Here is a 72,089-nt window from a genome sequence, read left to right as displayed (position 1 = left end):
GTGCCCTTGGAGGACATTCAGGTTGATGGCAACCTTAATTACATCGAGGTACCTGTGGTGATCCTCGACCGGAAGTCGAAGGATCTGAGGAACAAGAGGGTGGAGCTCGTGAAGGTGCAATGGCAGCACCGGAAGGGCTCGGAATAGACTTAGGAGCCGGTGGACGAGATGATGGAACATTATCTAGAGCTATTTCAGGAAAAAGCAGCAAACTTCGAGGACGAAGTCTAAAATAAGTGGGGGAGATTTGTAGCACCTAGTTCTTGGTACGTAATTCTTTTTATTTTTTATCTGAGTGTTTTGCATTTTTGGCCTTGGACTCGGCGAGTTTAAGGACCAACTCTCTGAGTAGAAGCGGGACGGGATGTGGGATTTTAGTGATGGAATCGGCGAGTCGGGTCCCGGACTCGACGAGTAGGCCCTGGCTGGACAAAAACCCTAATCCAAGGTTTTGCACCCTATTTAAACATCTCTTTCAGTCACCCATCGTCCCATTTGCTCCCAGAAGACCCCCATAGCGAACCCCAATCGTGTGAGTGAAGATCTAAGGCCTTTTGAGTGATTTTGGTGCTCTTGTGATCTAAGAAAGGAAGGAAAAGCTTGAAGAAACAAGAAGAGGCTAGAGGGATCCGAGTTTGAGCATCTTCCACAGTGCATTTGAGGTATAAAGCTTACACCTTGCTCATTATTATCATAGATCTATTCTTGAAGGAAGTTAGGGCTTCTAAGAGCGATTTTGGCTACCAACCATGATTGCAAGCATGGTTGAGGGCTAGGGTTTCGGATCTAGGGTTCTTGAGGGACCCTAAGGCAGAAAGCAATTGTTTTAGAACCCATGGAAAGCCTCATGCATGTTGGGAGTTACTTTTTGAGATATTTGGGCTCATTCTTCCATGCATGCACGTAAAGTTTGTAACTTTACGTGCTAGATCGAGCTTAGGGGCTTGGATCTACCATTTGGTCAAGTTTTGTACATTAAATCGAGGATTTTGAGTGTGGACGTTATCGACTCGGCGAGTCTGTTCTTGGGACTCAACGAGTCCAAGGATTTGTGTCCCATATATGTTAAGGGTCAAAAGAACTCTGTTGGGTGTCGGAAGGGTGGTAGCAGGACAGAAGGAATGACCCAGCGCATTGGACTTAGTTTTAGACCTGGAGTTCATGGGACTCGTCGAGTGCTAGAACAAAATCGGCGAGTCCAAGGCAATCTCCTTAAGATTGAAGATGAACTCGACGAGTTGTTCATACAACTCGGCGAGTCGAGGTCAGGACTTGTTCATCAGATGAAGGTGAACTCGAAGAGTTGTTCATACAACTCGGTGAGTCGGATGAAGGATCATTCGATGTTCTTATAGAAGAGGAACTCGTCGAGTCATCGCCAAACTCGACGAGTCGAGTCATGGATGAGGTCGTATAAAGGGATAGGGACTCGACGAGTTGGCGGCCCAACTCGACGTGTCGGGTCAACTTGAAGTTGACTTTGACTTGGACTTGATTGGGGGTAAAATAGTCATTTTACCCTATGAGTAGATGTTAGTTTCTGACTAAGTGTTTTGTGGGGATTGTAGCCGGGGGATTTCCGGAGTGGCGGCAGGCAGAGACTTGCCTCACGAATTATCAGCGGCTACTTGTTCGAGGTGAGTTACCTTCCAGTAGCGGTGGGTCTACGACCACAATGCCGACCCACTAGTAGGAGTTGGATGTTAGATGATTGTCTTTGTGATATTCATCTAGGTTTGCTGTTACCTGTTGTGTTATGTGCTTATATGATATGTGTTTAAGCGGTAGTAGTAGTAGGGGTGAAATAGTCCCCGGTTGTCGGGTGAAATAGGCCGACGGGTACGTCAAGCACCCCAGAATGGCTTGACCTGGGTAAGTCAGACACCTCAGAATTGTCTGAAAGTATATTATGTTATGCTATGTGATTATGTGTTAGTAGTAGGGGATGAAATAGTCCCCGATAGTCGGGTGAAATAGACCGACGGGGTACGTCAAGCACCCCAGAATGGCTTGACCTGGGTTCGTAAAACACCCCAGAATGGTTTGACCTGGGTAAGTCAGGCGCCCCATAATTGCCTGACAATATGTTGTATGGTGTGTGGTATTGTGAGGGAACTCACTAAGCTGCATGCTTACAGTTTTCAGTTTTGTTTCAGGTACCTCTTTAGCGAAGGGGAAGGAGCCGGCGCGGTAGCTGCACATCATACACTCACCTCAGATTCCGCATTATGAGTTTTCCTTTGGATTGTACTATGATATTATCACTATTTTATGATTGGGATTTTCAGACATTATATACAGTTTTATGAGATGTTCTAATTTGACAATGTTCTCCTACGAATGTTTTAATTAAAGTTTATAAAAATGAAATTTTTGGACGTGAAAAAAATTGGCCGTTACGTATTCTAAAGGAATTCCCGACTGAAAAATGATAGACCTAGCTACATTTAAAAGATGTCTATGTTTTCTCTTCACAACGCCATTCTGTTGTGGAGTGTAAACACAAGATGTTTGATGAACAACTCCATTGTTTTCATTAAAAGATTTTACATGGGAATTTAAAAATTCAGTTCCATTATCAGATCTTATAGTTTTAATATTAACAATAAATTGATTTTTTAACATCTTGAAAAAAAATTGCATAACATTAATAAACTTCATCTTTAGACTTAAGAAGAAAAACCCATGTAGCTCTTGTGAAGTCATCCACAATAATCAAGAAAAACCTGAAACCACCAACATACTCTATTTGATATGGTCCCCACACGTCTAGGTGAATAAGCTCTCCTAAACACTTAGTGACATGTTGACTATTGTGAAATAAACCCTAGTCTATTTTGCTTTATGACACACATCACAAGGAGGTAACGATATATTACTGAATTTAAGCTTATTTTTAACCACATTTAAAGCCAGATCAGCAGGATGACCAAGCCTGATGTGCCAGGTAAACTTGGAAACACAACAAGAAGTTTTAGGAATGGAGGACTTATTACCTGATATAGTGGGATCAAGATAATAAAGCCCCCCCAGATTGATTACCAGTGTCCACCGTCCCCTTGGACTGTGAATCTTGAACATAACAGTTGTGCTCATTAAAAACAACTTCACACTTATTATCTTTACACAACTTATGAATAGACAATAAGTTTATATTGAAATCAGGGACCGCAAAGACATCAAACAAAATCAATGAATTAGACAAATGTAAATTCCTAATTTTGTTAATTTGGGCAGAAGACCCATTTAGGTGACTAACTTTCAAATTTAATTTTGAAACATCAATTGAATCATGAAGTAATGACTCAGAAGTAATCATGTGCTGACTAGCTCCTGATTCAACAACCCATTTCGAAAGATTGGAATTTAAAAAAGAATTGCATGAAATACCTGCCATATTGGCATTAACAGATGACCCATCCAATCGTTGCTTATTGTCACCAATGAGACTAAGAAACTTAACATATTGTTCACTTGTTAGATAATGACAATCAGAAGCACTAGAACCAGAAGATTCAGGTTTAAAAACATATTTAAGATCAGAACTACTATTAACAGAAAAACCTTTTGACTGATTATTATACTCAGACCTTGGTTTATAATCTTTGGGATATCCAATTATTTTGAAACATTTTTCTATAGAATGACCCTTTAAACCACAATTCTTACATTGAGGAACTGGGCCCTTAGATTTAGTTTTCTTTTGATCAACAAATTTAGACAGAAAAGCTGAAGAAGTGTTCTTATTGTTAGAACTTAATAGATTTGACCCATGTTTTTATTAGACTCTTCATGAGACACCAAAGAGAAAACATTTTTAACAGATGGAAGAGGATCCATTAATAAAATGTGACTTTTAACTTGATTGTAGGACTCGTCTAAGCCACTTAAATACTGCATTAGCTTCATTAATTTTGAATGACTATTATAACTAGCAGAAGCTTCACATGTGCAATCAGTTATATTAGTTAAGCCATCAAATTCTTTCCAATAAGAATCCAGTTTATTAAAATAATCTGACAAAGACAAACTGCCCTGAACAAAGGAGTTAATTTTCTAATGTACATTAAAAATGACAGACCCATCAGCTTTATGATAAGTTTCAAATAACTCTGCCCAGACTTCTTGAGCACTCTCAGAACAAGCATGATTAGCATATATATTTTCAGAAATGGACCCAAGAATCCAAGAACATGTAAAAACATTAGCTCGTTCCCATTTGGATGCTTTAACAGGATCATTAATAGGTTTGGTCACAGTTCTATCAGTAAAACCGAGTTTGTTTCGAGCTTTTAAAGCTCTAATCATGGAACTACGCCAAACTATGTAATTCTCAGTTCCTAATAGTTTGAAGTTAATGACACTAGTAACTTCATTATCAGAAGGATGCACATAAAGAGGATCATCTATATTAACAACAAAATCATTTTTACTACTACTAGAAGACTCATCAGTTGGATTGGCCATAATCAACAATTAATCAACAGATCAAGAAAAAAATACAGTAAACTGCAATGACCAAGTCCAGATGATATCCATAGTATGTTGGGATCCAGGACCGTCAAAACAGAAAGAACAAATCAACAATCAAAAAAATAACTGGTGTACTCAAGACACCAGGATCTCCAACAACTATACTAAGAATAAGATGTAGAAGGGAACAAGATACTCTTACAAAGGTCCGATTAGACACCTTGAAGAACAATACATTTTTACAGATCGACTCTCGTTATTCCGTTCCCTCTAGAGTTAAACGGTGACAAAATTCGTTCTCTAGAGAGTTATTTCAGAACACAACCGAGATTAATCGACCAAGAAGAGATCCACCATGGTTCACCAAAGGAAACACCAAATTAGTCTAACACCAACAATAAATCTCCATAGAATCTGAAAAAAGAACACAAAACTCACAGTAACCGAGATCTTAACTGAACAAGAAACAAGAAGAAGGATTCGACTTAGGGTTTTGAAACCCTAGATCGGAATCAACATCAAACCTTCACAGATTCAGACAAATACTTAGAGATTTTTTGAAAGACTCTAAACAACTCAGATAAGAAAGAACAGGGACGATTAAAAAAATGAAAAAGAAAGGAAAATGAATTGTACCTCTTCAAAGCAACGCTAATGACCGATTGAAAACGCAATTGAAACACTATGCTTTGATACCATGAAAAAACTTTGAACACAATTCTTTCCCAACATCATCAACCCTTATATCATTAGAAGATTAAGAGTCAGAAGGTTAACATCAACATATAGAGAAAACCTCACTACAATAAGCCTACACTACTCTCACAATAATTCACACTACAATGATCTATAAAAAACATCATCAAGATCGATCAATACATAAAAAACCCTAACTATTATGAACTGTGTATACGAGAGAAAATAAGCTTTGTGAAACTAAGTGAATGAAGTTGCAACAGCTGATAACACCACTATATAGCCGGGTCAAGGATGACCCGAAGACCCGCGTAGAAACCCATCTGAGAAACAACAAATAACAACTTGCACCCTTCAAAACAAGTAACTAAACAATATACACCCTCAACTTCAAAATGTTAGTTTGACAAAATAAAAATCTTATTAATTTTAACACCCTTCATCATACTCATCACTAGCAGAAGTACCAAACCTTAACCACTAAAATGGCCATAGAGAACAACTTTGTAATTGCCACATGCTTCTAATTCTTCAATAGCACACTTAGACAATGACTTTCACCAATGTTTGTGTAGACTTTGATTCCGTATGTTTATCCACAAACTTAGACAACAAAATGCTAGTAAATAGGGATACTTTCATCATAATTTAGTTCTTTCATCATGTTTTGAAGGTCATATATGAAAAATTCCTCACTCTCAATAATATCAAAATAGTTTATTAGTTTACATGATCGTTGATATAACTTTTTCCTGAGAACACAGTGAAAATCCTACAATGATGCATATTTATATCGAAGATGTTATGATATCCTCCTATAAAAAACAATAAATAAATATACATGGACCTACTTGTGAGAAGAAAAATGACATCTACGTCAGGTTGTTCTAAGAGACCAAACATGTTCCAAGAGAGAATTCTAGGAAAGGAAAAGGCAATAATCTCTCATGTGCGCCGCTCATGGGGAGAGTTAACGGGTTACAGGAAACAATGGTCAGACTAAGGGACCAAGGGTGAAAATGAACAAAGAAGTAGGGACCAAAAGTTTACCTCAATCTTAAAGACTAAACCTACAAGATTTTCGAAAGCTCAAGGACAATTTCTATAATTTATTCCTAAACTTATGAATTAAAATAGGATAAATATATATCTATTTTATACCGACATCCTAAAAAAATCTACATTCTTTTAGATATTCCTTTTGGAACACTTGTTAAACTTTGTGCAAATGTTATATAACGAAGTCTGTTTATATCTGATGGCTGATATTTTTGTTGACTACTTGCACGATTATCTAGTAAGATCTCATGCAGGATTCTATTCATGTGACCAATTCTTCACGGGGCCCCTATTAATACAGCTGTAACCTGTCTCTTTTAAGTTTGTCCCCATCGTACAGGGGCGTTGATAGTTGATACGGTGGCACCACCACCTTTTACAGTCACAGAAAGCGACGGATCACGGTGGTTCCATAACATCCATTGTCATCCATCCAAAAAAAAAAAAAGATAACCAAATCTATCTTAATTATCTTCCTAATTAAGATATAAACAATTACCATATACTATATGATATAACAACATCATCCTCTTCTCTATTTCTTTAAGCTACTTCCGAACACGAACTAATTAGTCCCAAAGTGTAGAGAAACTTTTCCGATCTAGTTCTAAACAAATGACTCAAAGAAAACCTCCCTGTTGGGGGTGAATTAGGGTTCGAGTTCTTCACCATTGACACGCTGTCTTCCTTCACTTTAAGTATGCACTCACCAATTTCACTTCGAACTGCTTCAATTGTCTCACTTTTAACCTCATCTCCAGATGAATCCATCACATAGAATGTGTTTATAGCCTTTGATCCTCTCGTTGTCACCTCTGCACTCGTGACTGAAAGCCCGTTTTCTCTAAAGATCCGAGTCACATCCGATAAAAGCCCCACCCTGTCTTCCCCACTTAGCTCTAGCCTCACCCCCTGTATATATATCACAAACATTTGTTACATACTGCATTTGACATGCGACAAAAATTAAAGCTTTTTGTATCACCCAAAAAGGTGGAAGACTTTATTTTCATAATAAAAAAAAAAATAGCTCTAGAAAGTTTGTATTTACCTCTGAAATCCGCCTCTTGATAGCTGCCTCAAGGCAATGAATCACACGTTGCCTCTCGGCTTCCGAACTAATCGGGCATCCATCTGTATGCCGTATGTAAAATTCCTTAAACAACGCAAAAAACACAACATATTAGAAAACAAAATCCCATGATCAAATTAATGTTTTTCTAGAAGCTTTAAAAGGATACCTGAGAAGCTTCAGCTCCTTCGGCGATGATGGTGGCATGAAAGACGACATATTGCATGTCAGTCAGTGTACAAACCACATCAAACAGTAACTTAGGTCTATCGCGACACCTTGCATTAACGACAGTATACCCTTTTTCACTAAAGTTTTCAACTGTCACTAAAGGTTTCTCATTGTTGGAGATTGTAGATAGATCAGAATCAGACCCATCTGTATCGTAATCCCTATCTGCATACATCAGTTGATGGAGCCTTCTTTGGGTATGGGTCGACCCGAGGGAAACCGCGGTTTGGGCGCCCCGTTTATCTTTATCGCCTTTTAAAATGGAAACAAGAAGGTGTTTGATTTTAGTGAGTCGATCGGGATCTTCAACCGGGAGTCGGGTCGAGTTATCGGTTATGTAAACAATTGAAGCCATTCTTGAATTATGAGTCCAGATTTCTGCAGCTACAACATTGCATTTTAGGTCTGAAAGAACTGCAAAGATTTCAGAAAGTAAACCGGGTCGATCACGCCCGGTTAACTCGATGGTGGTGTGTTGCATGGCTGATTGGACCCCGACTGAACCCCTTAACGATCTGAAACTGCACCCTCTTGGTCCAAGTGACTGCAACACATAACATTCTAGATTCAATGTTTGACTTTTTTTGACTTCCAATCCTAAAGTTTGTTGGGTTAAAAATGTGTAAACATAGAAGTACTAAGTCGACATGACAGCTCTTTTACATTAAAGAACATAACATGGGTTTTTGTACTGATGTTTGGTGTTTCAGAAAAATTGTCTTCATTCCAACACGAGATGTAAAGAAAAAAAAAAAAGTTTGTTTCTTGATTTTTATACCAAAAAGAAACAAGATAAAGCAGTCATGAACGCTAGCCACACGAATGGATAGAACGTGTGTGTGGCTTTTAGTAGCAACATATTCGATAAAGAACATGATAAGAATCTTGAATCAGAAAGTGAAATTCAGAGGATTTGGTGAAAGATTTAATCTTTTTACCTGTTGGATTCGATCAGCAACATTATCTTCTGTCAGCTTATTTCCATACTGATCAGTAACGTGAAACACTGCAAAGAAAATGAAAAACATCATCTTTTTAATTATAAATTGTTAAAATCAGTGAAATTTAATTTGGATTTAAGGCATTAAACTTGTGAATTACCATCCATAAACCATTCGCCATCTGAAGAAATGTAAGCTCTTTTGATTAGTATATTCAAATCGGTCAAAACCTGAACCACTTCTAACAAGCTCCCTCGCTTGTTGGCACTGTCAACCTACCAGATAAACAGAAAGTATTCACATAAACTTTGAATTCCTTTGTATTTGAAGAACATTGAGTTGATTAATTCAGTTATACCTTAATCAAGGTGGCTTTTCTGTCTGTGATGTTATCGACAGTAACCCTACAAACGCATATACAGAACTCGTCAAGAAAGATACAAAGAGTCGCCAATTCTTGAAATTACCCCAATTTAGCCAAGAATCGTTCATCAAAATCAAGCAATTGCCTCGTAAATTGAATGAATAAAAACGATTCATATACATCAAACGTAACTACAACGATTCAGGCCACACATTGTACGGAAAAACCAATGGCTAAATCGTTCAAATGCACGATTTGAAGCCGGAAAAGCGTAATTACAAGTTAAAGACGATTCAATTAAGTTAATTTTGATAAGGCGACAAACCCTAAATCAAATTGAAGAGGATAATAAGTGAGATTTTCTTACCTGGGTGGATGCATACGATTGAGAAGCTTGGCAAATTCCTGATCGACATTCAACGAAGGAGACCAACAATCCATTTTCTTGAATTGTAAAGCAACAACGATAGTTCTAGAGAGACAATGAAGAAAATCAAAGTTTAATTTGGCGAATCTTGAAACACTTGTTTGTGGGTCTCAAGTATGCGTTACGTATGAAATTCTAGATAAAGAAACGAGGAGGGGTGAAGGGGAATGATTGTGGATGTGTGATTAGATTGTATGGAGTTCTACTCGGAGGGACATACACGCAGATAAGAAAAAAGCAGGAGGAGGAGGAGGAGGCGGAGAAGGAGGAGACGGCGGAAGAGCGCAGGGGAAGTAGACGACTACTACTGCTCTCCCTTTGTGTCTGCACAACTTCGCTCACTCGCCAGATAGGTATGATAATAATAAATCTCTTTATATTAGATGCTGTAATCTATACAAAATGTTTAGACTTATATAGTAAATTTATATTAAATGCCATCTAAAAAGATTTTTATAGAGTTTGAGAGAGGATGAGAAGTTAGTATATATATATATATATATATATATATATATAAGGTTAGGTTATTTTGTTTTCACTATCTATTGTGTGCATGTATGACTGATTTTGGACCAATCATTTTAGTTATTTTAAGAAAGTAATTAATGCATATTACATGTCAAAGATATACTCCCTCCGTCCCATATTAATAGTCCATGTTTCTATTTTGGTTTGTCCCAAAATAATTGTCTACTTTTAAAAATAAATACATCTTTTACCATAATACCCCTCATTATTAGTTAAATTACCATATAATTAAATGCAACTATCATAGAATTAAATGCAACAGAAGGGTAAGACTATCATTTCCTTTAATAAAGTTAATGGTAATTAATGTTTTCTTAAACTGTGTGTTTTTTGTCTATGGACTATTATTTTGGGACGGATGGAGTAATAGGTATTAATTACATCTTCAGCATTTAATAAACATTAATTACTTTCTTAAAATAATTAAAATGATTGGTCCAAAATCAATCATACAGACACACAATAGATAGTGAAAACATTTGAACCTAACTCTCTCTCTCTCTCTCTCTCTCCCTATATATATATATATATATATATATATATATATATATATATATATATATATATATATATATATATATATATATATAAGTTGTGATAAATTTGAACAGTAAACTGATTAATTTATCACCAAAAATGATCCCTGTAATGTTTTAGCTCTTTTAGTGGTCCAACCTAATTTATTTGGAGGGGGTTTTTGGAAAGTTGATTTATTTAGGGGGTTTGAATTTTTTTTTCTGAAGGTTACGTGGTCTGCTTTAAGCAGTCGGTGATACTAATTGTTCATTGTGAACACGTATTGTTCCCACCGCTACTTTCAGTTTGTTCCTTCCATGTAACCATCCACCGCCTTGAATCTCTCACCGCCTCGCACCTTCCTATATTTCACATTCCATCTTCAGTCTTCTCTCATATGCATCTTCCAGCGATTTCTCTGATTTCAGTCGATGGAACCCTCCCGAGTTCTACAGGGGAACATCGTCAATAAGGAAGATGAACCTGTTGCTGCTTGGATTTTGCGTAAGTTGTCTCTTTCTTCTATTTGATTTTCAATTTTTGTCTGTTGTTGTTTGGATTTTGAGTACGTTGACTCTTTCTTCTATTTGATTTTCAATATTTGTTCGATCGCATTAGCATGAACACCTAGGTTGGAGCCGAATGTGTCTTCCAAACGAATACGAAGGAATTTCTCAATCTGAGCCCTAAATAAAACCCGAGTATAGTTGCAGTTTGCCAAGTTGCTACCGGGACAGATCGAAGAATAAGAGAAAGGAGGAGGTTGTACAGTGGTTTAGAAACAAATAGGTTTCTAACACAATACTCCACCGCATGAATACTTGGGTAGCTTTTACCCACCGCCTCTCTCATCTAATATATCCATTTGCGTACTGCTCCTTAAGTAAGATGACTTTTCTCCGATTTCTTATTTAACGAGCGTGTGTCCCTTAATCGCCAATGATTTTAGTCCGTTTTCCGTCCATGAATTTTGTTTTCTTTGTTGCAGTCGGAGTGAAGCTCCTTGTCACCGCCATTGAAATCCAGCGAAGTGTGCACAAGGTCTCTAACTGCAGAGTTGCCGTCTATACTACTTTTAATGGAGCATCTATCATCTGTTACGTCTTTTGACGACCTAACGGCGTCGACCCTTTCCTTTTGTTTAGGCATCAACCTGTGCTGAAAGATAACGCGATAAACCCAACGGTTCTCGACCGCTTCCATCTCTACTTCATTTGAATTTCTTCTTCCCATGATGTAAAAGGCTTGTATTCTTAAATCTAATTACATCCTATAACATAATATTTGTTTTAATTTTGATCTTAACTGGCTTAAATTATGTGCTTTGTAAGATGGAAATAGGTAAGTAACAATAGGTTTCGCATGCTTGGTGATTTTCAAAATGCATAGCAAGTGTTCGATGGATTGCCTCAATGAAACCACTCAAGGTGATATTAGTTTAATTGATATTTCATAATAGGGATCCAATACATCAATGTCAATTTGCTTTAGTTGTTATATCTTTCTCCTTACAAGTAAATGAGGAAACTCGAGAAGTGAAACGAAGTAAATTTATCGATTACCTAATTGCAGGTAAGACTACAGTCATCAGTTATCATGCATTGAAACTAGAGACAATTTCAAAGTAGATAGTTGTTGTAGGCAATGGCTACATTGGAGTTGATTCCAGTGATGTCTACATAACAATAATATAGTACAACTTTATGAATAACTTTATAATTTTACATAGGTGGCATTTGTAGAAGCTTTACATCAGTTTATGCCTGGATTTGATCCTGAAATTGGGAAATTGGCTCAAAGGGCACTTATAAATCCTAGATAGAAGACCCAAAAGATACATCGGAGGTGGCTATCATGATCTAGAACTATATAAATAAATTTCAGATTAATCTTTATAATTGTATATTTTTATATATCATGTGTTTGCAAATATATTTTACCTTTGTGAATTTATATTTCTTACAGGTAAATGCTACTCTTAATGCAACTGGAAGAGCTCCATTCACAGAAGGTGTTGGTCTTGAGAGTGTAATCAAAAATCAAAGCCATATTAGCGCAAGCAATAACATACAACAAATTGACAATCTACAAAGCAGTTTAAAAGCGAAGAGTGTGGAAATATTACATGTGGACTTGGTCTTGCTGAGTGTTTATCATGTTTGGAGAGAAATAAGAGATTTTGGTTAAGAATTTATCTCATAATCCTACTTTATGTTACATAATTGATGTTAAAAAAATTAGACTCAATTTGTTAGGTCTTAAGGTCGGAGAGATTGGTTGAATATAAAGTTAACTAAAACAACTACCTTTCAAAAAACAAATCTGAAAAAATAAATACCTTTCGACCCATGCGAAAGCATGGGTTCCTTCACTAGTATATATATTAAAGTTGTGAAGGAAAAGAACAGTAAAATTGGCATACTTTGTCCACCTTTGGTCCCTTAATTTACATATCTGGTCCCTCTACTTCTTTAATTAATTTATATCATATCCTTTTGTTTGTCTTCTATTCCGTTACTTTAATTTATTACTTTCTTTTCTTTGTTTTGATTAATTTAAGGGTTTCCGCTCCACCGCTTTCACCAGATTCTCGATTGTTCTTCACCCTCTCATATTCTCTTCATTCTTCCTTTTGGGATAGTCACGTTTAGTCCACCGCCTTACGATCCAACCAGTCGATCTGCTTCTTCTTGATCCTTCATAACCGCCTTCGCATCAAGTTAGCCTTTCCTTGCATCTGTGTTTCTATTTGTTAGCTATGCACCTCCGCCACCCTTTTCACTTTTGGTCCAGACCACTGAAGAGGACTTTGGAGCAGGTAAGCTTCCTCCCAACGGATACATGACGAGAAAGTCTCATTTTTTCCTCTCTCGCATCTTCTACACTTTCTCTTCTTCCCACAACTTCTTTTTTATTAAATTAACTGAGTTGGGTTTCTTCCACACAACAAGACCGCCATGAACGATCGACCCTTTCGAGGAATTGTCTTCATGTGTGCCACAATCTGGATTTTCAGGCTTCTGCTGAAGCCTTCGCTGGTAAGATTTTCCATATGAAGGGTTGATTCATAGAAGGTTGTCGCTTCTTCCCTATTTTTCTTGAGTTTTCATCTATGATCCTTGATTTTCAGTTGTTGATTCCTTCAATCAGGTGAATCTTCTCTATGACAGCTTAGTTGAGTTCTGTACACCAGAGATTTGGCCGACTGTTTTTTTTTTTAATATTTTCATTATATCTCCACATATGATGCTTTATGATGTCTAAGAATCAGTTTTTTTTCCCAAGGTAATATCACATTTTTCTTGAATTTCTTTGGTTTCTTGCACACAAGTTGTTTTGATGCATTGTCTGTATGTGTATTCTAATGCAACCGTCGTATGAGCGCCATGAATGAAACTCCCAAGTAGAAATTGCACAGACTCACTCTTCCTAACGGTCTCTGTGTTGCCACCGAGTCTAATCTAGCCTCCCAGACGGCTGCCGTTGGGGTATGGATTGATGCAGGGTCATAATTTCAGATGGAAGGGAACAATGGGGTTGCTCAGATATATTGCATTGCAGAACTCGAGTTTTGATGAGACATTGATCAATCGTGAGCGTGGTATTATTCTACATAAGACGGAAGAGGTTTGTGTGTTTGCATTCTTATTTGCCTTGATTCATTTTGGTTTGTAGGCTAAGATTAGAATTAACACCTAGTTCCAGCTACAACTATAGGATAATCATGTATCAGCTGTTTTACTGATTGTATATGTTATTTCAGATGAGAGCACAAACAGAAGAAGTAATCTTTGATCATTTGCATTCTACTGCTTTCCAATACACCCCCCCCCCCTTGGAAGGACCATTCTTGGACCTACTGAAAACATCCAGAAGATAACTTAAGATTACATTTCAACCCACTATGAAGCTCACAGAATGGTATCCAACTCAAACTTTAATCTTTCTACAAACCATTTTAGTATGATGTAAAAATATAAGTTTCTACTCTTTTTATCTGTCACAGGTAATTTTAGCTTCTGGGACTATTAAACATGTGAAGCGATTAAGGAGCGAAACATGATTTGGGAGTATATGCTTACACTGTCCGGTGGTAATGGAAAGATAGACAAAGACCGAACTTTCTTAGATGGAGAAGAAGTAAGTATTTAGTTTACAAGTTTCTAATGATTAGTTTTCACAAGCCTTATGTTTTTTTTTAAATTTTAACTGACCTAAAATCGTAAATATGTGAAAACTATTTTTTTTTTTGTTTTTGTTTTTTGTTTTTTTTTTTGTATTTCAGCAGATGTGAAAATGATTCTGACATTAAAATAGGACATTTTAAACAAATCAATTGAAAAGGTCAATTATTGTTGAAGGTGTGGACTTTGTTGTTGCACTTACACATTTGAACTGCTAAACATTAAAAACTAAATATTTTAAAAATTATATCGTCTTCGATTGTAACGACCCAATTTTCACGTCCAAAAATTTCGTTTTTTTAAAACATTACTTTAGAAACATTAATAATTAAAAACATTGTTTGATCAAACCACATCACAACGTAAACCATGTCTAAAAGCCAAATCATACAGTCATTCGAAATATCAGAGTATAAATCCCAGAGGAATCTCGTAAATGCGGAAACCAGTGTGTGTGTATGATGTGCCGCTACCGCGCTAGCTCCTTCCCCTTCGATGAAGAGGTACCTGAAACCAAAACTGTAAACTGTAAGCACAAAGCTTAGTGATTTCCCCCGTAATACCTCATACCATGCAAGCATACAACATTCAGCTAGGAGTTACGGGCGTCGCCCACACTCATGAAGATACGGGCCCTGCCCACACTTTGCTAGCCGGGAGATACGGGCCTCGCCCACACCCTACTATCTGGGAGATACGGGCCTAGCCCACACTTCATTCTCGGAGAGATACGGGCCTTGCCCACACTCAACCGCTAACTCATAATATACAAGTATCACACAGACAACAAGTATAGACAACTCTATCATACTGACACATATATCATAATTAACTAAACCAAGAGATACGGGCTCGGCCCACACTCTAGTGCTAACATCTCGTCTACACGGGTCGGCCTTGGTGCCTTAGACCCGTTCCTACTGGAAGGAAACTCACCTCGAAATAGCGGCTGGTCTGTGTGGGAATTGACTGTCTGCTGCTGCTGCTGCTCCGGAAATCCTCTGGCTATAATTCCCACAAAACACTCAATCAAACACCGCTAACTGACCCTCGGGTAAATTGACCATTTTATCCTTGATCAAGTTAAAAGTCAAAGCCAGAGTCAACTTTCAGTTGACCCGACTCGCCGAGTTGGCTCCCCAACTCGTCGAGTCCTTATCCAATCAATTGTCCTGCAACCCGTCTCTACTCGTCGAGTTGGGCGTTGACTCGACGAGTTCTCCTTCTAAACTGATATCCAAGTCCTTCATCCTACTCGCCGAGTTGTATGAACAACTCGCCGAGTTCATCTTCATCCGATGAACAATTTATGCTGTGACTCGCTGAGTTGTATGAACAACTCGCCGAGTTTGTTCTTGATCTAAGAAGATTGCCTTGAACTCGCCGAGTCAGGGCGTTGACTCGCCGAGTTCCTTCATGGGTGAGTTCGGCTACCAACTCACCGAGTCCACCCAGGACTCACTACTCAACTCGACACAACAAAAAGGGGACAAACTCGGAGACTCGAGACCAGACTCGCTGAGTCAGATGAGCGACTCGTCGAGACTGTTTCATGCAATAGCCATATACGCGTTTTTGCTCGAATCTATTCCATGCCATTCATAGATCTGGGCTCCTAGGGCCTGGTTTACACATAAAGTTTCCAACTTTACGTGTAGATCATCACCAATAAAGGTTCTAAGGCTCAAAGTGCACCAAAAGGGGTAGATCTAGGGCTTGTGTGCAATATGACTCCATAAAGGCAGTAGATCCAAGCTCCAGGGACTGAATAGGGTCTAGATCTAAAGACTAACAACCTGAATCAACCAACAATGCACAACCAAGCTTGGGGCATGGTTTAAGAAGGACTTTAATGGAGTAATAAGCGTAGAAACAGAGGGAAAACGAGTTATACCTCAAAGAAATTACTGAGAGAACACGAAGATGCTTGGCTTCCTTCCCTTCCTCTTGATCTACTCCTCTTCCTTCTCAAAATCTTCAAGAAAACACACTAAAAAGCCTCAAACTCACAAGAACAAGGGCTAGAATGTATGGAGAGCTTCTGAGGGTGAAGGGGGCGGAGTTGGGGTGCAAATGGTCGGTTTAAATAGGGTGCAAACCCTTGGAAATTAGGGTTTCATCAGACAGCGCGGACTCGCCGAGTCCATAATATGGACTCGCCGAGTCGCCAACTTAACCGCGTCCCAAGTCCCGTCTCTACTCGGCGAGTCGGGCCTCCAACTCGCCGAGTCCAAGGCCAATAATACAAAATACTCAGATAAATCTTACATACCAGGAACCAGGTGCTACATCGATTCAATAACATCAGGGCCAATATTTTATTTTTCACGTTTTCATATCCACATGTATTTTTTTTTATGTTCCTTTTCACACGTCTGCAATTTGTTTTTGTTGTCTATTCTACATATGTGATTTAATACAAAATGCTTATCAATAGTTGTTGGCTACAAAGAATTTATGACACAATCATGGAGATGAGGTACCATAATACATGGTCTTAAAGACATGAGGAACCAAGATTTACAACCGATGATTGCAAACAGGGAATGTATGTCTATTTGGATTTTCATATCAGCAATGATGAAATGCAGTTACTCAAATGATAATGAAAATAGATTTTATAGGAACAAAAAAAATCACTGGCGGTAAATAAAGTACTTGGAGCTGATGACACAAATGTTCAAAAAGTTACACTTGCCAAGGCTATCTCTAGCAGCGGTCAGCAAAACAAAAGGCTTGGGTAAACACTTAATAAGCAATGACATCACCGAACTACTAATATTAGCAACTCATACATTTTGATTCTTCTTTAGTGGAATAATATGGTAAATGTGTTATTTTGTTTAGACCAAGCATTTTTTTTACTTCTTTTTTTTTGTTGGGAGATAAGCTTTTATCATATATAATTTATTTCGTAGTAATTTGCAAGGAAAGCCAATGGAAACACCCGTTATGTCTATATTATCTCTATTGCAAAATTTGAAATAATTGTGACCTGTGAGCACATTATTAAATTTTAATTTATTTTCATTGTCTTTTTTGGTTACTAAATCCGTAGTAATAAATCTGTGCAGAAACTAACATTCATTATGTTTGCAGTTTTAATTTTGGATTTATGTTTTAATTGAACTGGGGATTTAATTCAAATTACAAGTGACCATATCGACCCTCTCTGCAGCCGGGTAAGTAATTAGTAACTTCACTTCACGTCTATTTTGTTTTATAGATTTACGGTTACCAATTTTGGTTTATATTGTTTTCAAATCCCCTGTTCACGATGTACGTTGTTTATGTTCAGTACTTCAAGGAACTAAAAGTGTCGGGGAATGGTGCATCAACATTGTTGCACATAGCGTTTCATGAATGTGAATCATATGGGGGCCAACTACTATAAGAGGGTTGATCAAGGAAAATCTCCAAGGACTGTCATTTGGATCATTTCATTGGTGTTGAGTGGTGGAGCATATCATATCTGCAAATATAGATTACTGGAATTCTTTAAATTGAAATTTTGATGGGTTTCACCATACCTAGAGGAGGGTAGAAGAAATTCAGTTCCTTACTTCAATTTTTTTTCTTCTGTGCCAATAAGGATCAGGTTGCTGTCCACCGCTTCTTCTTACTCTCTTCCGATTAAAAATCCCTAAAACCACCGCACTTCCCCATTTCTTCTCCTCACCGTCGATCCGCACTCAGTCTCCTCTGTCTTTTCCAGCCCTAAATTTGTTGACGGAATATCTGTCGATTTTATAGATCGTTCTTCCTTCGAAGTCGACACATAAATCCGTTTTCCCTCTTATCCCATCAAATATCTCTCTCCGTCGATTATCTATTGATTTTTGCTTCGTAGATGAAAATACAAATCAATTTACCAATGGTTGATTGACAAGTGGGCGCTCCCTTCGCCAGCCTACTAGCGACGTCTACCATGTTCACGTGAATGTATTATGCTTCCAAGAACATCGGCCATTGAGTTTCCCCCCCAAAATTAATCAAACCTCACTATCCAGTTTTTTCTTTCGTACCTTTCTACCTTGATAATCGATTCGTAAGCCCTAATCGGTTGAACTCTTTCTCCGATTTGAAGTTCGTGAATTTTAGAGGTGCGTTGTTGCTCACTTTTTTGTTTATTTTTTTATAACCAGACAACAAATTTGAGTAGAAAATTGGTTTCATAGACAAAACGTAACCACATTATACTCAAAAAGTCAAAATCGTCATTTGGAGTTGTACTTTGGTAGAGAGGTGTTCTTACAAAAACTTTATAAATAATTGTTGCTGCCGCACTTGCTATTTACTTTGCAAAACAAAGGGGTCATTATATTATAGCATAGTGCAACATATTTGTGTGTTTGTAAATGGGCGAAACGTACACAATAGCAACTTACTTTATTGTATCTACCAATTAGAACAATGTCCTATACTTCCACTCAAAAGCAACAACTTCCGACCCCCGCAACGCGGGGGTCACCTTTCTAGTTAGTATTAAATTTCGATTTCGTATTGGTATCGAAATGATACTAAATTCAGACATACGAGACGATATTTGAGGTATTCTAAAATCATAAAATTCAGGGTTTAGTATCGTCTGTATCGGTACTAGTACCGCAAAACCGTTACCGGTAATATTAGTTCGTCTGGTTGTTCGACTCGATACTCAGTATCGATTTTCTATCTATTTCGATATTTGGGATTTGCGAGTTGATACCAGTTTTGTCTCATGTTTATCCCTAATTTCAGATACCTATTTAAAACAATGACAAATGTTGATTTTTTATATCAGTAAACTATGAAGTATGAACTATTGAGAGGTGGCAAAGTGAAACATATATATTCGTTGGTGTAATAGAAGTACATGAGACCCAGGCGTGATTGGATTGACAAGGGGTTGAGGTGGATCTGAAATGAGGTTAAGGTAAGTAAAGTTCTGTTAAGTGGGAAAGGCGGAGCCTATGTTTAAAGGAGGAGACCGAGATAGACATGTCGTTTTCTCTCTCATTGGCATGTTTTTGCCATTTCATACTCGTTGAGTTGGACAACGCGAGATGGAACTCGACAATTTGAGTGGAGCTCGACACCTCTCCTCCAAGGACTTATGGTTATGATTTATGGAATGTTTGACATTTATAAGAGTATGTAACCGTTTGTAGTTTTAATTACTGATTTTTGATCAAACCATCATAATGATTTGATGTTGTTTTTAACATCATTCTATATTAGACTAAATATAAATATTAGTTAGGAATAAAGGTGCATTGCAAATATAGATTGAATATATGACCAAGTTGTGTTCATTATATTAAAAAAAATAAAGGACTATGATAATAATTGCATGATGGTACTTAAGAAAAAAAACAAAATTAGTTATTTTCTATATTAGAACCATCAGAAAGGTAAAATGGACATTTTTGTTTAAAAATTAAAATAGGAATTTGCAGATTTATTGGGATACATGCAAATTCGCTTCTCGTCTATCCACTAAGATTAAGATCGGTATAAACTTACAAATCTGATTATTGGGAAGAAGAATATGAGAATGAGAATGAAATACATTTTTGAAGAATAAGACATGAATTACAAGTGTATAACTAACATTCTATGACAATAACTTTAACATAATTGAACAAGACATGAATTACAATTGCATAACTAACATTTTTGAGGAATAATTTATCATTTTTGAAATAATAAGACATTCTTAAAGAATAAGACATAAAATAAAAGAAGAACGCAAATTACAAGTACATAATATGATGTTATCGTAAGAATAAACATAATTTATAATACAAATCTAAAAAAATCATGGTAATGGACATAGATTACAAATGTATATATGAAAATCTCATGAGAATGAAAGAACAGAAGAAAAAAACATAAATTACAAGTACAATGGTTCGATTTGCAAGTATGCTATTTTCTTTCCTCTAAGTATTTATTGTATTCTTATAAAATATTCATTCTTCTCTATAAATTTTGATGGGAATATTGATGTTGTTTTTTACGGTTGGAAAGCTAAACATTTAGAGAGAAAATGGTGGTGGTTGGTGGTGTTTATGGCAGACAATGATGGAGATACTGATGTTTGTAGAATTTTTTTGGTTTGTTTCACATATGAAACGAGAATGAGAAGACAATGTCGATCTCCATGGCTTATGTATATGTTGTCATGATTCCCTTCGGCGAGTGACCCAACAACAGAAGGAGGCAATGATGAATTGAATTCCAGAGGCATGAAGTTAAAGACCAGTTTATTTAATTAATTGATTTACATAATTGCAGGCTTTTAAATTAATTGGGTTTCATAATTGTAGGCTTTATTTTTGGTTATTTATTTACTTATTAATAATTATATGTTTGTTATTTTGGACCAAATGGCTTGTAGCCTAGGGTATTAGGTATTGGCGAAATGGTGACCCACAACCATAGGTTGAGGGTTCAAGTGTCTTTGGAGACAAAAGAAAAATAATAGTAAAAAGGTAGGATAGAGAGTGCATGTTCCGTTCTTATAAAATTGTTTGTTATTTTAGGATAATCAATTACTAAGTTGAAAATTTCTGAAATTATCTTATCAAATGATTGTGTAACGTCTCAAATTTTAAAACTATTTTTTTTTCATTTTTAAGTTAAAGGAAATCATACCATTTAATCATGAAGAGTAAACATCGCATTGTTTTGATAACATAAATCATAGTAATAAAATCATAAATGCAAAATATCTCAAAATCATAAAGCAGATGTAATGCAATCACGTCATGTCAATCCCCTTGATACCAGAAGTACCTTAAACATTTACACTTAAAACTATAAGCACAAAACTTAGTGAGTTCCCTATAATATCACATAAAACACAAGAAACTAAACATAATATTAAATGGTATGTGTTCCACTCATGTGAATGTTATGTGCCAATCATAGTCTTACATTCACTTTCGTTGCTATAGTCCACCTGCAGTCTTTCCTAGCTATGTGTCAAACATAGTCTTTCATATAAGTGTTATGTGTCAAACACAGTCTTTCATGCAAGTCACAAAAGACAAACAAACATAACATGACACTTAGGTTCCGTTTGATAGTTGTTGTCTGGAAAAGTGATGTCTGGGAAAGTTTTCTGACTGGAAAAGAAACCATGATGTTTGATTGTACATCTGCCAGAATGTGTTGAATGATGGAAAATGACCATATTAACTTGTTGTTATATATTGTGATGGATGGAGTTGTTGAATAATTATAAAAACATACATATTGTCATACAAAATCATTTTTTTAATCTTCAATAAAATGTCAATACATACTAACAGAAGATAAACGGGCAACAAGCTGCGCCACTATCCCTTTCTAGGTGGAAAAACTAATTCTTTTGAAAGCTACATCAGTGGATCTAGCAGATATAACATTAGAATGCATGACCCGTTGGAATCTATTGAGGATCTCAACTGCTATCAGAGTATCCCAGAAACCATAAGTCCAAAACACGAGGATATGTACGGTCATGCCTTTGCCTTGCCGAGACATCTGAAGCACCTGAAACAATAAGCTGAAACCATAAGCACAAAGCTTAGTGAGTTCCCCTAAAATACCCATACACACAACGATACAAATATAATCACAAACAACATACTATGGGTCCAATCAACCATCAGGTTGGAATACTCCAGGCCCTCAACCACCGGGTTGGAATGCTAACATACTATGGGTCCAATCATCCATCGGGATGGAATACCCCAGGCCCGTTGACTGACGCACAAAGCAGCCTAGTCTCACCGTATATAATGACAAATATGTCAGGTCAAATCAGCCATCGAGTTGGAATACCCCATGCCTAATCAACCTTCGAGTCCAGTCATCCATCCGGATGAAATACCCCAGGTTGGAATGCTAATATATATATATATATATATATATATATATATATATATATATATATATATATATATATATATATATATATATATATATATATATATATATATAACGTGTCCAGTCATCCTTGGGATTAAATACCCTCAGCCCACAACCATTGGGTTGGAATGCTCACAGGCTACGAGTCCAATCATCCTCTGGATGGAATACTCACGGCCCACAACCATCGGGTTGGAATGCCAAGGTCTATTGGCTCTCGCACAAAGCAGATAAGCCTCAACCACTAGTCAAACATGTGCACATATATCAACTAATCACATAACAGTCTATAGATAGACAAACCGATCTAACAGATCATAACAACATAGTAACATCCTATCTACCAGGATACTAATCTAACGGATCATAGCAACAAATAACATCCTATCTACCAGGATACTGATCTAACGGGTCATAACAGAATATAACATCCTATCTACCAGGATACTGATCTAACGGATCATACAATACACAAGCATATAACATATCAAGATATCAATCCAAAAGGGCCGACCTTGGTGCCTTCGACCCTTGAGTATAGTGAGGAAAACTCATCTCACACTATTGAAGTCCCGCGGATAAAACTCCAACTGCTGGTTGATAGATTCCCGATCTGTCAACATCAAACAACACCCAATTAATAATTAGGTTCCAAACCCAAGGTCCAACTCACACTCCAAAGGCCCAATAGTCAACCAGTGGACCAAAGCCCAACATATGGCCCAATTTTCCAAATTGGGCCCAGACCTCTACATGGTCTTACCCTAAGGCCCATCCATTTATTATACTCTAAACTCTTGGTATTCCCATGGCCCAATATCACATAATCATCAAGGTCTAGTTATGGCCCACCCATGGCCTAATTTTCTAAATTGGGCCCAAGTCCTTCACATAGGCCTTATCCTACTCATCCAATTATTTTGGTCCATTTACTTGTTCTTGGATAGCCCATCAATAGTCCAATCGCCAAAGCCAAATAGGAAGGCCCAACTCAAGGCCCAAAGTGAAATTAAGGTTTTCACATGAAATGATGATTAGGGTTAAGTTTTCCTACTTTACCCATTAAGGACTTAATCCATTAAGTCCAAAATTGACTTAGGTTAATTGAGAATGATTATTAATTAATATTTTAAGTTTAGTGAATAATTCAAGTGCGGGTCCCGATCAAATTCCCAAAATTAGGGTTTCAAGACATTAGGGTTTTCCAAACCCTAATTAGGGTTTCCAACCCAAATACTAGCCCATTAGTCACATGGTTGGCTTTTAGGTCAATTAGGGCTTCATTGGGCTCATTAGGGTTTCATTAAGCCCACTAGGGTTTCATTAGTCGGGCACCACCCACTACCACCTCAAGTAGTGGTGTGGCTCACGGCGGCGACCACTACCTCATGGTGGTGGTTATGGTTCTAGTCAATTTTGTCCAAGCATCCCAAAAGCAATTAAGCACAAGCAAAAGCACACCACCACCCAACACGGCGGCTGGTGGTGGTTATGAGTTTTTCATTTGATTATTCCTTTACCGATTACAACACACAACATAAAAACCCAATTAAACACACACACACACAGCCACCCTTATGGTGGCTGGCAGTGGTAGATGGTGGCAGCCACCACCTTACAGTGGTGGTGGTGGCTTTTCTGGGAATTCCGGCTACACAACACACACACACGTTTAACGCAATACATCAATAGTACCCACACACACCTAACATCCTAGGCCACATCGAACATCAACAACAAATCCACCGATGTTAGCGGCATCTTTGCCCCTCAACAATTGGGCACAATGGCAGTAGCGGTACACGTAAGTGGGTTTCCCGGCTATCCTCAACGCCAACAACAAGATCTTCACGGTGGTTTGTGACTCGACGGCAATGGGGGGTGTAGCAGCGCCGAAGATCAGAGGAAAAAGGGTGGCTGGTGTTTAGAAGTGGGGTGGCGGCCGATGTCTCTAGGTTTAGGGTTAGGAAACAAGGTGACAGGTTTATAGTCTCGTCCATTCAAACTATGATCCATATTGACACTACTAGTCCTTCCTTATCCTTTTTCTTTCAATTTCGATCCAAAATTTACCATTTCTATTCTTCTCCCATAAATCCTCCCAGAATAAGTCCAAAAGTTACCAATTACACCCTGCCTTCTAAAATCCATACAAAATAAGTCCCGAAATTACACTTTAACCCCTAGAGATTCAAATCTTGTCATTTGGCTTCCTGAAACCGACACCCCGCTAATTCTTATTTGATTTTGGGCTATAAAATACTAATAAAATTACATCTCGGGGTTCCGGTTTATTATTTAGTTATTCTATTTTAAACAGGATGCTATAGAGTCCAACCGTTGTAGGGTAGGATCTTTTAGTCGAAAGATTATTTAAGTTTTGTTGCATGTAATTGTATTCAAGAAGTAGTTAGCTAACATTAGTAGGAGTCTTTTAGCAGCTGATGGCGGGGTGAGGTGGGAACCCTAGGAAGTGCTTTAGTGTGAATGGTATACTATTTAGCGAGTATCATTATAAGGTGGTGACTTAGATTCGAGATAATTTTTGAGGAAATTACAGATATATGTGGAAGGTAGTATTGGGCCTATACTATTGAAAGCACTAGATCCATACTCAAATCAAGGAAAATCATGAAGAATCTAAGAAGCTGGTAGAGGATTGATGTGAAGGTTTATGAATAGTGGGAAAAGTGTGATGGATTAATGATGACACTTTGGTTATGAGATGACATTTTGGTCATTGTTTAATAGGATGTTGATGCCTGGATAGGTGGAAGAGTCCGTTGAGATTGATGTGGATAATGCTTGACTATACGATTGGATTACGATGAAGGTTTCACAAAATTTACTGGAAGAGTTGCTTAATATCATTTGTCGAATCACTGATAAACTGATTTTCAAGTTCAAGGAGCGGAGTGAAATCATTTGGATTGTAGGAAGAGATTGCTGAGGTGACTAGGGGACGAGATCTTGATGTGGGAGTGCGGAAAAGGAAGAGAAAACGGGCACATGATTCAACATTTTCAGTGATGGGAGAAGAGTTTGATGTTGTTAACCTAACTACTGGAAGTCAGGGAGACTTCGACATTTACGGAAAGAGTAGGGGAACCCACAGTTTTTATTGCCACAAGTTCAAATGCTACAAGTATGGAGAGAAATGGCATGTCTTCTGTGATTGTAAGAATGATCGTATGTGTTTTCATTATCAGCAGTCAGGTCATCTCAAACCCGACTGTCCTGCATAGGTAGCGGAGGGAGTGCATGCCCCAATACCCATCGTCTGACAAGAGGTCAAGGTCGAGTCGCAAGAAATCACAGGTATGTATTTTGATCTTCAATTTTATCTAGAAGTGGTATGTACCTAGTTAGTTTTGTGTTGGCAGATGGATAGCCCTTTGTATGGTTATTATGTTAGAACTATTATTGGAGCATCTATAGATTTTAATGGATTACAGATTCAGCCTTTGGGGAGCCTCGTAAATCAAATGATGTATAGATCATTCTTGATGGGTTGGAAGGTGTAATGTTGAGTAAAGTTTCTAATGTCTACATCTAACGTTTATAATTTCTTTATGATTGTTTGGTCATTATTCGAAGGATCGTCATATGCCATATTGCATAATGAGAGTCATGGTTGTCATCTGGCTTAGCTGGTCTGAGGCTTTGGGATCACATATGTCATTCAGTGATGGTTCGAACCATAAGTGGGGGAGAACTGGGTGTTCTGCTTGTAGGATAATCAAACAATGCAATTTTATGGTTTCACCACAATAGATCAAGGGAATCTCCGATTTAAGTGGGCGAGGTTTTTGGTTTAGGGTTACCGCTTCAGTTAAAAAGGAAGGTAGGATACCATTGAAGACCTCGTGGTTAGGAAGTCTTATCATTACGATCTCGAGGGTTTGTTGGAATCCTTCCTGGTCAGGAAGAATTCGTAGATTGGTCAAATCGAGTGTAGAGCAAGTTGATGTCAGGTTTTTGTCTTCAAGACACATGTGTTGTCTTCACAACAAAAAGTTGTTGGGTAAGGAACTCGTTGTGGTCAGTAGTTTGTTCTGGAAGTGCCAACGATTTTGAGAAAGGAGTGTTTGAGTCACTAAGGTTGGTCATCAGATATAAAGGACAAGGTTAGCTCGTAGTATGGGTTTGTCATTTATGGTCATGGATGGGTAGTTGTTGATCTATCAACTAGCTTCAGAGTATGATATATGTATTTTCACATGGGATTTGTTCTTCATTGCAGGGGATCAGTGAGTTTAGTTGTCGATCCATTTTGATCATGGCAAGTTTTTTCATCATCAATAATTGATGTTATTCGAAGGCTTCAAGTTGTATCAATTGAAGGCGCAACTGGTGCATCAAACGTTTGTCAAGTTCTGAAAAGTGTATATCTTGGTCTTTGTGTCTGTGTGCTCTCGACTGTTGGTTGTGGAATTGTTGTTCCTAGTAGGCTTGAGTTTTCACCTATCCTTGGTCGTTGGGAGTTTGGATGACAAAATGACATTGTTTAGTGTCTCGGGTGTGACCATGGCCTACGTAGGGTCCGGTTTTGGCATGACATATCAATTATCTACATAAAACTTGTAACACCTGTTCTAGGTATCATTTAATTTCCATTTGTTTTAGGGTTTTGTGTTAGGACTCGACGAGTTAGGGAGCTCCAACTCGTCGAGTAGAGATCATTTATGAGGACGTGAGATTTAGAACCTACTCGACGAGTCGGAAGGCCCCGACTCGATGAGTATGTGTTGTAAAGAAAAACCCTAATTTTCAGGGATTTGTACCCTATTTAAAGAACTTATGGCCTATTTGTAGCCTCTTTCATCATTCTTACAGTCTAGAGAGAAACCCTAGCCACGTCTTGGTGCTTTCTTGAGTGTATGTGAGCCTTGGTGAGTGGAACTTGTGCTTTTGAGAAGGAAATTTGAAGGTTGAATAGATTAAAGTGAGGAGAAGGCTTTGGATCCGGCATCTACCTATTGTTAGCATCCATTTAGAGGTAAAAAGTTGCTATCTTGATCTCTTTTTACTTAGATCCCGTCTTATGGAAGAATATGGCCACTTTTGGTGCAAAAATGGTGTCATACTCGGATTTGAACTTGTTATGAGGATATGGTTCCTAATCTGGACACCTATAGGTCTTTCATGACATAAAGTTGCTTCTTTTACCTATTCTAAGCCCTTTTCCATGTCCTAAGTGTTGCATGAACCCTAATTTAGTGTTTTAGCCTTGGGAGGCCTTGCATGCACGTAAAGTTTGCAACTTTACGTGGTAACTACACCATAAGGGGTTGGATCTGTGATTTGGAGCCTTGGATTCCACTAGAAAGGAATGAACACAAAAAGGACTGAAGGGACTCAACATGTTGCTTAGCCAACTCGATGAGTCGGGTAGAGTTTTTCTCGTTTTTGGGATCCAGAGTGTTTTCGGCGAGATGATTAAGAGATTTCGGTTTAGAGTTTTTGGCCCTTGGACATGAAGGAACTCGACGAGTAGACTCGGGATTTCGGTTGTATGGACTCTAAAGGAACTCGATGAGTTTCTGGATGCACTCGACGAGTTGAGGTCAACATGGATTGTTGACATTGATTTTGACCAGGTTTGACTAAGGTTGACTTTGAGGATATTTATGGTATTTTGGGATTGTGACAAGTTAATCACATGATGATTATAGGCAGTTGAGTTGGAGTTGTGCGTGGGATTTATCTGATCTTATCTTGTGAGTTCAGCATTCATGAGAGGTGAGTCTCTTCACCACACCAATGGGTCAAAGGCACCAAGGCCGACCGATTTTATGATATGCGGTACACTAGCTGAAGTTATATTATGAGGCATGATTGTTGGTTATGTGCTAGGAAGTATGCTAGTTGTATATGTGGTACTCTTGTATGGAAGACCATGGGAGAGTTCATGACACTCGGATGTAAGACCATGTGGAGAGCCCATGGTTTTCCTACTAAAGACCATGGGAGAGCCCATGGCAACCGGATGTAAGAGGATGTGGAGAGCCCATGGCTTTCCTATCAAAGAACATGGGAGAGCTCATGGCACTTAGGTGTAAGACCATGTGGGGAGCCCATTGCATCTTGGAGTAAGACCCTGGGGACGAGCCCACGACATCCCTATATGTTGTATGCATGGATTATGTGGTTTATTTAGCTTTCATAGCTAATATGATTATGTGATTATGTGGATTGTGTTGGGTATGCTCTGAGGAACTCACTAAGCATTAACTTATAGTTGTGGATTTGTTTCAGGTAGATCTGAGCCTAAGGGCAAGGGCAAGGCTTGATGACGCGGAATGCACTCTCTCTCAAGCATTTTTATGGGACACTCTGATGATTGGAATAATATTATTATTGTTATGAATTTGAAAACAAATGTACTTGAGATTCTATGGTTATTGGAAATGTTTTTGAATATCTAAAAATGAAAATTTTCTTTTGAAAATTGGGTCGTTACAAAACTTGAGGACAAGGCAATAAAGATGGAAACTTTAACATGCTAGGAAAATGATATACCAAGCACAAGCTAAACTAACTTTAATAATCCATAAAAGTAGAAATTAACACATAGTATTAGGGCTCATATAATCTAAACGAAAGTAAATGGTTCTTAGCCCATGATTACAGAAGAAACACATATAATCAAAAAGTAATGTATGTTGAACATATTAAAATCTAGGAAAACTGACTGATTAATGATAAATCTTTACTTCAATCTCTCTAACTCTTGTTCTTCAATTGAAATCAGGCCCCCAAGGGTTTTGTCAGAGGTTTTTGGTTGCTTTTGGTCGAAAAAGCACAACTCTCTCCTAATGCATCCCTAATTTTGACCTAAAACTCAATATTTAGACTTGCCAAAAATCAGCTTCCACGCCGTGGGAATCATATCAGACACGTATACGGCAAACTTCGTCATTGGTCAACCGAGAAGGTTCTCATCGCCACACCGTGGATCAAGAGATACCACGCCGTGGAAATCTATGCACCAATAATGCCTTCTTCTTATTCAATACCACAAGAAACCACCAAAAAGCTTCAAAATGACAATAATATAGGCTAGGGTTGCTTTAGGTCGAATGGGGGGGGGGGGGGGGGGGGAGGGGGGGGGGCGATGGAGGTTGAGGGTGAGCATACCCTAACCATCACATCCTTTAAATAGGGTCCTAGGCCCGAAAATTAGATTTTTGCACTCCAGGTGTCACCAAGACATAGCTATGGCCTTCCCACATCGTGGCCTCCAAAATGATGCATGCTCTTTAACGAGTGATGTCACGTCGTGGTGCCATTCCCACCACGTTATGGCCACCCCAAACCTCAAAACTTAAAGCCTTAATGCCATGAACTCAAAGAAATCATATACCTGGAACTAGTGTTACAAGAGTTTCCAACATAATATGAGTTTCAAGTTCTTGAAGTGGAGCTTAGAAATTATATCAAGGATGTGCGAGAGATGAAATATTTAATCATTTTAAGAGCATTAGAGACCCTTCTAGAAAGATGGTCGAAGAAAATAAATATATAATATTTCCTAAGGTTTATCTATTTTTTTTTCTTCAAAACTTGCATTGATCTTACCCGTTGTTAGGGTGTAAACGAGACAAGCTACTCGAGATCGACTCGTGAAAATCTCGACTCGATCTTGAATTAAACGAGCTCGAGCCCGAGCTTCATCTTTTGATCTCGATTAGGCTCGCGAGCCTAAATGAGCCAATGTATATTTATATAATATAAATTTTAATTTTAATTTTATATATTAATTTATAATTAATAATTAAATATTAAATATCAACTAATGATAAACAAGCTTTTTACCGAGCTCAAAAACACAAATGAGTTTGATATTTGACTATTAGACGAGCCGAGATCGAGCCAAGCTTATGGTCATTTAGGCACGCTTGACAAACGGGTCAAGCCCAAGCCGAACTCGAGCATTTTAACTCCTTCATGAGCCGAACTCAAGATTTGAAAATTAAGCTCAAATCGAGTTGAGCTTGAGATCGAGCTCCATGAATTTTAAACGAGCCAAGCCCGAGTCTACCCAAGCTCAAACTCGGTTCGGCTCGTTTATACCCCTACCTGTTGCAGCATCAAGTATGGAACACACATTTTTAGCAATAAAGTTGATAAAGACGCAATAAAATGGGTGATCAGTTTTTAAGTGATAGTTTAGTATCATATATTGAAAAAAACTGTTTTAGAAAGTACCGATAACGATACAATCATGAATATATTTCAAGATATGTGACCTCGTTGAGTCAATTGTAAGAACTTTATTATAATTATTAAATTTATGTTTAAATATTTGAAGGCATACGACTCGACCCACATTAGTATGTTTTACGCTTATTTTTTTGGTTTTGATTACATAAGAAACAACATGGTTTTTAGTTCTAAATTTGTCACCAGCTACAATATAATCTTTCAGTTTTAACTAACTTTTCAACTTAGTCTTTAAAAAATATAAGTGAAAAAACTTTAGCTTCTTCCGTCTATATATATAGCTGTTAAACTTGGTTAAATTTGGTATGTTCCAAATATTACCCAACAAAAAATTACGAGCTTGAATTTTGTCCTCTTATCCAGTAAATTTAAAACATTGTTGTTAATATTCTTGTGGAAAAATAAATAATATCACCAACACGATTTGGAATGGTCTGGTTATTTTGGGATTAAATTGGAGTACTTTTTGCATATATATAACATCTAACATACAAAACGTATGATCACAAAAATCTTTAAGATGGGTGTAATTATAGGTATATCACGTTGATTGTCGACATGGCTAACTAAAAACAAACAAACGCAGTATGCACTTTCCTTAATGGTATAATGTTCAAACGTCTATCTAAATGTATGTCGTGTTTGTTTATGACAAGAGCGTGATTATCGGGTTGTGAAAAGTATTATAGCTTTTTACATATCATTTTAGATATTTTTGCATGATTAGTTTTTTATTTATATTTATTTTATATGTAAGTTCAATTGATAACTATATTCTCTAATCTAATGTCACTAACTCGAAATGTTCTTAATTTAGAGGTTTCTATAGCTATTTTTTGTTGCATAATTTGGAAGAGGGGGATATGTTGCTTGAAACATTTTTACAAATACTTTTTATTAAATAAATAAACATAAATACTTTAAAAAAAATCATACTAACACTGGCAGACCTATAACAAATTATCATTACAAACGATTTTAAATGTAACATGTCAGAAAAGTTACACTATATCAAAAAAACAAATTCAAATTTTTTTTGACTATGCCAAAATTTTTGAGGGGTAGCAGGAGCTACGTGCTACCCCAAATATACACACAGGTCCATCATTCTAACTGTACGCTCAATGTTCTTTTCGGTGAACACAAACTATAAACAAAAACTTTATTGAATCATATACAAAGTTTGAATTGAGAAAAATATACTAGGAGACTTGTTCTAGCTAATTATCAGCACAAACATATAATTTTACATGAGTTTCAAATGATCAAATCTCGATTGTTTTGAGTATTCAATGAAGTATTTACTCCTTTTGTTTTGTTGTATAGTCTTGATTGTCTAGAATATCAAAGAAATGTTCTATTTATGCTCTCACACGTTTAAAAACTATCCACCCATGACCCATCCATAAATATTTGCAAAATTCTGTGTGTGGACAAAACAGAACACAAAATTGACTAAAGGCTGTGCAGTTTTGAAAAGACACCATTCTTTGACCTAGGAATAGCCGTTGATATAAAAACACAAATTTCAATATGCATGGAAAAGGCTATGCAGATTTGGCAAGTAAAAGACAAATTTTTTGAACTACTAATATATGTGGAGTACTACACTTCAACTTTTCTGACCTTTCTCAAAGAAATACTCATTTGACTTATTTTATGTAAAAAGGGTTTTATGTCTTTGCCATAAAAGTTTTGACTTATCACAAAATATGAAGACATCCTTCTAAAGTTTAGATTGACTTTTAAAATTTTCTTTAAATGATGTAATTCAGATGCTTAATCAGTTTAATAAACCAAATATGCCTCATACTTCCATACTTCTTAAATAACAAGGCTTGATCATTTGATAAACATATTGGAATAAATTACTTGGTAAAAAGTTAAATCATATTGAATTAACAGCTGGACAACTTTGTTTGAATCAATTTTAGATTATATGACGAAAATATACAAAACAAAGTGACCAGATATGATGAGAACGAAAAACATCAAGAACAATATGTGTTCTTAAGAAAAATAATAAAACAATGATTAATGGTTTGCTATTTCATGATAGACGTTTTTATTATTTCTTATGATTTTAAATCTATCAAAAAATAAAGAAACTCAACATGCACAACATCAAAGATTCTTATATCATTAGAAGACAAAGACCCAGAATATTTTCAAGAACTTATAGAATCAAACCTCACTACAAATCACCTATATCTACTCTAAAATAATATCACTCAACCTAAAACTACAACGATTACAAAAGAAATCATAAGAAAACTGAAACCCTAAATCTATACAAGTTTAGAGAAGAACGAGAGCTAAAGTGATGAATGTGTGTGTGCATATGTTGTGAATTAATCCAAACGCATGTTAACTGCTCATTTTATCTTCGGGTCATCTAATATGGGTCACTGGTAAAACCCAAGCGTTTCCACCTGCACAAGTTTGACAAACAAGCCGCAACCCACAAGAAGCATAAAACAATAAAAACAACCCCTAATGATCAAAATAAAATAAGTCCAAACCAAGAATTGTTAATGACACAAAACCCCTTTGATAAATACAAAAATAAATAATGAGATTGAATATGAAAATATATCAATATTTTCAACATCTCCCCTTAATCCAATTATTTATTTTCCTTTTTATTAAACACATCCACTAAACCCATTTTTTTAGTCAAAAAAACCAAGTTTTTTTAAAAACCAAGGATTTTGTTAAAATGTCTGCATTTTGATCAAACGAATTGACTTTTACTATTTTTAAAACACCATTTGAAATCTTTTCTCTGACAAAATGCAAGTATTTCTCAAAATGTTTAGTACGTTCATGAAAAATGGGATTTAATGCCAACTTAATTGAAACACCGTAAAATTTTCAACCAAATTTTCATTTTTAAAACACATAAACACTCATGTCACATTTTTCCAAAAACCACAATTGTCTCAAATATATGCCAAACATAAATCCACAAAATAACTGATAGTATCCCAGAATCCTTAAACATAGTCTCGAATAGGTGTGTACAATCAAGTCAGCGCCTTCCCGCGATCCTGAGAAGTACCTGAAACACATAACACACAACACATTAAGCACGAAGCTTAGTGAGTTCCCCAAAATACCACATACACATATAATAAGCCTCTCATGGCTATGACTCGGCATGGACCCTCCGGTCTCATGTGTCTCGGTGAGGACCCGCCGGTCTCACGACTCGGTGTGGACCTTCCGGTTATGTGTCTCAGTGAAGCCCCTTCGGTCTTATAACTCGAGTTGGACCCTCCAGTCCTATATCTCAGTGAAGACCCTCCGGTCTCACAACTCGGTTTGGACCCTCCGGTCCTAACTCAGTAAGGTACAGAATAATATAGCATATATCACACAGACAAAATGCATAATATCACATAACTCAATATAAGCACATAGAACCCTCCGGTCGATAACTCAAATAAGACCCTCTCGTCACTCAGTGTTACCACTCAGGTAAGTATAGTGAGAAGACTCACCTCAGAAGTAAGCAAGTAGATCTAGTACCCAACGAATAGTCTAGACTCTACCTACTTAATATAATTATCTCTAATAAGCAATTTGTAATAACCACTCCGAGATGCTAAGCTAACTCCTCCACTAAATCTCAAAAGGGTGAAAAGACCATTTCACCCCTCCATGGTCTCCAAGGTCCACAATTGACCAAACCTTAAAAGTCAACGGAACTCAACGCTCAAGTCAACAATCCATGTTGACTAAACTCGTCGAGTTCCTTCGCTTCCTCTAAAGTATCAGGAAAATCCAACTCAACTCGTCGAGTTGTCTCATCAACTCACCGAGTTGTAGCGCGTCCAGTCTATCAGGGAAAACCCGAACTGACTCATCGAGTTGGCTCATGCACTCGCCGAGTCCCTCAAGACCAATTCTCATTCAGACGATTCCAAGTAGAAATAATGCCCTAAACTCTAGATCTAGCATCCCAAGGCTGAAATATCACGTAAAGCTGCAAGATTTATGTCCATGCATGGCATCTAGGGCTCGAAATGCCATAATAAGCTCTATATGGGGTTTAATGCATAAAAGTTTGTCACTATCTTGATCAATCTTGGACCTTTGGGCTCAAATGCCATAATAAACCCTAGCCTGCATTTGAGTATTTCTTGAGCTTTATTGTGGTTTAAGTGTGTTTTTGTGCTCGAGGAAGAAGAAGGAGTTTCTTAAAGAATCATTGATTGGCTTGGAGCTTTTGGAACCATGCTTAATTTAGATAGATCTAGTCTTTGGAGGTGTAAAGTTATGGCTTTTAGCCATAAGAACATCCTATGTGCTCATACAAACCCTAATGCTTGGATCTAGGTTTCTCTATTGTACATGCAAGTTATCCAAGACTATAAACCCTAGATCTAGTATATGATAATCAATATAACATATAAATTAGGGTTTAGATCATACCTTGATTGTTATGTAGCAATAACAATCTCAAATCCTTCTTGTATTGACTTTAGAAAGCTTAGAGTCACAAATGTCACTCCTCTAATGGTTCACAAACACCAAGAGCAAGAGGATGAAGAAGATAAGAGAAGGAGGCTGCCCAAAACATGTGGAAACCCTAGAAGAAGTCTTGTCCACGTTTTTGGGGCATAAGGGTTCTTTAAATAGTGAGGCTATTAGGGTTATCTAACAAGGAAACCCTAATTTGGATGCTTAAGCCCTAAGCAACCCATGGGCTCCCTCCTTAAAGGCATGTGGACGATTTCTAATGGGTTTCCCCATAGAATTCATCCATCCCTTTATTATGGAGTCCATTAGCTCAATATTCAACTATCATATAATTGACAGTTTTAGTCCCTTAAGTTTAATTAAAGTCTTTTAGTCACAAACTTAATTCTAATTAATTCTTGACTAATATGAATTAAACAATATGATTTCTCCTTTAACATATTATTCTCATAATATATTAATAAATCATATTTAATCCTTTCTCTCCATTATTCATCCTATCAAGTTGCTTTGGTGAAGGCAACCCAAAAGGACCATGCACCATCGAGTCAAGTACATACCAAAATAGTTATGGACTTAGACACTAATCCAACAGTTTCCCACTTAGATAAGTCTAATAACTATTCTGCGTATGACTTCAGATCCTGATCTGCAATCGTAGCTTTCCAAAACCGCTGTCAACTCTGATCTTATCAGATACGCGTGTCCTTAAGATAAGGGATCATATATTCCTCCATTCTAGATATAGTATAGACTGAGACATGGATCTAAATCATTCTCTCTGTCTATGTGCTGTTTCCCGAATTCAGATTTATGACGACTGACAATAGACTACAATTTGAACACATCAAATTAGTCCCGCCTTGGCCAAGCACTTAGGTGCCATCACTAAATCATCGAGGGGCCCACATATATCGCTTTTATCCTACTTTGGATAAAAGGAACGGATAAACTTTGACTCAATGCTCGCTTGCACTCACTCACCAAATCACACACAACAATATGTTTTATAACACCAAGTTACTGGTGCGTTTACATATTATCAATATGTAACCGACTCGCAAGATACAACTCACACATCTCGGTTTCAAGAATATAAGATGTTATCGTCTCACTAATCACTTATGATAACAATCCATGAAGTGATCCAAGTGAGCGTGGGTTTAATCCAATGCTCAAATCATATTCATAAGCACTCATGAACGTTGCAGCAAACATTTGCTTATGTCTAATTCTCTTTAGACAATCCACACACCAATTCATGCCAGTCTTCATTCATATCTACTTCCAACATATGAACGACTGTGGCCCGTTTGAATAATTTGACTGTTCTCAACCAATTAAATTATTCAGGAGGTCAAAACATGCAAAGTGAAACATAAGAATAATACTAATCCCATATGGCCTCAAACCTTTGAGTATAAATAAAACACCTTTTATTTATCAGCATATCGATTACTCATTATTTGTTGTTTCGGGTAATCAACTTCTTACTTGAATTACAACACTTGTCCCATGCTCTTAGCATGAACACAATGTTTACCTACGGTTCTTACTTTGTGAAATAGGTCAAATGAACACATTTCCAATCATACTCATTTCACAACTCCTAATCCATTTTCATAAGTGAAAAAATATCAAATTCTTGCCACTTATGGAATATGTTAGATTCTAACATTTTATGTAATGATCCTTTTGTAATGTCACTGCACTAAAGCCACAATGACTATTGCCAATGAAATTACAAAGTCCTCTATCGGAGATTGTTACAAGACAATTCCATAGATGTGATGTCTCTCACTCAAAGTACATTCCTTTGAACATCATTTTGCACAAAATTTCTAATATGGAAACCTTTCCATACTTACCATATGCCAACTCATTCTCAATAGAATCTTATCTATTCATAATAATGTCGATATGGTCCATCCAATATCATGCTTCCAACTACTCACAAGCGACTAATCCCGGCGAACTTTGGATTGTCCTTTGATAGTTGTCTAATTATCTCAGTCAAAACCGATTCTTGTCCTTTTCCTTCTAAGTGCACTAGACATTTGGAAAATTTTAGAATGGTCAAATATTATAGCATTTGCAATCGATCCTATAACCGAAGCGTATGGGACACGATGCATAATGTCTTACATAAAGATTTGATACTTTATCAATCTTCTGCCATAATATTTTATGTGCTACGTTCTCACAATTCGAATTATGAAGAGGAATGCCGTAATCATAATCAAAATTTAAGAACACACTATCTACCCTTGAATAAAAATATTAATATTCCACAACCTAAACCTTTAGTTTTTGTGACATCCCCAAAATCTCGGCCAGAAAAGACCGATTTTCATTTATGCTTTTAAATATTTTCAGAGTAAATCCTTTTGATTTGAAAGAGTTGCGGAATTTGTTCCCAAAAACAAAACATGATAAAACATTGTTTACCGAAGCATTTCATAAAAGAAATGTATTTTCATTATAATCAAAACTCGGGGTGTCATGTTCCGATACAGACCAATAAGCATAAACGAATACATTACAAGTCATATAACAAATATAAACATATGCAGACTTGTAAACAAAACAACTTGATGGTTCATCCATCTCATGCCCTTCCGCCACTACCTGTAATACAATTTAAAACTGAGTGGGTCAGGCTTGGGAGCCTGGTGAGCATATAGGGTTTTCAACCCACAATAAATATCATATTTAATTTTCACCAACCAACAATAACCCAATTACCCATTCCCGTTATTCTCACTTTAATGTCCCTAAAACAACTAACATAAGGGACCTAGTCTAAGAATATTTCATCGGGGCGACAACACATGCTTCGGGGGTACCTCAGCAATATAAGTCAAATAAGGCAACCATGAGGGGGATGGAGTACAGCGAATGAACACCCAAGTTCATTAACACCTACAGGTGGCGAACCTGCTAATGTTTCCACAAGACTGTCTAGAATAGCCAGTGGTCGTCATCTAAACTCCGCTAGATGACTCAATCAAACAACAACGAGGCCTCTCATCTGTTTATTACACACCAACTGTCTACCCATGTTCTACCCAACATATTAGTAGATAAAAATATACATTTGTATACATAGTTTAAAGAAAACCTGTATAGCATGCTTTAATCAACACATATATCACATAACAGATGAGGCACACACACACATAACACATATCTCATAAAGAAATAAGCAGATCTATAAGATAGAAGAGAGTGAATACTCATTCACACATAACACAACCAAATATATACACATAGCACGTATTTTTATATAAAATACTTCGTATTATTGTATTAGAAGAAATAACTACACACTCACACTTATAAACAACAATATAATTAATACACTCGAACCAAACTCGTATTATTATTGTGTTTAAGAAAGTTAGTATACACTCACTTGATCAGAAGACGATCGGACAGCACTACGGCTTATAGAAGTAGTAATCCACAGCAGATCTGGAAGATCTCCTCGAAAATCGAACTTCTTGCGGGCAGAGCTTCGACTCGGGAACCGCACTTCTCGGGATCTTCGGGATCTCGGGACTTGCCTCGGGGCTAGAGTATAATACTGGGGCTTCGGGGTAGCTTCGGGGGTTTACGCGCAGAGCTTCGGCACAAAAACGAGAGGAAATTAGCAAATGACTCGGCTGCCTTCGGATTCCTTTTATAGAGGCTGGAGCCTCGGAGTACGCGGGGCGTACAGGCGTACGCAGCGCGTACGCGTCCGAAATCGTCACTGCATGCGTCATCCGAAGTGTCGACACTATGCTGAGTACGCGGTAGCGTAACCTCGTACGCGGGGCGTACTCCGGATCACACCGGTGACTCGGCTTCGGATAATGCTTCCGATTTTGAATTAAAAATAAATATAAAATGATTAATAAACTTCGGAAATTCATAACTTCTTCATACGAACTCCGTTTTCGACGTTCTTTATATCCACGCGAAGGTGAGACCATGCTCTACGACTTTCGTTTAGACTCCGTCGGCTAATTTTGACTTTATTTTTATTAATTATTTTTAATAGGCCGGGACAGAAACTTTCGTTATAAATTCATAACTTCTTCGTTTGACGTCCGTTCTCGCCTAACTTTTTATCGTTTCAATACCAACAATGAGATCTTCGATTCTCATTTAGATTGCTTCGGCTAACAACCGCTCGATCTCAAATCGAGTAAAACAGGCTGTATATCGCTAAGCCGGAACTTCGATAAATCATAACTTCCTCATACGAAGTCAGATTTGGGCGTTCTATATATATTCGGAAACCTCGTTTCAACTACTACAACATTAACCAAATATATTAAGTTTATTTTACACTTAAATTTTGACGCTTATTTTTATTCTTAATTAATCAAACCACATAATTAAGCAATTAAGCACAAAACACACAATGCTCAAATAATACAATCTTATTATTTCAAAACGGGTTACAGAGGTTAACCTAGACTATTACATTGCTACAAATGGCAAGCCCGAAACACAGGCGTTACAATTCTCTCCACCTTAGAATGATTCCGTCCCCGGAATCACACATCAACAAACAAATGCGGATAGCGACTCAACATGTCACTCTCCGTCTCCCAGGTGAGATTCGGCCCATTCGTGTGTTTCCATCGGACAAGCACTAACCCAACCATTTTGCGTCGCAACTTCTTAGTCTTTCGGTCAACAATTGCCTCTGGTTCTTCAATCAACCTTTTGTTCTCATCAATTCTCAATTCAGAAATTGGAATTATATCGGGAACTTCTCCCGTGAACTTCCTCAAATAACACACATGAAAGGTGTTGTGAATTCCATTCAGTTCTTCGGGTAATTCGAGCTTGTAAGCTTGATTCCCAATCCTCTGAAGGACTTTAAACGATCCAATAAACCTTGGACTCAACTTTCCCCTTTTACCAAATCTTATAAGTCCCTTCCACGGCGAGACTTTAAGCAAAACCGAATCTCCAACCTCAAAAGTCATCGGTCTTCGCTTCTTGTCAGCATAGCTCTTTTGACGATCTTGAGCTGCTAACATTCTTTCCCTAATTATTTTCAACTTTTCAGCAGTTTGATGAACCAACTCCGGTCCCATAAACTGCTTTTCCCCAGCCTCAAGCCAACAAGACGGCGTACGACACTTCTGTCCATACAAAGCTTGATAAGGTGCCATCTTAATGCTCGAGTGAAAACTATTATTATAGGAAAATTCTACCAACGGTAAATGTTCATCCCAATTACCTAGGAATTCCAAGGTACATGCTCTCAGCATATCTTCAAGTGTTTGTATTGTTCTTTCACTCTGACCATCAGTCTGCGGATGGTAAGCTGTGCTTAAACATAACTTGGTACCCATTTCCTCTTGTAGACATTTCCAAAACCTTGAGGTGAAACGGCTATCACGATCCGATACAATCGTTAACGGAACACCGTGAAGCCTCACAATTTCCTTCACGTAAGAATTCGCAAGCTTCTCCATAGACCATTTCTCCCTGGCCGCTATGAAATGCGCACTCTTAGTGAATCGATCAACGACCACCCAAATCATGTCGTGACCATTCTTTGTTCTGGGCAGTTTAGTGACAAAATCCATAGCAATGTCTTCCCACTTACCCATAGGCACAGGCAAAGGTTCTAAACTCCCGTAAGGTTTCTGATGTTGTGTCTTGACTCTCGCACAAGTCACACACTCGGCCACATACTTTGCAACATCAAGCTTCATCGTCGGCCACCAGTAGTAGGGTTTCAGGTCCCTATACATTTTAGTGCTACCCGGATGAATCGAGTACATGGTCTTGTGAGCTTCTTCCATCAGAAGATCCCTAATTCCTCCTGACTTAGGTACCCAAATACGATCTTGGAATACCTTCAGTCCATGACCGTTAGTACCAAACACCAACGTTTTACCCAAACGTTCCTCCTTTCGGTCATTTTTCTCAGAAGCTTCCTCTTGAGCTTTCTTTATACTTTCCAAAATAGTCGAGACAACTTCAATTCTCAACGCTCTTGGCCTCTTCCTTTCAAGATTGACCTTCCGACTGAGAGCATCAGCAACAACATTAGCTTTACCGGGGGGGTAAAGTATCTCGCAGTCGTAGTCTTTAAGTAATTCTAGCCAGCGTCGTTGCCTCATATTCAATTCTTTCTGATTAAAGAGGTATTGGAGACTCTTATGATCAGTGAAAAGTTTGCACTTCGTGCCATAGAGGTAATGCCTCCATATTTTCAGAGCGAAAACTACCGCTGCCAACTCCAAATCATGAGTTGGGTAATTCTTTTCATGCTCTTTCAACTGTCGAGATGCATATGCTATCACCTTTTCTCTTTGGGTCAAAACACAACCCAATCCAACACCAGACGCATCGCTATAAACAGCGAAGTCTTCAACTCCATCGGGTAGAGAAAGTATCGGTGCCTCGCATAGCTTCTTCTTTAACTTCTCGAATGCTTCTTTATGCTTCTCACTCCAAGCATAAGTAGCTCCTTTGTGGGTCAAAGCTGTTAATGGAGTAGCAATCGAAGAAAAGCCTTGGATAAACCTTCGGTAATATCCGGCTAATCCTAAAAAGCTTCGAATCTCCGTGGGACTTTTCGGTTGTTCCCACTTCGTCACAGCTTCAATCTTCGCTGGATCAACCATTATCCCTTCTTGGTTGACCACGTGACCCAAGAATTGGACCTCACGAATCCAAAAATCACATTTGGAGAACTTCGCATAAAGCTCCTCCTTCTTCAAAACTTCTAACACTTCTCGCAAGTGTCTGCCATGCTCCTCCTGGCTTTTCGAGTAGATCAGAATGTCGTCTATGAACACTATCACGGATTTATCAAGGAAAGGATTACAAACCCTATTCATCAAATCCATGAACGCTGCTGGAGCATTAGTTAGTCCAAACGACATAACCAAGAACTCGTAGTGTCCATATCTAGTTCTGAATGCAGTCTTCTCGATATCTTGCTCTCTTACTTTTAGCTGATGATATCCTGACCTAAGATCGATCTTCGAGAAATAGCTCGAACCTTGCAATTGGTCAAACAGGTCATCAATCCTCGGCAACGGATATCTATTCTTTATTGTTGCCTTGTTCAGCTCTCTGTAATCGATGCACATTCTCATACTTCCATCTTTCTTCTTTACAAATAACACCGGAGCTCCCCAGGGCGATGAACTAGGTCTAATGAAACCTTTGTCCAACAACTCCTGAAGTTGCATCATTAACTCCTTCATCTCCGTCGGTGCTAATCGATAAGGTGCTTTTGCAATTGGCGTGGTTCCTGGTAACAAGTCTATTCTGAACTCCACTTGTCTATCAGGTGGTAATCCAGGAAGATCCTTGGGGAACACTTCCGGATAATCACACACCACTGGAATGCTCTGCATCATCTTCTTTTCTTTCTTAGCATCAATCACGAATGCTAAATATGATGTACATCCCTTGGTCAAACACTTTCTGGCTTTCATTAGAGAAATGATCCCAGAATTCACTCTGCGTTTGTCCCCATACACCATAAACGAATCTTTCCCAGGCGGGTTTACTTTAACTATCTTCTTCTCGCACAAAATTTCGGCATCATTGGCGCTAAGCCAATCCATTCCCAAGACGATGTCGAAACCATTTAGTTCGATAGGCAATAATTCCTCGAGAAACTTATTCCCATTAAGGTCGATCAAGACGTTTTTCATACGATGGCTAACAGGTACAAACTTGCCACTAGCTACTTCGACTAATAAAGCATTATTTAGTCTATCAACAGGCAAAGCTAGCTTTCTACCAAACTCATGCGAAATAAAGGAGTAGTTGGCTCCAGAATCAAACAATATATGAGCAGGTAATTTGTTTACGAGAAAGGTACCTGAAGCGACATCAGCTTCATCTTTCGCAGCCTCAAGTGTCATCTGGAAGGCTCTTGCCTTCGGCTTTGGTGGAATGTTGGGCCTAGCTGCCTCCTTCTTCTTCGGACAGTCTTTCAAAATATGCCCCTCTTCATTACACCCAAAACACATCCTTTTGTTGTTCGGACATTCATTGGCAAAATGTCCAACCTTTCCACACTTGTAGCAGGTTACATCCTCGCTACATTTCCCAAAGTGCTTTTTCCTACACTTATCACACCACTTCGCTTCGCCTCCTTTTCCTCCAAACTTTTTCGAATCAGATTTCGAAAATTTACTCTTCTTACTGGAACCAGATGTTCCTTCAAACTTCCTTTTCTCACCAACCTCAACCTTGTCGGTGGTTCTCCCCTTGATCATGTTCTCCACAGACTTGGCAGCCCAGATAGCTGCCTCTAGAGTAAGTGCCTGACGTACCGGCACCTCGTACTCCCATGGAAGTCCCTTCGCATACCGATCCACCTTTGTCAACTCGTCTGGGACGATACGCAAGGCAAACTCCATCTTATCGGTGAAGTTATTGGTGTATTCATCTACTGACATGCTACCCTTCGTCAATGTCAGAAACTTGTTCTCCAACTCCAACAGATTTTGAGCCGAGCAGAACTTGCGCTTAAACTGCACCAAGAACTCTGCCCATGACAATTGCAGTGGCTCGCTAGGGCTTAAGGTCTTCCCTAGAGTGTTCCACCAACGAACAGCTCCACCTCGGAATTGACGCACGGCATAGATAGTTTGCAACTTACCTCTGCAGCCACACGTCATGAAGGCTAGCTCCATTTCGGAGATCCAATCCATAACCCCAATCGGATCCTCCTTTCCATTGAAGGTCGATGGTTTGCAAGTCAAAAAGTCCTTGTACTTGCATCCCATTCCATCATTCCTTCCTTCATGGTTATCTTGCCTAACTATCGGTGGGTTGGCTTGACCAACAGACCCACTGAAGTTTCCACCTTCCGAGTGCCCTTCATTCAGTTCAGGCTCTTCCACTCGAATCGACAGTTCTTCACGATTTTGTTGAAGCAACCGTCTAGTTTCATCCATCTGACGATCCAACATCGTCTGAATCATCAATTGCACACCAGCCATGGTTATTGGCTCAGGTGCTGCTGCTACGACAGGTATTGGCTCAATCACTGGTGGTTGATTCCTGTTTTCGTCAGCATTTCCAACTCCACTTCTTGTTCTCACCATTTTGATCTACACACCGAATAAGGTGAAATTAGATCCTCAATCATGATAGATATTCAAATCATCCTTATCACTCCGAAACGTTTACATGCTAGTTCTAATATCGTAGATGTACGCTTAGAATCCTACACACATAAGGTTTCTAGATCCGGTCGGCAACAGACCATAGATCCGAACAAATAATATCATATATGGCAACATATAACATTTAGCACATAAAGCATTTTAGGCAACTTTCCTAAAATAAACTAGTGCTCGTGTCTAAATCACAACAGACACACATCTCAAAACTTCACTTAGCATTCTAAGTTTAATTCTAGAAATCCTACAAATTCCTAGTTCGCTTAAACTAATGCTCTGATACCAACTGTGACATCCCCAAAATCTCGGCCAGAAAAGATCGATTTTCATTTATGCTTTTAAATATTTTCAGAGTAAATCCTTTTGATTTGAAAGAGTTGCGGAATTTGTTCCCAAAAACAAAACATGATAAAACATTGTTTACCGAAGCATTTCATAAAAGAAATGTATTTTCATTATAATCAAAACTCGGGGTGTCATGTTCCGATACAGACCAATAAGCATAAACGAATACATTACAAGTCATATAACAAATATAAACATATGCAGACTTGTAAACAAAACAACTTGATGGTTCATCCATCTCATGCCCTTCCGCCACTACCTGTAATACAATTTAAAACTGAGTGGGTCAGGCTTGGGAGCCTGGTGAGCATATAGGGTTTTCAACCCACAATAAATATCATATTTAATTTTCACCAACCAACAATAACCCAATTACCCATTCCCGTTATTCTCACTTTAATGTCCCTAAAACAACTAACATAAGGGACCTAGTCTAAGAATATTTCATCGGGGCGACAACACATGCTTCGGGGGTACCTCAGCAATATAAGTCAAATAAGGCAACCATGAGGGGGATGGAGTACAGCGAATGAACACCCAAGTTCATTAACACCTACAGGTGGCGAACCTGCTAATGTTTCCACAAGACTGTCTAGAATAGCCAGTGGTCGTCATCTAAACTCCGCTAGATGACTCAATCAAACAACAACGAGGCCTCTCATCTGTTTATTACACACCAACTGTCTACCCATGTTCTACCCAACATATTAGTAGATAAAAATATACATTTGTATACATAGTTTAAAGAAAACCTGTATAGCATGCTTTAATCAACACATATATCACATAACAGATGAGGCACACACACACATAACACATATCTCATAAAGAAATAAGCAGATCTATAAGATAGAAGAGAGTGAATACTCATTCACACATAACACAACCAAATATATACACATAGCACGTATTTTTATATAAAATACTTCGTATTATTGTATTAGAAGAAATAACTACACACTCACACTTATAAACAACAATATAATTAATACACTCGAACCAAACTCGTATTATTATTGTGTTTAAGAAAGTTAGTATACACTCACTTGATCAGAAGACGATCGGACAGCACTACGGCTTATAGAAGTAGTAATCCACAGCAGATCTGGAAGATCTCCTCGAAAATCGAACTTCTTGCGGGCAGAGCTTCGACTCGGGAACCGCACTTCTCGGGATCTTCGGGATCTCGGGACTTGCCTCGGGGCTAGAGTATAATACCGGGGCTTCGGGGTAGCTTCGGGGGTTTACGCGCAGAGCTTCGGCACAAAAACGAGAGGAAATTAGCAAATGACTCGGCTGCCTTCGGATTCCTTTTATAGAGGCTGGAGCCTCGGAGTACGCGGGGCGTACAGGCGTACGCAGCGCGTACGCGTCCGAAATCGTCACTGCATGCGTCATCCGAAGTGTCGACACTATGCTGAGTACGCGGTAGCGTAACCTCGTACGCGGGGCGTACTCCGGATCACACCGGTGACTCGGCTTCGGATAATGCTTCCGATTTTGAATTAAAAATAAATATAAAATGATTAATAAACTTCGGAAATTCATAACTTCTTCATACGAACTCCGTTTTCGACGTTCTTTATATCCACGCGAAGGTGAGACCATGCTCTACGACTTTCGTTTAGACTCCGTCGGCTAATTTTGACTTTATTTTTATTAATTATTTTTAATAGGCCGGGACAGAAACTTTCGTTATAAATTCATAACTTCTTCGTTTGACGTCCGTTCTCGCCTAACTTTTTATCGTTTCAATACCAACAATGAGATCTTCGATTCTCATTTAGATTGCTTCGGCTAACAACCGCTCGATCTCAAATCGAGTAAAACAGGCTGTATATCGCTAAGCCGAAACTTCGATAAATCATAACTTCCTCATACGAAGTCAGATTTGGGCGTTCTATATATATTCGGAAACCTCGTTTCAACTACTACAACATTAACCAAATATATTAAGTTTATTTTACACTTAAATTTTGACGCTTATTTTTATTCTTAATTAATCAAACCACATAATTAAGCAATTAAGCACAAAACACACAATGCTCAAATAATACAATCTTATTATTTCAAAACGGGTTACAGAGGTTAACCTAGACTATTACATTGCTACAAATGGCAAGCCCGAAACACAGGCGTTACAGTTTTGAAATGAAGCATAATATTCTCTCCCTTAATTATAGCAAAACAACTATTCAACCCTTACAACTTTGCAAAGTATGACTCTTGTTTTCTATAATTAATATTGCTAACTTGCAATACTTGCCTTAATAATCATGTAATCATAACATTTATGCTCTCACTATCACGATGATTATTACAAACATAACACTTATGCTCCCACTAGCTTTGACATGTATTCAGAAACAACTTAACTTTCAGAAAAACAATGCCTATTGAATTTCTTTAAGTTCATATTTCTAATACCTAATGCTTTGATAATCTTTTATCAAGGCTCCTTAAACTTATACACCTTTGCCTTAGATAGTTTATATGTGTGTCTTAAACAATTTAGACCAATTGCCAAATCTCATAATTCGAATCATGGAAAGGGATATCGTAACCATAATCGAATTCGAGAATACAATTTCACAATCACTATCTTCTTAAAATCTCTATTAGTGAAAACATTTCCTCACAGTCATTTTCATTAAGGAGGGAATCCTATGACACTTAGATTTTAATGGTGTATGTGTTCCTATCCATGTGAATTTGTCAAAACCAAAGTTTGCGACAAATCCAAACTCATATGGACCGAACTTTCTCAATCTTGATTTCTTGCCTTATGGTAACATGGCTGCCCACCATGTCTTCCAAGTAGTTAAGCAGCTCACCCTTTCCTATCAATGTACTTTCAATTGATCAAGGTCCTTGCCTTTTATGCATTCAAATGAGAACTCATAGGCTCACATGCATAATTAACTCAATTGGAACGACACAGAAACAAGGTAATGTCAACAGGATAGGTTGTAAACCTCTACTCGTGTGCTAGTGATGATTGATAAGGTTTATTCTTGATTTGTTCTTGAAACCTTTCAAGACCATTAAGACTCCCACTGACTCCTTGACATATAAGATTCTCTTGTCAATAAACATTTCCTGACAAACAAATATTCAAGAGTTAGTGTAGCCTTTATCAAGACAAATTATTTCATAAAATTGGTCCTAGTTGGTCTTTGTCTTATCCAAGACATCACAACTTATCAATTTCAAATGTGCAAGAATAATGAAAACCTTTTCCTAAATTCTACATTTGATGAATGTTATAAACCTTCTTAAGACTTGTCACTCAATATCACAATCTTAACTCTAAGACTTGTTTTGAAATGAAGTATGATTGACTTCTTGATTTAACCATTTCTTCAATTCTTGATTCCTCTTCTTATACATACAATTGTACTAAGACTTTCTTAGAGGATCAATTGAAATATGGTTCTTAATTATTAAGACATATCATAAAGCATAAAAGGTACTCTCCCTTCTTCTTAGAATAGAGAAATTTTTATCTTACTGCCTACTTGATTCTTTTATTTGTTCTGCTATTGATTTAAACCTTTTTTCAGTCAATTCAGAATTACACTTAATCTTATAAGCATAATCATATTTACTAATCCTTCAGTAAATCATGACGAATATCTTTGTTACCCTTGTGGTGGACATGATCAACACACAACTTTATGTACTCGATCTTCTAGTCCTTCACTTGACACTTTGTCAACGAATTAGTCTAATTTCCAAATATGAAATTTCACATTCATCGTGCAACCAAGTTGCATGATTCCAAGTTTCTGTCCAATTGAAACTTGGGCGATGAGAAACTCTCCCTATTTGGTAAATTCTTGACATTTCCACTATTAACATAATTAAGAATCTTATCCATTCGTTGTAGAAATATGCAAACATCAATTTTTTCATAACGATTTCATTGCAAGGAAATAAATAAATAAATAAGTCAAATCAAAAATTTATTTTATTCATAAAAGCAGCGGAAAACATTTTTCCTTACAATGCAAAATCAACTGAAAACTATGTAGAAAAATTCCTAACAACTCTATCATAACTTTCTAAGCTCAAAATCTAATCTTCAAATCCATGTGATCGAGATCCATTTCTTTGTGATTAGACTCATCTTGCTTTTCCATTAAGCTTCCTCTCTTTTTCACTGATCCTGCAAACATTCAAATGCAATCTTATCACATCATGTATTAAGAATCAACGAATAGGAACTTGATGGAGTTAGATAGTGGATTTTACCTGAAGCGCAGCCATACTCTTTGACTCTCCCATCTTCTGGACTCTTCAGGTTCTTAGGGCAGACTTGTATCCAACGCCCTTTCTCTTGGCAGAAAACGCAGGTCGGTTCTCCTAGAACGTCCTCGGAAGCATGGTTGGTTGACTTTCCCAACAAATATGCTCCATTGCTTTGCCAAATCATTTCTGATTCAGCAGCAATGAGCATGTAAGTTAGGTCAATGAGTTATCGTCATGATCCATCATATAATACTTTCTTTTGAACTCATTATATGATTCAGGAAGTGACTGCATAACCCAGTTCACAGCCAACTTATAAGGGAATGACGCACCCAACATTATCAACCTATCGATGTGTGATTTCATTTCTAGAACGTGGGCACACACGGGTTTACCATCTTCATGTTTTATTCCCAATAGGGCTTTAGTGACATTGAACCTTTCAATTCTTTGATCTTGTGGGTTAGGGAGAATAATTTGAGGAGGAGGAAGTGAAGCATGATTTCTTGTTCCTCGATCGAATCGTGGAATATCATCTTCATGTGGAATGCTTGTTCCATGGGAATTGGGAAGACCATAGTTGTCGAACTTTGACATCTACAAAACGGGAGAAAAATAAATTCAAGTTAGTTGATTGTTTGAGTCCTTAATAAATTACCCAAATGAGATATTAAGGCTAGGACCCAACACAATACACTACAACCTAGAAAAGGGATGCTGTAAACTAGTTGCAAAATATTTGAAGGTAAGTGAATGACGATTCACTAATTTCCACCATGAAAAACAAAAAAGAAATTTAAGTTTTTAAATCTATGAAAACTCCTAGATCCTTTGAGATTCATTGAACTTTTCAATGGCATGTTTAAATCTCAATATGCCCCTTTAGTTTGTGACTGGGATGCCGAGGATCACAAAGCGGGTGTGAATAACCATGCAAACTTACATGGTTCCCCCACGTGTTACAGTCACCTATTCAATGTGTCGGTAAACCACACACGCTCCACCGAACTATGACAAACATTGAGTCACCCTTTGCTACCTTTGCTTAGAACCATTTAGTGTGCCGGTAAACCACACACGCTCCACTAACTTCTTCGCAAGGGCACAAAGTGTAATTTCATGGAATTGCATCAATTCACTTTTGCCTAAGTAACTAAGATTGTGAATTTGTAAAACATTTAGTTACTTTTGTATTTCATTATACTTATAATGGAAAGTTCTGTCCTATCCTACCCGTTCGGCTAACGACCCTTCACTAGTCAAGAGTGCGGTGGGTAAGAGTGGATACCCATTCAATCGCCATTTTATAGGCAATTTCCTTAAACACCTCTTATAGACTAGCTTCGTGAATGAGGCCTACTAACGGTAAGACTGACTTTTACTCATACATATATATAATGTTAGACCTTTAATGTTATATATATATATATATATATATATATATATATATATATATATATATATATATATATATATATATATAGTATATGGTGTATTTTACACTTTTAAAATACTAGGTGGTTTAATTTAAAGATTATACCTTTAACTCAATTAAATGTAACCCAAAAACTATATGATTTATTAAATCTCTTTTAATTATACACCTTAATTAATTAATAAAACCATAAGGGTGTGATTTGAACTTTTCAAAACATCACTAGGGTTTTAGAATTTACTATTCCTAAATTAAACTTTTAATCAACTTTTAAATTCCAAAACTTGAGGGCAAGTTTTGAAACATTTCAAAACATTAGGGTTTAAATTTTAAATGTGCATCAAAATTAAACTTTTAATCAAAATTTAAATTCCAAAACTTGAGGGCAAGTTTTGAAACCTTTTCAAAACATTAGGGTTTCAACTATTTAAATTTCAAAACAAAACTTTTGAGTTCAAATTTAAACTATAAAACCTAAAAGGGGAACATTGAAACTTTTCATAACACAAGGATCAAATAACAAATAATATAAATTAAACAATTAATCTTATCATTATCTATATTTGACCTAATTTTAATTTCTTGCAAAATAAGTTACCCAATTAATACAAATAATCAAACTTTATCATATAAGGAAGTTATTATCTAATCAATTGGTAATTATCTGTTGTTTAATCAAGGATATACTCACAAATATGTATAAAATCGGATTTTAATGATCTAAAAAAGATAAGGCAAGTATCCATGAGAAAAACAATAAGAAATCCCGAAATCCCCTCTTTCTGACGCTCGAACTCGCCGAGTACCCCTATGGACTCGTCGAGTAGGGGCCTACTCGCCGAGTTCATCAGGCAGACTCACCAAAATCGAATTTTGCAACTTGAACAAACATACAATGCATCAATACAATAGAAACCAATCAAGGCTCTGATACCACTGATGGGTTTTAGCCATAAGAACATCCGATGTGCTCATACAAACCCTAATGCTTGGATCTAGGTTTCTCTATTGTACATGCAAGTTATCTAAGACTATAAACCCTAGATCTAGTATATGATAATCAATATAACATATAAATTAGGGTTTAGATCATACCTTGATTGTTATGTAGCAATAACAATCTCAAATCCTTCTTGTATTGACTTTAGAAAGCTTAGAGTCACAAATGTCACTCCTCTAATGGTTCACAAACACCAAGAGCAAGAGGATGAAGAAGAGAAGAGAAGGAGGCTGCCCAAAACGTGTGGAAATCCTAGAAGAAGTCTTGTCCACGTTTTTGGGGCATAAGGGTTCTTTAAATAGTGAGGCTATTAGCATTATCTAACAAGGAAACCCTAATTTGGATGCTTAAGCCCTAAGCAACCCATGGGCTCCCTCCTTAAAGGCCTTTGGACGATTTCTAATGGGTTTCCCCATAGAATTCGTCCATCCCTTTATTATGGAGTCCATTAGCTCAATATTCAACTATCATACAATTGACAGTTTTAGTCCCTTAAGTTTAATTAATGTATTTTAGTCACAAACTTAATTCTTATTAATTATTGACTAATATGAATTAAACAATATGATTTCTCCTTTAATATATTATTCTCATAATATATTAATAAATCATATTTAATCCTTTCTCTCCATTATTCATCCTATCAAGTTGCTTTGGTGAAGGCAACCCAAAAGGATCATGCACCATCGGGTCAAGTACATACCAAAATAGTTATGGACTTAGACACTAATCCAACATAAAGTCGTAACCTTGAGCCATGTAAAGGCTTAAAGCCTTTGACTTTATGGATTAAGTCTTTGAGGTTATGATATTCTAAATTTTGGACGTCATTACTTAAGGTATTAAGACCTTAGAGTGAATTTTTGGTCAAAGGCCGGGAACATCGCGCGTTCATCTCGGGAACGTGGCACGTTCCGACAAGCGGTCTAGATCCTCAGTCTGGCGAAGAACGCCCAATGCCCCACCAAGGAATGCGGCACATTCGTCTCATCAGAGGACTTTTATGGGCTTTTGGTCTTGGACTCTTTTGGAATGGGCTTTGGTTGGGATGGGTTGTTTCTTTAGGCTATAAAGTATCTGTTTGGACTCTGGTTGGGCCTCAGGACTTTGAGTGGGCCTTAGGTTGGTTTGGGCCTTGAGTTGTGTTGTTGGGCCATTAGTGGGCCTTGGGACAAGTTTGGGTTGGTCCCATTAAGGAAAGGGTTAAATGGTCTTTTACCCTAGGAGTCGGGACTTATGAGTTAAGACCACAGTTAATTGATTAGGGCATAATTATTAATTGTGATTTATTTGTTGTTAGTGTGGGATTTCCGGTTCGGCAACCGAGTGTTATTTGATTAGTAGCGGATCGAGTTGAGTCTCCTCATTGTTCTATGTTTCGAAGGCACCAATGCCGACCCATTTGGTTTATATATTTTAGGAAGACCTGGGGGTAACCCTTGGCAGTTTGTATGAAAGACCAGGAGGCGGCTCCTGGCATACTGTATGCAAGACTAGAGTTTGAACTATGGCAATTAATTAGTTAAGTAATGTAGAATGTATGTTAGTTGTCTTTGGGATGCTTGCATGGAAGACCCGGAGGTGGATCTTGGCACTTGTCTGTAAGACCCAGGGTTGTGGCCCCCGGCCTGGTAAGGAAGACCACGAGGCGGCTCGTGGCATAATGGCAAGACTATAGTTGGCACATAGCACTTTTATTGATTGATTGGATATGTCTGATATGTTTAGTTCATGGTTATGTATGGTATGTGGTATTTTGGGGAACTCACAAATCTTTGTGCTTACAGTTTGTGGTTTCTGGTTGCATGTACTTCTGGTTCGAAAGGGAAGGGTCTAGCTTGATCGCAGCACACACTCCTATGTTTTTCCCCAACTTATGATTTTGGGAATTATTCTGATGATTGTTTTAATTTGGAATACCTTAATGTTTGGATAAATGTAAATGGAGGTTGAATATATATATATATATATATATTAAAACTAAAATTTTTACCCTTGATTTTTTGGATGTTATAGCGGGATTTGGGACAGCACCCCAAAAGGTCTTTGGAAATTTGAATTAGTTTCACTATGGAAAAACAAAATTCTTGTGGGTGATTATGGTAAAATTGACAAATGCGTCAGTTTGAAGACTATTGATTATGCCATTAAATTCAAGATTCTCCTTACTAATTTAGAAGATTAAACCCTAATTTCTCATGCATATATATGACTTCTGTTTTGAGCCGTAAGAAGAACCCTTTTCTCAGTTCTTTTTCTTCTAAACGTAAACATAACTCTCTGATGCTTTGGCTTGTGTTTCTGTGCCTCGATACACAAGTATCCATTTGGATTATCCTAGACTAGATTTTATGTAACCCAGACATAAGATGGAAATATCAGTTTGGAAAGTGAACTTACACGATGCATAAGGAATCCATTTTTTCACCATCACCCTTATATTCCCCCAACATATTATTTTTAAATTTGTTAAGTAATGATGGAAAGGGCTCAAACATAATACTATGTGCCTTGTTCTCTTAGGTGACAACAACTATTTCCAAATAAATATAAAATGTTTAAAAGTTAACAAACAAATTAAGATGAGAATATGAAAAATGAAAACCAAGAACAAGTAATTTTCCAAGAATATGATATTGGAGAATGTTTTTAGATGTATGGTGAAGCAAAATTTACCCCTATTTACACAATGATAAAAATGGATTAAAATTGGCCACAAACAACAGTATAACCATAAAGTATAGGTGCAAAAGAAAAAAGTTTAAGAACCGAAACCGATCCAAGTTGAGACCAATTTATGAACCGAACCGGTGGTTTGAATAAGTTTGATATTCTAGCCATTAAAATCGGTTTGGGACCAGTTTGACACGAACCGGTTTGTGAATCCAGTTTTGGAACCTGTTTGAAACTGGTATTTTCAAGAGGTATGGAACTGGTACTTACAGTGAAGATACAATTTGTTATGATTTAGATTTGCTTGAGTTAATGACTATTCTTGCATCTCACAGTAAGATCTTGTGTTGCTACAATCTTGGTATTACAATTAGGTTTAAAATCTCATTTTCTAGATGTATGGAGACTATTAGTAATTTCCGATTATACCCCTTCTATACACAATGAGGTGTAGGAAGGTTCATTCCTTGGGCAACAAGGAGTCTTAAGAAGTTGCTTAGGACTTAAGGAAATCTAGTTTACTTAGGGGTCAAGTAAATCATTTATATGGAAAGTTGTAATCAAGATGGATTCTATTTTGCCATATATATATATACTTGCATATGATCAAGTAGTATCATATCAATTTTAGAGAGAGCAAGAGATGAGAGATTGTAATCCAGTTTTGAGTTATTTTCTGAGTTACAATAAGACTTTATTCCTTTCAATTTTTGTGTTTTTATTTTTCTACATATGAGTTGTCTTTAAGACACAACTTGTTTATTGTTGACTTTATTCCTTTCAATTTTTGTGTTCTTATTTTTCTACATATGAGTTGTCTTTAAGACACAACTTGTTTATTGTTGTCATTCTCCTCCTATATAAAAAGAGTCCACTTTTCACATAATCAAGCTTCATTCACTGCCTTTACTTTTGATTTCTTCTGGGCCAAACAAGAAAAGTGCTCCAAAAGAAGTGAGCTTTGGAGATCTGGATTTTTTTGATCCGGTCTGAACCAATTTACATAGGATGGATTTTTTTGCATTGAACCGGTTTTGGCCTAAACAGGATTTGACTATGTTGATTAGAACTGAACCGGTTTTGCAAAAAAAAAAACCGGTTTGTGCACCTCTACTTTATACCTTATAGAAATTCAAATTTTCAACAAAAAGGAAAACATGCTACTCCCCTAAATAGAGGTGTACATACACCGATTTTGTTTAAAAAACAAAATAAGTATTCCTTAAACCGTTTTTGTTTATAACCAGTTTGATTTTTTTGGAAATGAAATTGCGTTAAAAAACCAGTTTTTTGGGTTTAAAGAAAATCAGTTCGATACAGCTATAGAAAAACAAGGAATAAACCGGTTTCAGTTATATAATAAAGCCTATTATAAATCGACAGTTCGGTTTTAACCTAACTGGTTTTCAAGAAAATATTTTTCGTGAGCCGTATAACTGCAAGCTTGTAGAACCGGTTTGACGGACCCTAAACACCGCGAACCGGTTTGACGGACCCCAAAAACCTTGGACAATATTTAAATAGTTTTTATCCTGTATTGGGCCCAAATTGTGTACCCCAACTTTAAAAAAAATACAAACAAACTAACAAATGTGATTGTTTCTTCGATCGTGGAAGAAATTTGTGTCAGATATGACAATTTATTGTTATTTCATTCTCGAAAATACGTTGATGCCTGTAAGAGTATACGATTCCCAGAGGCCAAGTGCATTGAATTCAATATCATTCGCATAATTTCCATTTTTCATATAATTTTCATTTGCATAATAAAAAGCAATTATTCTTATTATTATTATTACTGTAACAGAAAGTTAAACATAATTAGTTAATGATCTATCGGATTTAACCATTACAAACAGTAAGTTACAAAAATGGTCCTTTTGTATGGTCATATTGGTAAGTTTAGTCTAATTTTTGAAATATTGATAAGTTAATTACGTCCCTTTGGTTTCAAAGATTTGCATCATTGGTTATTCTGTCTAATTTCATTAGAAAATCTTTGTTAAATACAAGTAAATGGCAAATTTACCATTGTTTTATTTTTTGATATTTTGCTTTTTATTAATTTAATAATTTTAATAAGAGACCAACTGCCACCATACCCTCTATCTGCTCCCTTATTCATGAAAATTTTGCAATTTAATTGTAATGTTTCCCCTCAAACATCAAAGTGTAGTTGGCTAAGAAAAAATATCACATGCATTTGGGATATTGGGATCTTGGTTCGCATATAAGTACATGTTAAATATATTGCAGTTAGAGGTGGGCGATTGCATCTATAATCCAAACCTTTCATCGAAAACCATGAAAATAAGACCTAAATAGATGAAATTCAAAATTTGAAGAACATGTGAAATCAAACCTTCAAGATTTGGTGTTGGGTGGTAAGAAACAAGTATTCTATATCAAATATTTTTAAAACCTAAACAAATAAATAAATGGGTATTAGGATCTAGGGCTTCTATTTTATTCGTTCTTAATTACATATTTGGTCCCTATAGTTTAGAAAATAAACAAATAACATAAATTAAAAAAATAAGGCCAGTATAGTGTCATTTTACTCATACTTAATGTCAATTTTGTAACAGAGTTATTCAAAAGGATCAACAATATAATTTTTTAAAACCATAAGGACTATCAACTTTCCAAAAGTTAGACTAAACCCAAACCACATGGATCATTTATGTAATTTACTAAATAGTATAATTATTTGAATAACTTTAGCAATTCACCCATTATTTCAAAGTTCATTAAACACATTAGAACAACTCAAAAGCACGATCAATGAGTACCATTCGAATCATGCTCCATACTACGATAGTATCAACCTTCTTGCAAAGGGCTATCTATCCCTTCTTATTCTTCTTGGACTTCGAGCGATAAAACTTACTCAGGTAGAACTGATGTAGTTCTGGGAACAAGAACTTGACCAGAAAGAGAACCTTCACGAACCTTGGTTCTGTAATGGATGTTGCTCCTTTGCATACTCCATCGACAATGGCTATGGCACATGGCTCTGCCCCCATTGTTGGGAGCAAGCTATTAAAATCCTGCAGAAAGTAATTCAATTTATAAAAGTGGATAGATCGATAGTTTGATTGGTTGTTATTTAGCGGGAAACCAGTAATCACTTACTTTTCTTAGAGCCACACCAACACCTTTACCTAAATACTTGGCTGTTATGATATTTGTTTCAATGAAACCAAGAGTCAAGATTACTATCGTTACTCTCGGTGACACTTCGAATCTGAGGGACTCATAGAAGCTTATCAATGCTGCTTTGCTTGTCTAAAAATTAAGACACATTTGGTACCATAAGGTTTATACATATATGGTTAAATAAAAAAGACATAGTTGATTGAATCGGGTTTGTTACATTGTAAAATCCTCCTTTCGGTGGGTTCAATATTCCAGCACAAGAAGCATTGACGACGATCTTCCCGCTGCTTCTCATGACATGTGGCATTGCGAAATGAGTTGTATAAAGCGATCCCCAAAAGTTTATGTCCTGCATATGTTCATATATGACCCACGAAAGAAGTTGTTTACTATGGTTGTGTTTTTTACATGGCACATGACAAATGTTCTAGAGTTAAAGCTATTTTTTATGATAAGAGTCGGGCCTTAAGCCACACATTCATATCTTTTGGAGAGAGAATGTCCCACCTTATTTGGGTGGGATAAACAATTTCAATCTCTATATATAATACATATATATAATACATGTCAAACACAATATAAAGTTACATAACAAACAAAGATATATAGTTTTGTACCATAACGGGTGCGAATTTGGTGATATCAATGTTGACTGAATAAAGGTTTGCGATTCCCGCGTTACAAACAAGATGATCCACTGTGAATAAAATGATTAGCATGTTAATTTCACAAAAAAAAGTGAAAAAAGGAGTTCGACCTTGAGATCACGTGTTACTCACAACGACCAAAACGTTTAATGGTGTCATCCACAAACATCCTACACTCATCAACCTTTGACACATCGGCAAATATGAAAAGAACATCGGGAGAGCCGAGTTCACGGGCTCTCTCTGCTACTTTCTCGAGTCGACTATCTGGTTCTTTTATCGCAACAATAGCTAAACATGCACCTCTTTTTGCATATTCGTAAGCCATGAGCTGCAATTTATATAGCAAACTAAAGAAGATGTTGAACTAGGATAGGGTTTAGGGTTTGTAGCGTACATACCTCTCCAAGTCCCGATGAAGCACCTGTGATCAAAACCACTTTTCCGGACATGTTTTCGATAGGATGGAAACATGATCGGAGGGTGGTGATGAGTTCCCAAATGAAAAGAAAAGGTGAAATGAGAAGTAAAAGTAACAAGGACACGTAGTACACAAGTGAATTTGTGAACTTGTTATTGAAGTAAGCTTGATACATGGCTGGGGAATGGCGATTGGCGACACACACACACGATGAATGATTTCTTTTTCATTTTGTGGGAAATAATTGTCATGGTGCATTTAACAGGCCCATAAGCATCCAGTATGGGTTGTCAGTACGCTAGAGTACTCGGAGCCCCACTGTATTTATGTTGGTCCATTGTTGATTTAATAAAAATCATGTATTTTTAAATGATTACAGATAAATTTATTATTACAAGATATAATCCAACTACTTTTTTGGGAAAGTGGCCTCAGCCCCGGCAAAATTAATCCAACTAGTTTGATAAATCGATTTTGGATATTTTGACCCTTTCGACTTATATTTGTTTTAGCTAAGTTTTTTGGTTTTTGTTTATTTGGTTCGTTAAAAATAATATATAAAACAAATTAACACTTTTGTTTCTAGTTGGGTCGTATTTACTACATTTACTGGAATTTAATATGTGGCATTGAAGTCATTTAGACTTTTGGTAGATGAATCGTTTGAATTTGTATGATGGTTGTTATGGTTTACCATTTGATGTAAAGGTTAAAACTGGAAGGTATGCGTGTGAATGCGAAATGATATGAAGACTGACAATGATATGAAACAACCTTCAAATTCATATATCGAGATAATGCATATGATAATTGACAACTATATGAAATGAAAAGATTGAGAACTATATGTATATTATAGTGTGTTTAACTATAAGGTTAAAAGTATAATTTGCAATTAATGTCGGTGCTTTGGCTAGCTTTTTATCTTTTGCATCCAACCGAGCATTGTACCGGTCCAAATAACCATCAAAATTATGTTTCTTAGGATGGTATTGTTGTTGTAAAGTCTATAAATATGAATGGGGGGTAGATAAGACACTTTTGGTGGCGAGATTGACGCGTTGTATGAGTTTGGTAATACTAGCTATTTGGGAATAAAGTCCAAAATGAAAGAACAAATTATATTGTTTGTATGGGAGCATTTACTAACTCTATATCTTATCATTATTCCATTGAACTGTTTTTGGAAATGCTTACTATGTTATTAAATGTTATAAAAAGGTTTTTAAATGATTTTTGGTATCTAGCTTAAGAATTAGCTATCGTTATTTTCAATTTCATTCGATAATTTAATTTCTATATTACTCACTAAGCTTCTCAAGCCTAACATATTATTTTAACATGTACTTGTAGATTAGAAGTTAAAGACTTCTGGCTTAGTTTTGAGATATTTTGAAAGTCATGCATGTATATATTGTTCATTTGAACTTTGTTAAAGATATTATAATTGAAACTCCGGTACAATTAAACTCTCGTTTTAAAACTGTGTTATGTTTGAGACCAATTTTCCGCATTTGAAGTCTAAAAATATTTTAAAGGGTTTTCTTAAATTACTAAATCCCACTAGCCCGTATTAGGGGTGTTTCATTGATAAAAACTTGTAGCAATCCTCACGCCTTATGTGGTGGATTGATCCCCTCTAAGTCGTACTACTTAGTTTATTCTTTCCCCTCTACCCATATTTGAGTGGATTGTCCATTGGTCTCATACATAATATAGCTTTTCTAAGTCCATTCGTAGTTGCCAGAGTTTAAGATCTTTACTTATTTTGATCTAGTTAGAAAACAATATTATATTGAAGTTGGTTTTGATATTGAGTTTAGGTTTGATTTGGATTTAACAATTTCTTCTATTTAGGAAGTTATCTGTTGATCTTTAATTATATTCTTGGATCCTTCTGTTTGTGGGTAAACTAGAATTGTTATCGAAGAACCAGAACACAAAAAAAAAAGGATACAAGGGGGTGTATTATGAGTATGGCAGATAGTTGCATGGATAAACAATAAAAAATACCAACGTGAGAACATAAACGATGAGAGTGGTCTTCAACGTTACCAGTGGTGTTGGAAGGTGGTGGGTGTAGAGGTGGTGGATATGGAAGAGCTTTTTCTAATTTATTAATAATATGAAGATTAATCGAAACCGTGCTAAAAACTATTAAAGATAATGAAAAGGGCATACATGTCATTTTACATGTATCAACCACACAACAAACTAAAACCACATGGACGACTAAATTACAGAAATGGTCTAATAATAATAAGAGTAAATTACATAAATGGTCTATGTGGTTTGTTCAAATTCACAGTTTTGATCTATGGCCGAAAAATTGATAGATTACATCCGTTAGTGGCATTGATAAACATTTAAAAAAGTAAATCAAATGAAAAAAAAAAAAAAAGAAACTCAAAAAATACAAAAATGAAATAAAAAAACAATATGCAACATTATATCTCATTTAACAATTTTTTCTAACAAAAAATTACAAAAAATACAAAACTTTTATTGTGGTGAAATAAGAAAAGGATGTTAAGACTAGATGGCTTTAGTGAGAAAAAAAATACATTATCATTGTAATCTTGTTATCATGTTAACCTACCGAACCATCAATAAGGAAAGACAGTTGTTGGGAAGTCTTTCTCAAAGTATGGTAGCTTTATTGGAAATAAAATATAGACGGTTATAAATAGGTCTGACAATCGTGTCGTGTCGCGGGTTGACGGATCAAAATATGTCAACCCAAACACGATCCATTTAAATATACAGGGCACGAGTTGGCGGGTTTGGAACATAAACCCATATATGACTCACCAATCCATTTATTTATACGGGTTCACAAGTTGGCGGGTTCGTGGGTCAGATTTGGGTTCGTGGGTCCGAATTTTAGACATTTAAATCTTAAACATCCAAATAAAAATTAAAAATATTCATAGAAACATGTTACAAACTTAGCCTTATAGGTTACGACTTACGACCTTAGACCATCCACCACGAGTCAATGATATATATTGTATAATACTTATTAAATATTAATACTTGATACATAAATAAATTTAAAAATAAAATAATTTTTTTTATTAAGAATATAAACGGGTTGGCGGGTCAACCCGTTTATTTTTTGAGAAACCCATATATGACCCGTTTAATAAACGGGTTGGCGGGTTGAAAAACTCAACCCAAACCCATTTATTTCGTGTCGTGTCGCGTGTCGTGTCGAGAATTGTCAGCCCTAGTTATAAATCCCAAAAATAGAACAATATAAGTCAAAATTACAAAAATGGTCATTGTAGTTTGTCAAAAGTTACAAAGTTAGTCATTGCTAATTTTTTTTTGATGCAAATGGTCCTTATGGTTTGCAAAAGTTGCACAAATGACCATTTTTACTAACTTCGTTAGTATTCAACCATTAGGGATTGAACTCGTAAGGACATTTTCGTTTTTTCAAGTATAAAAGAATTGAATTCGTAACATCTTGTAAACCACATAAACCATTTTTATAATTTTTCTTAAAATAATATAAATTCTAAAAAATGAGGAGAGGAAGATTCGAACTTGGAACATCCTCCCCTCTTTCTAATCAGCCAAAACTCTAGCCTATAATTCCGAAAACTAATTAATATTATCTAAAATCGTAAATACATTAATAATAAAAAAACATATTATTACAAAAAAAACTAATAAAATGAAATATGTTTTCAATGTATTGTAAAAAAAAAAATTTACTAACAATTTAATTGTTTTTTAAGTATTTCGTTTACATAAAATATAATTTTTTATTTATTTCAAAAAATACGTTTTCATATATGTTATTACATTGATATGATCTTAAAACATATTTTTACGTTTTCATATAAAATAAGTTTTTTTTTTCTCTTACATAAAATAATATGTATTTATTTTATGTAAAATTTGTTTTTTTACATTTAAAAAATACGTAATGTTATTACATTGTTATAATTCGAAATTATACTTTTAAATACATAAAAAAATGCAATAACATATTATACAAAAACATAATCCTAAAAAAAACATAAAAAATGTTTTTCGTATATATTTATTTTATGTGAAGTATGTTTTTATGTTTTAAAAAAATATATTTTCGTTTAATATGTTATTACGTTGTTATAATCCTAAAATATACTTTTACGTTATCTTAACGTCTTTAGTTGATTTAAAACGTATATGGAAGTATTTTTTTACGTAAAAACATTAACGTGATAACATATTATATGAAAACACATTTTTATATTTTTGGGTTAAAAAAATACGGCATATATTTTTTTACGTAAAAGAAACTAAAGACGTTAATATAACGTAAAAATGCGTTTTTATATAATATATTATCACATTAACGTTTTTACGTAAAAAATACTTGCATATTCGTTTTAAATCAACTAAAGACGTTAAGATAACGTATAAGTATATTTTAGGATTTATATGAAAATATATTTTCTAAATACATAAAAAACATACTTCACATAAAATAAATATATATAAAAAAACTTTTTTTTTTACGTTTTTTTAGGATTCCATTTTTGTATAATATGTTATTACGTTTTTTTTATATTTAAAAGTATATTTTCGGATTATAACAATGTAATAACATTTTATACGAAAACATATTTTTTAAATATATAAAAAAAACATATTTTTTACATAAGACAAATACATTAAAAAAAAACTTTTTTTTTCTTTGTGAAAGAAAAAAAAAACTTATTTTTATATGAAAACGTAAAAATATGTTTTAGGATTATAGCAATGTAATAACATATTATACGAAAACGTATTTTTTTAAATACATAAAAAAAATTAGTGTACCTAAAAAAAATACGTAAAAAAACAAATACATTGTTTGTAAAAAGTATTTTTTTACAATATACTAAAAATATATTCTATTTTTTTTAAAAAAATTTCTTTGTAAAAATATGTTTTTTTTATTAATGTTTATACGATTTTAGATAATATTAACTAGTTTTCGAAAATATAAAACAAGTTTGGCTCTAGCCTAGTTGTCTAGAGCTTTCTTTGATCGGGTAAAAGGGGATCCTTTTCTAACATTTATATTATTCTAAGGCAAATTACAAAAATGATATTTATGGTTTATCAAATGTCACGAAATCAATCCCTATATACTTGAAAACGAAAATGCACTTACGAATTCAGTCTCTAACGGCTGAATAGTTAGTAAAAAGGGCCATCCGTGCGAGTTTTTCAAACCACAAGGACAATTTGCACAAAAAATTAGCAGAAACTGACTTTGTGACTTTTGGCAAACCATATGGATCACTTTTGTAATTTTGTCAAAATATAATGAAGTTTATTTATATTCCCCTAGTTTGTGAAATTGGTGTGAAAATAAAGAAGATTTAAAAGGTGTATATTGGTTTTATAAATACTACTACTACTACTAATAATAATAACTAGAAAGGGTCTCCCGCATTGCGGGGGTTGGAAGGTGTTTGGTAGCCACAGTAAAATATGTTGCTATTCTCTACAATTTGACCATTTACAAATGCATAATAGTCAAATATGTTGAACAAAATGAATGAACATTGTTATTTCTTAATTGCATTACTATAACTGAAAAACAAATCAATGAAGGTACATTGATACTTCTTGTATTTAATCCAAGAATAAATAACAATTAACCATCCACTCCATGCTTCTGTCAATATTGCGGTCTTATATGGTTTGTTAGGAGTAAAAGTGTCGCAATAGAATCCATTGCATGTGTTTATCCTGTCATTTTTGGAAATATAGGCAAAAAATCTTGCATAAGAAAATATCAAAAACTGTCAAGAACGAAATGTCAAAACTGAAATGGGTTTTTCAATCTTTCAATTAGAAATGATCCATGAAAATTGAATGATAGTTACTTAGTCAAAACTTAAAAAGGTTTTCCTAGTAACCACGCATAAAATGTCAATGCAACTAATCCAAGAAACCATTTTTCCAGTTAGTTTTAGGGAAAAAGAAAACACCAACAGTGAGAAACTAATCCAAGAAAACATTTTTCTAGTTGGTTGTGGAAAAAACACCAAGAGTGACCTTCTAAACATTTGCACATATTTGTTGATCTTTTTTTGTTACTTTTGGGACAAAAAGAAAAGTCTGAAGCTGTTTCTTCTTTCCCCTTAAACCGACAACTATATAAAAATAATGAAAATACGGAACCACTTTAATTTATAAAAAATAGTTCAAATGAAAAGACTGTTAAAAGGGGAAACCGTCGATTTAAGATAAATCGCATGTAAAAAAAATTGAATTTCAAAACAAAAAGAAAAGGGAATGTATCTCACCTGATAAAGTCATTGGCTGAAATGACCAATCTCATAGAAAGATCTGTCAAAAAGGATCTTCATATAATAAGAAACTGAACCCGTTAGTTTATATTACACCATTTCAAACATATTTACTCAATAAGTTTAGAATCGATATTCTTCACAGACAAAAAAGGTTGCTAACATCCAACCTTCATACGTTTTCTAAACTTTGGGACAAAACTATAAAAATGGTTCATTCAAAAAATGATACAATATGTCTTTCACCTGTTATAAGTAATATGATTCAGAAATGGTTCATTCCATTCCATTCCAATAGCTGTTATTGATTCCAATGGAATATACAATTCCATTCTTTCCCCAATAATATCATTTCAAAGTACATCTAAAAGAGTAGTCATTCATCATTTACCTGGGTAATGTACTTGTTGAACTTGAAAAGCATTGTTTTGAGGTTGGTTGTTTTGGTGGAAGTGTTGGTTTTGTAGTTGTGGTGGTGGTTGATAATTGGGTTGGTTTTGAGGAGGGGATTGATTCCAAGGTGGCATATCAATGAGAGGTTCGTGTGGTTGTTGTCTTGGTTGATGGGGTGGGGTATTGGCATCTTGATTGATTGGGTTTGGGTTGGGACTATGAGGTGGAGTGTGATTCATGGCTATGTGGTTTTCAAACGGAATGTCTTCAAAGGAATGACCAACAATTGGAGAACTCGGTTCGGTGTCGGTATCACTTGAAGTATGAACTTGATCTTCTATGTTGATTAGTGGAGAAGAGGAAGAAGCTTGAACTAGTTGTTGTTGCTTTGCTTGTTTGGCTAACTTTTTCAACCTTTTTGCTTCTCTTTCAGTTTCCGGATTGTAGAGTAGTTCACCGGTTCTTGTAGACCTAGGCATAAACAATCAAATAACAATAACCAATTTCCCCGGCAATGGCGCCAGAACTTGATGGGATGTCAAGCCCACCAAGCAAATTACACCCTTTGATTGCTAAATAAACGTAATATAATGGTAAAAAAGGGGTATCGATCCTCGGGGAAATGGTTGTATTCAATCACCAATGCAATTCAATAGAACTAGTGAAATTAAACTAATTAACTACAATTAAACTAAAAGGGGGGGGGGGGGGAGGTTGTTTGATTACTTGAAAACTAAAATAATTGAATAACTAAAAACCTTGCAATTAAGCAAGTTGATGAGATGCTCAAAGGTTGGAAATAATTGGTTAACTAAGGCAATTCAACACAATGAACATTTGTGTGTTTATCATTAGGATCTAATACAAAGCTTATCCTTCATCCCAAATTGGTTATAGCAATCATGAAGCATGATATGCCAAGATTCCTCATAGGTAGTATGGAGGTTGGGGAAGCCCACAACACACCTTCTTAATTAAGATCAAGGGTCAATTGAAGCAATTAATCCCAAGAAATCAATTAGCCTTAAGAATGAAGGAATCCCCAATTCCTAGAGGATGTCAAATGCTTACACATCCATAAAGGAGTTATGATTCATAAGCTAGAGATGATTTCTACCATCATAAAGCCTTTGTTCTAGATAAATTCAATGATCCAATGCAAAATCAATGAAATAAATCAACCATTGCTCAATCAAATACTAAGCTCATGATCAAAGCATCAATTAAGCATAAGAATTGCAAACTAGAATCATAAACATGGAATAAATTGATAATCAACATAAATCCTTCAAAACCCACAAACACTCATTGGTTTTCAGCCAAAGTCAACCAAATAAGAGTATTAGCCAGTCATGGCAACAAAGTAACAAGAACAATAATCCAATTGCATAAAGAAACTACCTAAGATTTGGAAAGATGAAAGGAAATGATTTCTAGCTCCCAAAATCGCCTCTTGCAGGTCTCCAATGGTGGAAAATCGTGAATGAGCCTCTAGATCTGATCCCCAAGGGTTATGGCAAGCCAAATGACCAAAATGCCCAAACTGGGCAGTTGCGCGGGTACCCGCGCGACGAAAATTCCACCCGCGCAAATGTTGCAGTCATGCTATTGGTCCACCAAGCCACTCCACCCTTCCACTACCAAAGATTCCTTTGGCCCCCCTCCCTTTTCCATGTAATTTGAAATGCACCAATCATCATTTAGCCACCAAATGGATGCTCCAAGCCCAAAATTAGAAATTTATGATCCATCTTCACAAGCCCAAATAATCCAAGCCAATAACTTTCAAAGCCCAATTCTTCTTCTTTGATTCCGCCAAGCCCAATAATGCTTCGGGAGCCCACTAAGCCCGTCTCCAATCAACCCACAACCGCAACAAGCACCAAAAACCTACAAAATATCTCATGCAACATAACAAGCACCCGGTACGATCCATACTAAAGAAATATAAATAAAATACAATGCATTAATGAAAAAAAGATCTAAAAATCTAAAATAAACTAATAAAAATATGGAAATAAAATAAGCTATCATTACCTCATCTTTCATCATGTTTTGTCTCCTTTGCACCTAACCAAACTTTTTATAATCATCAAAAAGAATGTTGAATCCAATCGATTTTTTCCAGCTAAATTATTAATCTTCCTACAATCAGCATCAATAGAAGGAGAATTTATAATATCTTGAAACTTCAATTCTAAATCATTGTTGTAAATTGTTACAACAATGGTCCATATGGCAGTAAATTGATACATAAATGGTCCATGTTATAGTTAACTGTTACATAATTGGTTTTTGTAATAGTAAACTATCACAGGGACCATTTACGTAAGAATTGAATGTCATAGGGACTTTTTTTTTGTAACATTTAACTATGATGGGACCAATTACGTAATTGTTTGCTACATCAGGCACCAGATATGTAATTGAAAAATGCAGATTTTTTATGTTGTCTATTGTACAACAGGGACCATTTAACTATCATGCTAACATAAAATAAGAAATGTAAATTGCCTTTTCGTATTTAAAGACCAAATGATAAAGATGATTGGTGTTTAAATAACACAAACTAAAAAAATGTCAGAAATAGCATAACACACACGGTAAACCAATCAAATTATCATAAAATAATGCATAAATGGGAATATACTTGAGTTAGTATGATATATTTAGGATGTAGAACACTTTTTCTATGAACTGAACACCATTTTACTGTTATACTGTTTGGATGTATATTGTTTTTTTTTTCAAACTGATGCAATGTAGAGTGTTATAAAGCATACATTCATGCTAACATAAAAAAGAAATACAATACAAATAACAGAACTTACATTTTACTTACTAAAATTTTAAAAATTAAATCATACTTATGAGATGATCCATACCAGTCCCTAAATGGGTTGTTGGATTCCATAACAGTCATCTTTAAAAAGGTGCCATCAAGTTATGTTGAACCTAAACTAACCACACATAAAAATATTGAATCAGCTAAAAAACTAAAAGATTCTACAAATATGGTTTACAATCTATATAGTCAAAACCCGATATAAAAATGCCTGAAAAATGCCAAGGTGTAAATCCTAATCCATCAATGTTTTATATATTTTCTATAAAACAATAATTAATAATTGCAATACCTCTTTCTTATGAAAAATGTCTGCATCAGGCATTGAAGCCTTTTTCTTTTGAAAAACATGTGAGAAATGTTGAGCAATTCATGCACCAATACTTGCGATCACTATATGCTCATAGCATCCGAGAATAGTTTTATCAGATTAATATCAAATCTTTTTCCCTGACCTGGATATAAAAAAAAAAATTCATACATAAACTATAACACTTTAAAAAAAAGAAAGAAAGAAAGAAACTGAAAAATGTGTGTGTCGTTTGATTATTGATTAGATACCATCACAGTTGAGCAAAATTTCACCGGTTCCTAATTCTTCTACAACTTTAGTAAGCTCATATTTGTATTTCATTAATGGTCTATTTTACTCTTTACCTTATGAAGTTTTATCCACTTATGAACGACAAAATAGAAACACATGAAGGGTATATAAGTAATATTGTCATTTGCATACACAGGTTGAAAAAGAAGAGTATAAGCACACTTTTGGTACCTAAGTATAGATGATTTTTATAATTGTGGTCCTCATTTTCAGTTTTTTTATATATATAGTCATTTTACTTGGAACAAAGAGAAAAAACGTTTAAAAAAACCTCAAATAAGGTCGAAAACAGCAAGAAATTTTTTTTGGGAAAAAAAACTGAAAGAGTCAGTTTACTTAGCAACCAAAAATGTGAAGTAAAATAAAAAAGAACTAACCCGTTCAAGATATATGAGGGTGTGGGAAGTTATAGCAACATCCAGATGTAAACCTAATAAGAATAATTGATAATCAAGTTGGGATGCAAATTCAACAATTACATAGCAAATCCAGAAACAATGGCATGTACTGAAAAACAGAAAGTGAAATATATGTTAATGGCTTGTAATGCTCAAAGAAAGTGTGTTTTAATAGATCCATTTAATTGTTGCCTCGATTTACAATCAAATTCATGAGGTGGAAGACCTTCTATGTTGTCGAAACCATACTCGACAATTCTAATTTCAATCCAATAACATGTTTCTTTGTTATGTTTGTCGATATAACTACCAACCTTAGTTAACTTCAATGTAAGATGGGACAAAGTAAATTAACATGAATTTATGACAAAAAAATGTGTGGATACTTACCTGAACCAACTTTTTTTTTTGTGATGAATTTACTCTTTCAAGTTGTGTAGGACACTGGAAATAGACAAAAAAAACTAATGAGAAAGAAAAATAGAGAAAGTAAATCAAGCAAAACTGAACAAATATTAGGTAAAAAAAGGAAAATCAGCATACCTCAGCTAAGCAGACGTTTGGTTGACAAAAGCGGTGGAGGGAACAAATGTAGACGATTGAATTTTGGAGTAGTTTTGACTTTAAAGGTCAAATCATTGTATCTCAGAGTATTCAAATTTTTCTTACTTATCTATTGACCACATGATGAATCCCAATCAAATTAGCATAATTCTTGGACGAAACAAAAGGTAAGAAACTCCTAACCTGCTCAATCACTGGTCCATTTGAGAGATCAAAAGCAGCAACATTGAGTTACACAATTTCCACTAAAATTCATAAGAATAATTATTAAACTATAAAGACTTCCAAGATCGTGAGAAGTAATCAGGTGGAAGACTGAAACTATCCTACAAAAAACACAACATAATTACATCAAATGCTCGTAAGAAACACGTAAATAAAAATCGATCAACAAAACCCACATAAGAATTAGGGTTTAGATCAATGTTATTGTCTGAAAGGGTTATATGAGTGGAAAAATTAGTAAATATGAAGATTTTGAATGGAAACAAAACCCTACATTGTTTACATCAACGCCACTGATAAAAAAGTTCACTTTATCATCATTCGAGAACAATGTTGTGTTAATTTTCAACACCATCAGTGGAGAAAGCCATGGATTAGGGTAGACAGATCAGAGATGGGGAGAAATTGGGTTTTCGTGGCCACGAGAACAATCATGGTGACAGAAGCTGCTGAGTCGCTTCGCATGTTGCAATCTGCATTCTCCTGCTTCTTCAATGGAGGCAATGGCAGAGGTGGTGTCGGTGAAAGCTAAAACAGAGTCCGATTGATGGTCATCTTCATCGCCTCTCTATTTCCATCATGACCGACAACGAAATATGAGATGGTTTTTTGTCAATCAAAGCAAGCAGATCGGGAATCATAATCGGTGGGTATGGAAGAAAGACCCTTCTTGGAGGAGGTCATATGGCAGTGGAAGAATCGGGAAGAGATTGGACGAATTCCACATTTATCGGTGGAAGGATTAAGCGGGGATTAAACAAACCATGGGAGACTAACTAACCCAAGGAACAGTACCCGTGGTCAGGTACTGTAGCTAAGGGTGGATAAATTTAATATATAATAATAATAATAATAATAATAATAATAATATGTGGAAAACTAGGCATTCAATGTTCACAAGTAAAGGAGCCACGTAGAAGGGAAGCTACTTTGTCTCAGTACCGCACAACTAGAGTGGTGTTCCTACTGGTATCGAGCGTCCCGCAAGACTATTCTCATGAATACCGAGACCATAGTGTCTCCTCTAACAACCTATACTTGTTCTTGACTTCTTGTAACATTGAAAAATACAAGTATTTCATTTAACCCTTGAAGTATTTAAATTATGGCATTTGAGAACCCTCCGTACGCTGGGTGTACATGTGTGTACGCTTATGATACACAAGTGGATGCATCGGTTTCTTGATCCATGAACCCTATCTTGTGAGTTTGAGCAACTCCAGAGGTTAGAAGTGTTAGATCTAAGCACATTGGGCATGCTAGATACATAAAAATGTTAGCTTGATGATTGTTAAGACTCCATGCATGAATTTGACGCCTTAACAGGGGTCTTAATGGGTTAAATGAGGTGTTAGGTTCCCAAGTTGCATGCAAGGGCATAAAGTTGCCAACTTTATGCCCTAAGACATCTTAATCAAATTAGATCTGGCTTTGGATGCTGAGTTTCCACGTATTAAGCACTTAATGGTTGTTGGTGCATAAGCTGCTTGTACGATGGGCGTACTATCTTGTACGCTGCACATACCACCACAAAACCTTGTACAGTAAGCGTATTGAGGTTGTATGCTGGGTGTATGTGTTTGGCTTTCGGTGGGCTTTTGAGCAATTTGGGCCCTATTCAGCCTTGGGCCTGGACCCATTTAGAGTTATTGGGGTTTTTGTTCTAGTTTGGACCATAGGTAGCATGGTTGGGCCTATTAGGCCTTATGGCCCATTATTGTTTGGGCCTTGGATGTTAGGCCCATTTAGGAAGGAAGGCTTTTGGGCCATATTAGAGGAATATGGACTAAGGATTATGTGCCTTTTGCTAAGTTGTGTCATAATCCTAATTAGGGTAATTTGTATATTTATTCAGTGTGAGATTTTTGGATCGCTAACCGAGTAGCTATTGTTTCAGCTGACTGAGGTAAGACTTCTCAATATAACTTCGAGTCTAAGGCACCAAGGCCAGCCCAATATACATTTATGTTGCATGTTAGTTGTTGTATGTTATATGTTGTGATTGGGTTGAAATATACCATAGGGCAGGGGTCCAGTATGACATGATGGGTTGAAATTTACCCAGACCAGGGGCCATACTTGTTTTGTGTTTGGCATGAACCCGAGGGATGAGCCCAATTGTATGTATTGCATGTTTCATTTTGGGAAAAACTCACTAACCGTTTTCTTAGAGTTGTATTGTGATTTCAGGTGCGTATGGTTCCAAGGGGAAAGGTCCGGCTCGACGGCGCAGCATGCACTCTCCACTATTTTCCACATTCATTGATATGGATACTCTGATGATTTTTTATGTAATGGATTTCTAGTATCAAACTTATGGTTGTAAACCTTATTTATAAATAAAAAAATATATATCTAGATTTTTGGGTTGTTACAAGTTGGTATCAGAGCCTTGGTTTGAGGGATTCGGGCACACTCTCGGGTGTGTCAGAACTCAAACTGAGGAAATGGTAGACCTTTGTCAAAAGAAACAAAAGTCAAGTTTTCCTAAAATGGATTTCTTAAGAAAAAAAAGGAGAGTGCAATGCGTGAAATCGTGCAAGCTCAAGTAAGTGTTTC

At 36.2% G+C, this 72,089-nt stretch overlaps 2 protein-coding genes and 1 long non-coding RNA gene across 18 annotated transcripts; 1 reads left to right on the top strand and 2 right to left on the bottom strand.

Moving 5' to 3' along the window:
* Positions 1–6,678: 6,678 nt before the first annotated feature.
* On the bottom strand, positions 6,679–9,659 carry LOC145092073 (ACT domain-containing protein ACR4-like). The gene is made up of 7 exons (XM_079029962.1): positions 9,204–9,659; positions 8,831–8,876; positions 8,633–8,747; positions 8,470–8,537; positions 7,470–8,075; positions 7,280–7,384; positions 6,679–7,140 (listed from the first exon to the last, which is right to left on the bottom strand). The coding sequence occupies exons 1-7, from the start codon at positions 9,275–9,277 to the stop codon at positions 6,772–6,774; spliced, it is 1,383 nt and encodes a 460-aa protein (XP_078886088.1). The 5' UTR covers positions 9,278–9,659; the 3' UTR covers positions 6,679–6,771.
* Positions 9,660–10,596: 937 nt separating this feature from the next.
* On the top strand, positions 10,597–19,740 carry LOC145092071 (uncharacterized). 16 transcript variants are annotated; one of them, XR_013702418.1, is made up of 13 exons: positions 10,600–10,811; positions 10,926–11,190; positions 11,296–12,152; positions 12,273–13,125; positions 13,259–13,345; positions 13,458–13,934; positions 14,071–14,228; positions 14,314–14,447; positions 16,929–17,039; positions 17,116–17,231; positions 17,591–17,673; positions 17,790–18,594; positions 19,275–19,740. It is a non-coding gene; the product is annotated as an uncharacterized LOC145092071 (long non-coding RNA). The 16 variants fall into 16 exon arrangements; XR_013702417.1 differs by having other exon boundaries at positions 13,438–13,934; XR_013702409.1 differs by having other exon boundaries at positions 10,601–10,811; positions 11,296–11,348; positions 11,453–11,543; positions 11,639–12,152; positions 12,273–13,934.
* A 36,890-nt stretch (positions 19,741–56,630) lies between these two features.
* LOC145092070 (11-beta-hydroxysteroid dehydrogenase-like 4A) lies at positions 56,631–58,440 on the bottom strand. The gene is made up of 6 exons (XM_079029961.1): positions 58,180–58,440; positions 57,911–58,109; positions 57,749–57,828; positions 57,349–57,480; positions 57,108–57,260; positions 56,631–57,022 (listed from the first exon to the last, which is right to left on the bottom strand). Exons 1-6 carry the CDS (start codon positions 58,372–58,374, stop codon positions 56,819–56,821), a joined length of 963 nt encoding a protein of 320 aa, XP_078886087.1. The 5' UTR covers positions 58,375–58,440; the 3' UTR covers positions 56,631–56,818.
* Positions 58,441–72,089: the final 13,649 nt, after the last annotated feature.

This window comes from Lactuca serriola, chromosome 3, assembly GCF_051521515.1.
Source record: "Lactuca serriola cultivar US96UC23 chromosome 3, Lser_US96UC23_V15, whole genome shotgun sequence".
Classification (NCBI taxonomy): domain Eukaryota; kingdom Viridiplantae; phylum Streptophyta; class Magnoliopsida; order Asterales; family Asteraceae; genus Lactuca; species Lactuca serriola.
This window is presented reverse-complemented; position numbering and strand designations above follow the sequence as displayed.

Excerpts from the sequence above, each read along its gene's own strand:
- LOC145092073 (XM_079029962.1), bottom strand. The coding sequence starts at position 9,277 with ATGGATTGTTGGTCTCCTTCGTTGAATGTCGATCAGGAATTTGCCAAG. Across the intron at positions 8,877-9,203 it reads AATCGTATGCATCCACCCAG|GGTTACTGTCGATAACATCA; the intron begins GTAAGAAAATCT and ends ATGCGTTTGTAG. Across the intron at positions 8,538-8,632 it reads TGGCGAATGGTTTATGGATG|TGTTTCACGTTACTGATCAG; the intron begins GTAATTCACAAG and ends TTTTCTTTGCAG.
- LOC145092070 (XM_079029961.1), bottom strand. The coding sequence starts at position 58,374 with ATGTATCAAGCTTACTTCAATAACAAGTTCACAAATTCACTTGTGTAC. Across the intron at positions 57,261-57,348 it reads CGAAAGGAGGATTTTACAAT|ACAAGCAAAGCAGCATTGAT; the intron begins GTAACAAACCCG and ends CTTAATTTTTAG. Across the intron at positions 57,023-57,107 it reads TTGGTGTGGCTCTAAGAAAA|GATTTTAATAGCTTGCTCCC; the intron begins GTAAGTGATTAC and ends TACTTTCTGCAG.